This window comes from Pogoniulus pusillus, chromosome 21 (assembly GCF_015220805.1).
Source record: "Pogoniulus pusillus isolate bPogPus1 chromosome 21, bPogPus1.pri, whole genome shotgun sequence".
NCBI classification, from domain to species: domain Eukaryota; kingdom Metazoa; phylum Chordata; class Aves; order Piciformes; family Lybiidae; genus Pogoniulus; species Pogoniulus pusillus.
In genome coordinates, this window is record NC_087284.1 from 19,155,988 (window position 1) to 19,227,403 (window position 71,416).

At 46.7% G+C, this 71,416-nt stretch overlaps 1 protein-coding gene and 1 long non-coding RNA gene across 2 annotated transcripts; one reads left to right on the forward strand and one right to left on the reverse strand.

The window, feature by feature from the left end:
* Positions 1-9,791: 9,791 nt before the first annotated feature.
* On the reverse strand, positions 9,792-60,395 carry LOC135184724 (uncharacterized). The gene is made up of 4 exons (XR_010306140.1): positions 60,201-60,395; positions 55,947-56,030; positions 13,087-13,153; positions 9,792-9,924 (listed from the first exon to the last, which is right to left on the reverse strand). It is a non-coding gene; the product is annotated as an uncharacterized LOC135184724 (long non-coding RNA).
* On the forward strand, positions 12,855-45,430 carry LY86 (lymphocyte antigen 86). The gene is made up of 5 exons (XM_064160732.1): positions 12,855-13,178; positions 29,740-29,826; positions 31,419-31,547; positions 39,885-39,937; positions 44,747-45,430. Exons 1-5 carry the CDS (start codon positions 13,058-13,060, stop codon positions 44,840-44,842), a joined length of 486 nt encoding a protein of 161 aa, XP_064016802.1. The 5' UTR covers positions 12,855-13,057; the 3' UTR covers positions 44,843-45,430.
* Positions 60,396-71,416: the final 11,021 nt, after the last annotated feature.

Consider the following 71,416-nt stretch of genomic DNA (forward strand, 5'->3'; position numbering starts at 1 on the left):
GTTCTCCCCACACTGGCCTCAAGTTTGCACACCAGTCGCCATCGCCCACTACACCTTGTTGTGAAGGGGGCTAGTTGAAGTCTGAGTTTGGGGTAAAGTGCAATGAGGCCGACTTAAAAGTTATTAAATAATGTATTAATACACACCAAAGAATTCCCCCAAACTTATTCACAACTCTCCACACAAGTTCTTGGATGCAGTTAGCAGAACTATGGTACAGAATGTCTCTGTGCAATGGAATTGTGACAGGTTTTAGAAATATCTTAGCTAGAGAGTCTGGCAGCTTCATTCACCGCTTGTGAGCTCGATTAAAGTCCCTTAGCAACTTGAATAAAGGATTAAGAAAACTCACTGCTCCTAAAGTCTGTGGCCCAAAACATAGGCAGGAAAATATCCAACAGGAGTCCTGTGGCAAATTCCACATGGGCTGCAAAGGGGAATCAGCTGCTGGCTGAGGTGACTGAGGCGGCTGAGGCGGCTTGAGGCGGCTTGAGGCGGCTTGAGGTGGCTTGAGGCAGCTAAGGCGGCTGAGGCGGCTCGAGGCGGTTTGAGGCGGCTTGAGGAGACTGAGGTGGCTGAGGCGGCTGAGGCGGCTGAGGCGGCTTGAGGAGACTGAGGTGGCTGAGGCGGCTCGAGGCGGTTTGAGGCGGCTTGAGGAGACTGAGGTGGCTGAGGTGGCTGAGGCAGCTGAGGCGGCTTGAGGCGGTTTGAGGCGGCTGAGGTGATGGGCAGGCAAGTGGCAGGTGAGCGAGCAACAAGCAAGCAGGCAAGCTCCTTATTCACCTGTTCACCCCATTTGTAGGGTAATGGCCGAGGCTAATGGTCTCATTGGCCACACTATCACCCAGTCACCTCTGGCAATCACCCAAGTAGACCCAAAAATGGCAGAACCCACAGGCTGTTGTCTTCCAAAAGCAGGGGGCGCATAGGCCTTGCACGCCACAGGGGTGTGGGCCTTATGAAACCCCCCTCAGGCAACCGGATTAAACCAGACTGGGTTGCCTGGGTTCCTTTGTCCTGTTTTCCCGCCTCTGGCTGCAGTGCAGACAGGCAGGTAAATAAGACAGGACATGCTGAAGCCCATTTTATGCCCTTTAGGGCTACTCAGCACACACCTGCACTGCAAAGTACCACACCACGAGTCACAGAATCACAGAATCATTTTGGCTGGAAGAGGCTTTTAGGATCATCAGGTCTGACTGCTAACCCAACACTGCCACATCACCACTAAACCACGACTCTCAGAATCATAGAATCAACCAGGTTGGAAGAGACCTCCAAGATCATCCAGTCCAACCTAGCACCCAGCCCTAGCCAGTCAACCAGACCATGGCACTAAGTGCCTCATCCAGGCTTTTCTTGAAGACCTCCAGGGACAGTGCCTCCACCACCTCCCTGGGCAGCCCATTCCAATGCCAATCACTCTCTCTGTGGAGAACTTCTTCCTAACATCCAGCCTAGACTTTCCCCGGCACAACCTACATGCCTACATGACTTCTAAACTGCTCCACAGATGGATACTGTACCACTGCCTGTTCCAAGATTGACAACCCTTTTGTGGAGAACATTTCTCCTAATGCCTGAACTAAACCTCCCTTAGTGCAGCTTGAGGCCATTCCCACTTGTCATATGGTTTGCTACTTGGTAGATAAGACTGACCCCCACCTCTCTCCAGCCTCCTTTCAGGGAGCTGTAGAGAGCAAGAAGGTCCTCCTCTTCTCCAGGGTAAACGACCCCACTTTCCTCAGTGGCTCCTCACAAGACTTGTGTTCAATACCCTTAGCCAGTTTTGTTAACTGAGGTGACAACCACAAGCTTGCACCCTCCAGAGCAAACGGGGAGCCTGCCCTTCCCTACAGGTGCCTGGGACGGGGCACAAGCAACCCCCCGGGTTGCATCGCTTGCCTTCCCTGCATGTCTTGATGAAACCCTCTGCAGCAAGGGAGCTGAATTTGCGAGGAAGTGAGGCTGCAAGAACGGGGGGAAAGTCACCGAGTGCTGTTCTTTGTCTGGGGTGGTGTTACCCAGTGCTGAGCTGGGTAACAAGAGTGGATTTTTCTGTCCTGCATTCAGCTCTCATCATTATTCAGGGTACGTGATTTCCAGGGAGGTTGCCAGTGCTGCACTGCACCGCTTCTGATGGTTAATCCTCATATGGGAAAGCTCCACAATGGAAACTGTGACAAGAATACCAAATAAATTAGGAAAACCTAGCAAGCCACTGTCAGCCTCCACAAAATGCAGACACCCAAACCTGGCCTCCCCCAGGCTTTTTCCAAGGCATTTGCTTGAAATGGATCTTTAAACGCCCATCTGTTGTTGCCTTGAGGCCTCGGAAAAGGTGAGCTCCCACCACCAGATCCAGGTGGGCGATGGAGACCTTTTTTCTCGTTGATTTATTGATTAACTAGCCTGTGCTAAAGCAGAGCTACAGGCGGCTCCGCAGCTCTGCAGGCTCAGCGCTCCTCGCAGCCGGCAACTTGGACAAACAGCACCATCAGGTGGTTCACCTAGAAATAGATGGGCGCAGGCATTGAGGACATCTCCAGCAGGACCTGGCCATCCCTCTGCTCTCTCACTCCTCGGAACAGGGAGGGCTCACAGCCCGTTTCTGGGAAAAGGAGTCTAACATTGTAAGAGGAAGCTTCAGCGTCAGCAAGGCACATCCAGGCAAAGCCTTAAGGGAAAAGTCCCAACATGCTTCTCCTCCTTGCCATGCAAGGCTTTTATACCTCCTCCTTTTGAATCCTGGCAGCTGCATGTATCTCAGCTTTACAGAAACCACAGAACTGTGGTGGTTGAGCTGGACCTCTGGAGATCATCTAGTCTAGTCCCACTGCCAAAGCAGAGTCACTCACACCAGGTTGCCCAGAATCACAATGTCCAGGTGAGTACTGAATCTCTTCAGAGGAGGCTCCACAACCTCTCTGGGGCAGCTTGATCCAGTGCTCTGACACCTTCACAGCAAAATTCCTTGTGTTTAGATAAAATATCCTGGGTTCCAGCTTGTGATCATTGTCCCTTGTCCTGTCACTGGGCACCACTGAAAAAAGTCTGGGCCCATCCTCTTGCACCTCACCTTTTAGCTATTGATCAACATTGAAAAGATCCCATCTCACTCTGCCCCTCTCCAGGTTAAACAGTCCCAGGTGTCTCAGCCTGAGAGATGCTCCAGCCCCCTCAGCATCTTCATGCCCTCAGTTGGAATCTCTACAGTAGTTTCTTGTATCTGTAGAATAGGAGATTCCAGCCTTGGGCATAGTACTTGAGATGTGGTCTCAATAGGGCAGTGAAGAGAGGAAAGAGAACTTCCCTCAACCTGATGGTCATATTCATCTTAATGCACCCCAGGTGAGTGTTGGCCTCATTCAACCTCGAGCAGACCTTCTTGCACCAAAGTCTGCTTTTGACATAGCCTGGCTCCTTCGGTGCTTTTGCTGCCTTTTCTTCCCGCTCCCATATTTGGTTAGTGCAAATTGGGAGCAGAAGCACTTCCCATAAATGAGCCAGTGCCCTCCCATTCCCTGAGAGTCACAAAGCAGAGGAAGTCCCAAAACACATGAAGAGAGGAAAAATCAGCTCCTGGACTGCAGACCTCAGGCATGTCATAACCTGGGCCCTCAGATTCTTGCCTGCCACCGTTGCTTATTCTCGTAAAGTCAGGAGAGCACTGGATGAGACAGTCTGAAAGAAAGCAAAATACTGTCCCACACCATTTTCATGACTCCTAAGGGAGGGATATATGCCATCAGACTCAGCTCCTTTTCTCATATCTGCATTTTAAAGGACTGTTAAAGGGCTTTTTTCTTTTTTTTTTTCAGTGTTCCCTAGTCCAGTGACTAATTAGGTATTTCTAATCTTCTCTTAATGGAACTTAGCTCATCCAAATAGAAAGCTCAGAGTTTCAGCCTTGAGCACCCACAGATCATAGGATCACAGGATGTTAGGGGTTGGAAGGGACCCAAGGAAATCATTGAGTTAAAACCCCCTGCCAGAGCAGGACAATCCTATCTAACACAGAGCACAGAGGAACACATCCAGACAGGCCTTCAATGTCTCCAGAGAAGGAGACTCCACAACCTCTCTGGGGAGCCTGTTCCAGTGCTCTGTGACCCTTACAGTAAAGAAGTTCCCCCTTGTGTTGAGGCAGAACCTCTTGTGCTGCAATTTACACAGATCTCACACTAGTAACCCCAAAACCCAGAGTCTTTCACAGGTATGCTTGGGTTTAGGCATATCTAACTTCAGGCCTCATGGTTGGTGGCCTGAAGAGGAAGTCCTGTTTCCAGTTACACTGCTCCAAGCGGCACTTCCAGTCACCTTGAAGGGATATTAAAGCGTTGTGAACTGTTGACAGCCCATCTCAAACCTCTATGCCTTTGGCAATCAAGAGACCTCACAATTCCCAGACATGCTCCGTGGAATAAAATTTCTGAGCACCCCAGATAAAGATGCTAATGGAGCACCTAACACAAAAGGCAAAATAATGAGAAGATAAAAGGAGATCATTTTCCCCACCGTGGCTCCTGCATAGCTCCATGGCTGCTTATTTACACTTATAATCACGCCAGAGTCACTTTGGATTTTGTTTTCTTTATGCACCTAGCTCAGAAGCCAAGATATTTTGGGGAAAACAATGCACAAAATGGCACTTCAGTGCACACAGCAACATCTCAGCAGTTGCTACTAATGATGCCAGAGGAGGTCAGGTCAGCACAGAAGGATCAATTGTCCCTACAGTTGTACATTTTTGTCAGGACTAAGCAGCACCCAGGAGAACTGAAGTCTTGCTAGTTTTCAGTGCTCGTACTGTCCTAAGGAGGAACATCTCCTTTTCCCTGCCACCTTAATTCTCTTTGCTCCCAAGCCCTTCCACAGCCCTTGCCTTTTAATTCTCTGTAAAATGAGAACACAGTGCTAAGGAAAGTCAGCCTGCAGCAGCACTGGTTCATGGGAACGTCTGCAGAAGCCACCTCCAGGCACTTCTGTAAGTACACTTTTTTTCCTACGCTGGGCTGTCAGTTGTGCTGCTCTATTCTAAGCGTGGAGCCATGGAGCAAGATGCTTGGGGTGGATTTGTTGGCAGATCAGTAGGGACTCATAATATTCCTGCCAAAATTCGTTTTCTCATGTGACCTGAGCTTCACATGGAAGATGGATTTCCTACAGAGAGAAGCGTGAGCAGTGCCAGGAATTTGAACGCCAGGTGGTCTGCAAAGCGTCTCTCCAGGCTCTGCAATCTTATTTCCTCACGTCATTCCTTCCAGCCAGGACAGAGCTTGGGCTGGGGTGCTCACAGCAAACTGAGTTCTCAAAACCAATGCAATTTCTCCTTCCCACCACCACCAGTCTTCTGGAAGAGATTGCAGCAGGAGTGGGAGGAAAGATGAGCACGTTTCTGCTAGGAAATGGATTCAGAGAGGCTTTGACCAAGACAGCTAGTGAAACTAACTTTCTGCCAGAGGAAAGGATAAAAAGAATCCCACATTTTTTGATCACAGCAATATCCAGATTTGGCTTAGCTAGTCCAAACTGCAATTTTCTAACCCAAAAAGCCTGCATTTGCCTACCTGTAAGGAAAAACTATAAAAGACAGCACTGGCTTTTCTGAAGAAAGATATACATGCTGTCTCTTGGGACAAGAAAATCCAGTCATTGATTTTAGATCACCAGCATCCTGCATACTAGAAATACCTTGTAGGTCTGATCCATACAGACTTCTATTAAGGAAACAGAAGCTAGAATGAGCTGGAAGCTCTCCCAGATGACTCTCTCTGGATATCCATTGAGAAAAAGCAGCTTACCCTTATATATTTCTTGCACCATCCATAAGAAACTCTTCTTAAAGAAAGCAAGTTTGGCTTCCTAAGAGGCACAATAGCATTGCAATGTGATATCCAGCCAGGACCCAAACCGAAGATGGTGTTTTTCTCACTGTCTTGTCACAGCAGCAACAAGGAGCAATGCACAGATAACAGTTATCTGCTTCTGAGATTCTTTATCTTTTTGTACCACTAAGGAAGGATTCCTGCTGTCCTGCTCCTGACACAGAGCAGGGAGTAGCAGTCTCATTCTAAAATGGCTCACATCATCCTCTCTGGAAGCATTAGAGAACTGGCAGTGGCCCTTCACACATAGAATCCCACCTCTATAATTGTTGCCTTGGCAAAATCCCATCACAGATTGCACTCAGATCCATCGGATGCAATCCACATCAACCTGTGCCTGCTGAAGCAGCAGGCTGAGGTAACAGTGCGAGGAACAGCTCACTGCGCTGGCACCCTCAGGACAGTGAAACTCAGATGGCAGAGAATCTGAACCCCTCGTCTCATCTGAAGCCATCCCTCTACCACTTCCATACCATAACAGAGGGATAGAGGAGGAAAGAGAAGCCTGTTTCAGGCTCTGCTCCCTCCTGGCAGATTTGACTGCAGTAGCCAAGCCCTCTCTGCACAATTAAAGTAATGATCAACACAAAGGGAGCAACAACTTTGAAGCAGTATTTGGAACAGCACCAACTACCAGAAAAAAGAGACCTCTATGCATTCTCGTTGTTGGCATCGTGCTGATTACAAGGGGCCAGTCAGAAACTCCAGGGTTTTACAGTCTAAGAACAGCAGGATAAACTCAGGAATAGCTTCACTAGAAGCAACAGCAGACTCTCTTAGCAGACACACTTCTGCTGGAACAGCAACAGCAGCTATGAAAATCATTTGCATCAGATTCACAACTTTTTGGCAGTAGCCTGACCATTCTGAAGTTCAGTCCCTGAAATCTATCAGAATCCAGTTGAAACTTAGTTTTCCTTCACCTCCTTTATATCCTGCTACCAAACAAGTCCAACTTTACTACCTGTCAGTAAAGAAAGGAGAAATACAGGCTAGGGAATGCACAGGCACCAAAATAGAGCAAATGGCAAAGTAGGTTCATGAAATCCAAACAAAATTGCCTATTTTGAGCCCTGCTTTATTGTCTGAAAGGGCTGAACTGGTTGTTCACAATGTCTGTCACTGGTAAGAGACCTTGATTTTCAGTTGCTGTTTTACAGATTTCTTGGTGGACAAACTGAATCACTTCAGAGGAGAAAGACCATCAGTGCTAGGTGATCCAGAAGCACGAGGGCAGATATTTGGGACCTTCATTCCTGCTTGTGGATGACAATTCAGTCCAAACCCCTGCTGAGCTGCCAAGTTCCCCAACACAGTACTTCTGTGTAACAAGGTAATTTCACACCATTTCAGTGTGTGCATTTGGCTATAGATATTAGGTACCTGTAGATATCACTTCCTGCCCTGTTGAGTCACCTGTGAATGGAATTTGTCTGTAGGATTAGAGACTTCATTGCTTACCTCAAACATTAACTAGTTCTTTGCTAGGTCTGCTCTGTCACAAGATCCAGGGCACATTATTAAAGGACCACGTGGATGCTGTTGAACGTTTCCTGGGCTTACTCTACAGAGTCACTTCCCAGTTAAGCACAGAGTGAGCTCCATTAGCCAGGATTGAGAAACATCCACTTTCAACAGTTACCAAACCCAGCACCCAACAACACCTCAGTTCAACTGCCTCCGTGTGCCATGTCTTACTGTCTAACCAGCACCAGCCTCATTGATCCAAGGTTGCACAGCAGCACTGCAATGTTGGCAAACAATTTCAGTCCAACCAGAAGGCCACGAGGTTGTAATAGAGACCACTGATCCACAGAGATTCTTATTCAACACTGGTTTAAACATACTGCCTGGCCAAAGAACTGCTTATGATGCACAGCCATGAAGTAAGACTGATTCCTGACATCATGACACCTGCTAAGTCATGTATAAGCTAAAGGCTGTTTCCTTAGTTAATTAAAGGTTCCTCACCAAAGCAGTTACTCAGCATATTGCTGCCACTACCATGCATGAAGAGACAGTTCACTAAAGGCACAGTACAGCACCATGAAACTCTCTCATCCCTTTGAAGCTTGAAGCCTTAAAGCTTCTCCCATTGTAAACTTCACCTGAACAAAGAGCCCATCCTCATGGCAGCTCAGAGTTGAGGAGAACTCCCCACCCAAGTAGCTGCTTTAAATTCTAGCCTCAGAAGAAGAAAAAAGGTTCTTCAGCATTTAGATGAGCTTCTAGCAGGGGAGCATTCTGCTAACTGCAGAAACTTTAGATGAGCTTCTAGAAGGGGAGCATTCTGCTAACTGCAGAACCTTTAGATGAGCTTCTAGCAGGGGAGCATTCTGCTAACTGCAGAAACTTTAGATGAGCTTCTAGAAGGGGAGCATCTGCTAACTGCAGAACCTTTAGATGAGCTTCTAGCAGGGGAGCATTCTGCTAACTGCAGAAACTTTAGATGAGCTTCTAGAAGGGGAGCATTCTTCTAACTGCAGAACCTTTAGATGAGCTTCTAGAAGGGGAACATTCTGTTAACTGCAGAACCTTTAGATGAGCTTCTAGAAGGGCAACATTCTGTTAACTGCAGAACCTTTAGATGAGCTTCTAGAAGGGGAGCATTCTGCTAACTGCAGTGATTGATCTATATTGCTGGTATGCACATTCCAACCATATAGCACCAGCACTTCCACCAAGAAGCCTTGGACTCAGTGAAGCATTTTCTGAGATCAGCATTCACTGGAAAACTCCCACCCACTTCAAAACTCAACTGTCATTGTAATAACTCCACATGGCTACCGAGTTGGTGGAATCAAAGAGGGGAGGTGCAGAAGCAAATGAAGGCTTTTCACTCTGCACCACTTCTAACCCTCCTATGATTTGAGAGGCCACATGACTCCAAGGCCAGAATTTCTTTCCAGCAGCCCTAAGCTCGTGTACATTTGCATCACGAACATGCAGTGCAAACCACAAACAAATGTACCCACGTATTGCTGCCTCTGCTCCATGTGGTGCCAAGTGTTGCTTTCCTCATTTCCATTCCCTTAATCAAAGGTGTGCACTGAGGAAGAGTTCCAAGAATAACATGCTGAACACTCAGCCACTCTGTACAGAGGTAGACGTCACCTGAGCCACATCACAAGTGGGACACATTACCTTGCATTCACAAAATCACTGAATCATTTTGCTTGGAAAAGACCTCTAAGATCATCAAGTCCAACTGTTAACCCAGCTGTACCAGGTCACCACTAAACTATGTCCTTCTGTACCACATCTACAAGTCATTTAAAGCCTTTCAGGGATGGGGAGTCTAGCACTGCCTTGGGCAGCCTGTTACAGGGCTGACAACACTCCTGAGGATGAATGTGCAGTGTAAATCTTCCCTGGCACAACCTGAGGCTGTTTCCTCTTGTTCTACTACTTGTTAACAGGGAGAAGAGACCAGCCCCCCCAACCTGGCCCCAAACTCCTTTCCAGGGAGTTGTAGAGAGAAATAAGGCCTCCACATAACATCCTTTTCTGCAGGCTGAACAAATGCACTTCCCTCAGCTGCTTCATACAAGACTTATTCTCCAGGCTCTTCACTGGTTTCGTTGCCCTTCTCTGGACACACTCAATGTTCTTCTTGGAGTGAAGGACTCTAAACTGAACCCAGTACTCAAGATGTGGCCTCACCAGTGCTGAGCACTGAGGAATGATCTCTGCCCCCATTCTGGTCATGCTACTGCTGATCCAGACCAGGATGCCATTGGTCTTCTTGGTCACCAGGCTCACTCATCTTCATTCCAGCAGTCCCTATGCTGGTGGTTGAGGATGTCTGTTTACTCCCTGATCCCACCAACAAAACCTTTCCAAGTCAATATTGCACTTCAAGGTCTTTCTGTTTAACTGAAATATTAAATATGCTGTTACAAGTGCAGGAGAAGTTGAGTTTTATTGAGAGTGAAGGCATCTCCTCTGAAAACTCTCATCTACTTGCTGAGAAATTTTCATTGTCAGGAACCTCATGCTGAGAAATATGAAGCATAAAGTTTTTGTTCAGAGAGAGCTGCAAGAAAAAAAGGGAGATAAGTCAGTGAAGATTTTAATGTCAAGCTTTCCCTGTTGAGAAGTTTAATTGTATTACACAAGCACACAAAGAACAGATTCTGGATTGAAAGAAAAAAAACCCATAAACTCTGTTTAGAACTTACTTCCTATTGGACTTGCACCACAGAGAGAAAAAAATAATATTTTCTTTGAAGAAATTCTTAAGAGTAGACCCCATTGCTGAGATCAGGTTAAGCTTTATCCAGATCTATACTTGAAATGGCTTTGCAAACACAACCACTTGGCTGGGAGCATAGGGAATACAGCATACCCAGAACTATTTTGGCTGAAGTCATAGTGTAGGTGCAGTCATACGAACAGGATCTGGCCTCGTGACTGGCTAAACCTCTGCAGGGAGCCCAGAGACTAATTAAAACAATTCAAGGACAAGGATATTGTTTGAGCAAAACATAGAGCATGGAAACATGTAGCTTCATGAAGTTTGCACATCAGATATTAAGCTACTTGCATCAATAGGAGGTGGAGAGAGGAATCAGAGCTAAGGTAGAATAACTGGTCTTAGTGAGCTGAAACAGGACAAGAGGCAATGGCCTCACATTGCACCACAGTGCTGGTTGGTTATGTTGGACATGAGGGAAAATTTCTTCCCCCAAAAGGTGTCAAGTCCTGGAACAATTTGCTCAGGGCAGTGGTGGAGTCACCAACCCTCCAGTATCCCTCTTTATTTCTATACTTTGTCAAAGAAGCTGGTACTGACTATTGGTGATAGGTGTGAGGGGCAGGTGATAGAAGCTACTTGAGGGGGTGTAATTTGCTGATACAATTATATCAGCCAGCCCAAGACATTACAGACACTGGCGTAAGATTCATCTGCTTCCAAATCTGCTATCTTTGTAGTATCTTCTACTCTTCCCAATTATATTACAGACATAATAATCTTCTTGAAAAGGAACAAAAGGCTTTTTCACTCTTCAATACTGCAGAGGCATGCAAACTAGATTAACAGTGCTCTCAATATATGAAGCTGCTGCCTCTCTTTAAGTTAATGGCTTTGTTCACAAACATTTTTGAGATGCTTATCTCAATGGTCAAAGCCTTCAATCAGGCAAGATAAAGAAGCAATCTTGCTGGCCAGCTAAATAAACCTGCCAAAACAGAATTCCCACTGCCAGCACTGATACTACTTCTTTTAGATGTAGCTTCTCATCCCACAGGCTTGGGCTGTTTGAAGGCAAAGCAGTTCTCGGAACAGATGGAGTTGGTAATAAAGCTCTTTCTAGGAGATACAAGGATTGCAAAGGGAATGAAACAGCGAAACAGTGTCTGGAGTACACATTGTAAACTTGAGCCACTTGAAGTAAAATTCCCTTCCCACTGGGAACAAAAAAAACTGGCAGTGGCAGCATGCCTCTCCAAACCACAAGCTATGGTGGCTGTTCCCCCTCAGAACAGCAGCGATCCAAAACACTGCTCGAGACACACGTTCCAACCTTGTGCCCACCAAAAAATTCTCTGACTTGTTATACTGAGTCAGTGCCAGGAGCACTGCCAAAGAAAAAGGATGAAATAGCTGTCTCAAAAGAGCAAGAGTGTATGATGCAGCAGATGGAGACATGGTGCAGACACTTGCCTGGGTGTAGCAGAGCTCCTGAGCTCATCTACAAGGTCGGTTTCTGCTGCATCTACTCCAGCCATCCTGCTGGAAGTTTGTATCCCAAAAGCCCAATGTCCTTCCACGTTTCCCAGGATATCTGCTTTTCTTAGACTGAAATCTCTGCAAGGCAAGGCTTAGACTCTTGGATATCTACTGAGCAGGCACTACAGGGATTCTGCTGCAAGTCAGGCGTGAGAACCAACAACACTGTTCCAACAGGAAGAGGTGGGCAGACAGAAGTAGAGAACAAACCTAGCGCTCAGGGAAACCATTCCAGTTCAGACCAAGGCTCCATTTAACCCACTAATCTGTTCCCAACAGTATGAACAAACAGGCATTCAGAAAAGAACAAGAGCAGGGCAAGCATGTATGCTATTTATCCCATGTGTTTTTCCCAGCTTCCAATGCTTTTTATCTCGGGAGAGGTGCTGATCCTGATTTGGTTTATTTAGTGGATCTCTCTTGAAGCATTTGACCTCTCATATGATTTGTTTCATTCATTGCTGTTCAGCATTAAATTAACTTCTCAAGTGAAGAACCATAATGATATCATGCCTTAAGAAGAAAAAAAGTTAAGTTGTGTTTCAGCCTCAAAGTTTCAAGGGTTGCTTGTTTGGTGTCAGCTTCATCAGACACTTCCCCCTAGCAGAAGAGTTACAGAGTGGTAAGAGCTGGAGGGGACTTCTGGAAATCATCTAGTCTGACCCCTTTGTTAATGCAAATTCACCCAGACCAGGCTGCATAGGAACAAGTCCAGGTGGGTTTTGAAAGTTTCCATAGAAGGAGACTCCACAATCTCTCTTGGCAGCCTGGTCCAGTGTTCCAGCACTCTCAAAGTTTTTTTTCCTTAAGTGAAATCTCCTGTGTTCTAGTTTCTACCCACTGTACAAGCCAGAAATCCCTTGTGTTCTAGTTTGTACCCACTGTACAAACCAGAAATCCCTTGTGTTCTAGTTTGTACCCACTGCCCCTTGTCCTATTACTGGCTACCACAGAAAAGAACATAGAAACTAAACTGCTCAACCTTGTCTGACTTTGCATAATTAAAAAGAAGTAATTTGGATCATGATATTTTATGGCCAAAGAAGCCTGTCTGAGGCCTTGACCCAAATGCTTTGGCTTCAAGAGAAGAATCTGGCAGCGAGAGCAAACCAAAACAGTTTGCTGCCTTGTTCCAGCAGACACCAAGGCAAGGCTATGTCATGCAGCAAGGAGGTGTGATTAGCTCATTTGTCACTAGTTTAAACTACCATGAAGCAGAAAGCAGAAGTCCAAGCATGCGGAAACAGCACCTTCCAGTTCTGATTAGCCTCTTGTTTGTACCACAGCAGGGTAAGCTAACGCTGCCCTGGCTCACTTTAACCCTTCTGCAGGCGTGGATGTACTAACGCCTATCTCCCTGGAAGAAAGAAACATCTCCCTCCACAGAGGGTGAGCAAGAGAGAGAGAATTCATCCTGCAAGCTACCACCACCACCATGAAGACAGCAAATGTCCTTGTTCTCACCTTAGTCCTGCTTTGCATCGATGTCAGCACGGAATGGCCTATGCACACAGTCTGCAAAGAGGACAACCTGGAAATATATTACAAAAGCTGTGGTGAGATACTGAAAATTTCCTTTTTCCTTTTAGCTGGGTAACAAAGTTGTTCTTCTGCTGTGAGAGGGGCTTAGAAGCCAGGCAATGGACTGAAGGGTTATACTTCTGAGCCAGCACTGCGTTTTGCAGCTAAAATATGCTTAGTCTTTCAAATGCATCTGGTTTGATTGACACATGCACAAATCTAACTGTGTTTAGGCAAAAGATAATAAAGAGGAAATGATGCAACCCAAATCATAATAACAAACATCTGTCAGAAAGAAAAACAGTTCAGCGTGAAAGATGCTTAGGATTTTTATCTTGACGTTCAGCTGAGGAACAGAGGAAGACAAGACAGATTCTTCAGTGCTGCTTTTCTAATGCATGCAAGTCTGTGGTGATGTGCTCCCTGTCCTCCCACTTGCAGTGACATGGGACCCAGTGTGATAGTGGGAAAGGTTCGAGTCCCCCACCACTGGTACTGTGCTTAGCAAGCCTTCAGCAGCAGCACTTAACAGAGACATGTCCTAGGGACCGTAGGGTTTGGGTTGTTCATTAAAAAAACACAGCAAAGAAAAGGAGCAAGCAATTTCAGAATGACTGAAAATGAATTCACTGAATGGTGCCTGCTTTGCACCTCTGGCTTCCCTGGCCTTGTGCCTCTCCTGTTGTGCTGATCTGCTTTACAACTGGGACAAAGGGAATTAGATTCGCAGACGCCTCAGTCATTTTCTGCACGTGAGGTGAAAAGCAATGGCAAATGAGCACCCAAGAGTTTGTTTTTTCCAATTCATCCCCACACAAAGGCTTTCCCAGGGGGCTTTTATCCTCCCCTGTAGCTTTCATGCAGTTTTGCAGAGCCATTGAAATAAAGGCAGTGAGGGACAAGAGAAGTAAATAAATATTTGCAGTGCTATTCTTTACCAACCTGCTCCCAGGAGACTGAAGTCAGGTTTCACATACTTTATGCATTAGGAAAATGTTTAATTAGGTATTGAATATGAGCTTTGGCATTACCTTTCTCTTTGCAAGAACTCTTTGTATGAGTCAATTCTGGTCTCTCAACAGGACTTGGCATAAGATACCTTGACACAGAGGTGCAAGCTGCAGCTTGAGGCATTTCAAATAGCACCAAATTTGTCTGCTGGGCACATGTAGGTCAGGCATCACAGCATCACAGAATGGCTCGAGTTGGAAGGGACCTTAAAGATCATCTAGTCCATACCTCCTCTGTCATGGGCAGAGACATTTTCCACTAGGCTGGGTTGCTCAAGGCCTCATCCAAGCTGGTTTTAAATACTTTCAGGGATGAGGCATCCACAGCTTCTCTGGGCAACCTGTTCAAATTCCTCATCACCCTCCTAGCAAAGAACTTCTTTTTAGTGTCTAATTTAACTCTACCCTGCTCTAGTTTAAAACTATTGCCACTTGTCCCATCACCACAGGCCACTACAAATAGTTCCACTCTGGCTCTCCTGTAGACCCCCTTCAGGTACTGGAAGACCACTATAAGGTCTCTCCAGAACCTTCTCCAGCCTGAAACAGACTCAACTCATTCAGCCTGTCCTAGAAGGAGAGGTGCTTCAATCTTCTCGCCACCTTTGTGGCCCTCCTCTGGACCCACTCCAACAGATCCATGCTCTTCCTGTGTTGAGGACTCTGAAGGTGGACACAGTACTCCAGCTGGGGTCTCACAAGAACAGAGTACGATCACCTCCCTCGACCTGCTGGCCAATCACCCTTCAGTGCAGCACTGGATGTGGATGGATTTTTGGACTACCAGTCCATGTTGCTGCTCATGTCAAGCTCCTCATCTACCAGCACTCCCAAGTGCTTCTCCACAGGGCTGCTGTTAATCCCCTTGTCGCCCAGCCTGTATTTGTGCTTAGGACTGCATTGCTTCTTACAGAGCATACCACTAGCCCAGCTACCCCAGTGGATTTGTTTAGAGCTTTATTTGTCACTGATTTTGGTTTGCCACACACAGAAAGGTAAGAGGTGCATTCATTTACAGCTTGAGAAGCACAAGCCAGAGATCACACAGGTCAGGTTCCAAACACAGAATGGCTTTCTGTTCTCCTGGGTACAGCTACAGGAGAGGAGAAGATTACACAGATGTGGAAACAGTGCAAGAGTTGTTAGACTACTTGTTGGAAGCATGATTCCCTGCTCTCTTGAAGCTCTGGCAGATTCAGTCATGGCTGAACAGATGCTGTCCTAATGATCTTCCTTGCCCTTCTGCAGAGGCTACCAAACCTGTAGCATCAGACCAGGATGCACCATGTGCATCTCTGCTGGCCCAGCTAATAGTCTGGTAGCTTGTATAAAGTAGAAAAATACAAGGCTGAGCCCAAAAATCATAGAGTTGGAACAGACCTTTAAGAACATCAAGTCTCAGCACTACTATTTAATTCAACACTACCAGGTCACCACTAAACCATGTCACTCAGCATCACATCTACAGGGCTTTTCAATCCCTCCATGGATGGTGGCTCTACCACTGCCCTGGACAGCCTCTTCCAGAGACTGACAACCCTCTTGGGGATGAAATGTTCACAAATGCCCAATATAAACCTCCTCAGAAACAACTTGAGGCCTTTTCCTCTTGCCCTATGGCTGGTTACTTGGTAGAAGAGACTGGCCCCCACCTTGCTCCAGCCTTCTCTCAGGGAGTTGTAGAGAGCAAGAAAGGTTGCCCTGAGCCTCGTTTTCTCCAGGCTCAATAACGCCCATTCCAAATCTGTAGGTGAGGAGGATAAATCCAAATACATAAGTCTACATTTCAGAGAGGGCACTGCTCTTACTGACCTCACCTGCAAGCTCACAACAGGACAAAAGGTGCCAATCACTCTTTTCTCCACAGGAGAAGTTTTAATCCAACTCCATTTCACTGCAAAGCACAACTGGATGGGCAGAACATAGTTTCATTCTTTAGCTGCATCTCACCTAGGAAGTGAAAGAAATGCTAGTGCCTAGGTGTGACAAGACCCTTTCCAAACAAACCTTTTCATGACAACTTTGAAATGTCAGCAAGCACAGAGCCATGCTAGGCAACTGCCTCTTTAGCTAGCTGAAGGGAAGACTGTCTTGCATGTCCTTGCAGCCTAAGTCTGGTATTTCCTGCTCCACTGAAGATGCCAGAGGATGACACATTTTGGGGAGAGGGTGGCCACAGTGAGGTACCTAGTAAGAAATCTTGAGTAAAGGATTCTTGGCTTCAAGAAGGTCAGGATTTTACTTGTGTTATTACTGTAAACTCTAAAATGTTATCAGTGAGTCGAGGTTGAATCAAGCAAGATTGAAGGAAGTTTAGAGAATTTTAGCAAAGTACTCAGCAACTTTATTTCTGGAGCTGAATTTCCTCTATGAATAGAATAGAGGCCAGTCTGAGCATTCAGAAGGAACAAAGCATTCACTTTTACCTTGCAGTTCATCAGATCCTCTCCTACTGCACTCAATGATCTTAGAGGTCTTTTTAAGCCAAAATAGTTCTGTGATTTTATGAAAAACAGGAGCTAATAGAACTGTGAGAAATGTAGCAGAGAAGCTTAGGTGGAAAACTAAAGATGAAGTGCAGCAGTCTTCCATACACAGGAGTAAGTTCCAATTCCTTTTCACAAGCACTTGCTGTAGCTGCATCCTGTTCTTAGAACACATAAGATAGAGGTGGGCATCAAGCACTCAACTTCACATCATAGAATCAACCAGGTTGGAAGAGACCTCCAAGATCAGCCAGACCAACCTAGCACCCAGCCCTAGTCAGTCAACTAGACCATGGCACTAAGCACCTCATCCAGTCTTCTCTTGAACACCTCCAGGGACAGTGACTCCACCACCTCCCTGGGCAGCCCATTCCAATGCCAATCACTCTCTCTGTGAAGAACTTCCTCCTAACATCCAGCCTATACTTCCCCCAGCACAACTTGAGACTGTGTCCCCTTGTTCTGTTGCTGGTTGCCTGGGAGAAGAGACCAACCCCCACCTAGTTACAACCTCCCTTCAGATAGTTGTAGACATGTTCTGGATCCTATAGAATGGATTCCCATTCCTGAACATGTCAGACTAAACATTCAGTAACCAGGATCCCAAAGCATTCACCAAAGAAGTGTTAGACAAGACCCTGCTCTAGGTGACCCTGTTTTAGCAGAGGCGTTGAGTTAGATGGTCTCCAGAGGTCTCTTCGAGCCTTCCCCATGCTGTGATCAGTAAAATACACTTGTGAAACAACAAAAAAAACCCCACCATCATCAGTAATCTAAAATAACTCAGAAAAAGAATTCTCAGCAGCAAGTTCATGGTGAGAAACTCAGGCCGAGACATGGGTGGTCTAAAAGTAAAGTAAACAGACAGTGTGCCGCCTCCTCTCCATAACCACAGGAGACAACACCGAGACGCTCCATAAATAGCAAGACATTTCCCATCAGTGCCACTCTTCCTCCCAGGAAGAAGTGACAAAAACAAAGGAAGATCTCAAGTGACCACGAATCCCTTCAGAAACCTTGGCAGGGATCCGGAGATAAAAGCAGCACAGGTTAACAGCTCTGGCTGAGAAGAGAGAATATTAATTGGCAGGTCTGTGCAGAAGCATGAAACAAACCTGCTACACAGATGTCTGATTCCTGCCCCTTTTGATTTTGCTGTCGGTTTTGCATTAGTAACACTTTTGATTTCTCCAGCTAAATTCTAAAAGGCAATTGTCTGGGAAGGGACAAGTGGGAAGGCAATTATCTGGGAAGGGACAGGTGGGAAGGCAAAGTGTCCTTGGGAGCAAAGTGCCCCAAGCAGATTTCAGTGTTGAGTGCCACTCACACACTTCAAAGTGCAATAGAGTAGAGATTACAGAACATAGCTTCTCAACACATCTTCCAGGACCTCCTGCCAGACCAGTGGTATCCTGGCCTGCATCAGCAATGGTGTGGTCAGCAGGAGCAGGGAGGTCATTCTGCTCCTGTACTCTGCACTGGTCAGACCACACCTTGAGTACTGTGTTCAGTTCTGGGCCCCCCAGTTTAGGAGGGACATTGAGATGCTGGAGCGTGTCCAGAGAAGGGCAACGAGGCTGGGGAGAGGCCTTGAGCACAGCCCTACAAGGAGAGGCTGAGGGAGCTGGGATTGGTTAGCCTGGAGAAGAGGAGGCTCAGGGGAGACCTTATTGCTGTCTACAACTACCTGAGGGGAGGTTGTGGCCAGGAGGAGGTTGCTCTCTTCTCTCAGGTGGCCAGCACCAGCACAAGAGGACACAGCCTCAGGCTACACCAGGGGAAATTTAGGCTGGAGGTGAGGAGAAAGTTCTTCCCTGAGAGAGTCATTGGACACTGGAATGGGCTGCCCGGGGAGGTGGTGGAGTCGCCGTCCCTGGACCTGTTCAAGGCAGGATTGGACGTGGCACTTGGTGCCATGGTCTAGCCTTGAGCTCTGTGGTAAAGGGTTGGACTTGATGATCTGTGAGGTCTCTTCCAACCTTGGTGATACTGTGATACTTTCTGTTTTCTGTGTCAATCAAAGCTGTTAGTCCTTTTTTCCTCCCCAAGCACACACAACCTTTAGCTAAAGGATACAAATAATCTGACAGCTTCAACTGGCAAAACCTTCTCACCTCGTGGATCTTCAGGACAAGTGTTCTCCTAGGCTTGGTCAAAGAAGGTTCTTTCTGCATTATTATTTGTGGGTTTGGCAGACTGATGAAGCCAGATGCTTCTTTGTCTTTATTTATCTATTATCCTCAAGCACTCTCCAGCAATTGCTTCTGCTTCTATATTATTTAAAGATACACAACATCAGCTCCCGTCTGATCTCTTCTTGCATAGATTATTAATGGGCAAACAGTTAAAGAACTGAAGAATTTCATTTGAAAACGTTTGTATTTGTTTGTTTGCTCTGTCCAAGTCATCTGCACTCATCTGGTATAGCTTACTTATTCCATGGGAGAGGCCAGATGTTGACATGCATATCTCTGGCACTAGATCCTAACAAATGGAAGATATCATCAGAATCGAGGTAGCACAGATAGAAGTACAGACAAAAATCTTCTCTTAAAGTAATTCCATGAATTAAACCCACCCTATCTATTTCATTTTCTACCTCACTGGAGAGGATTAAAACTTTCTTTTCCTTTGTGACCTCTTAAGGTGGTTCTGATTTAATTTAACTCTTCTTTCAGAGAAGGAAGAGTATTGAATAAGTTTTAAGATGTAAAAAGCAAGGAGGAGCAGGAGACAATTTCATACCTCCAAGGTACTGTGGCAAAAAACATTAGGTTCAGCATCTAGACTTTGAACCACCCAGCAAAATCAATATTAATGCTTTTGCTGAGACTAGCAGTGGAGAGAATTAACCTCAGCTGAACTTTCCCCACCATGCTTTAAATTTTCCTGTCTTGTTAATGGAGGTTTCCTCAATGTCTACTTCTTCAACCAATCAATGAACGTCCTGCATCACAGACTGCAAGAGAGAGTTGTTTGGGTGCAAGAGTCCCTCCTGCTTATCTCCAGCTACTAAACCTAAATTAGTAAATATGTTTTCCACCTACTGACTGTGGTCATATCCTTTGTTGTGTACCTACTGAGTCACTAAGGAATCACAAGGCAGGTCATAGGAAAATATTTCCCCCCTTTGGAAACAAATAAGAGAGACATATCTAAAACACTGTAGATTCCATTACAGTCATGGAGTTCTGTGGGCAAGGCAGAGTTGCCATTGCACATTGAATTTGAGTCTCTGTGGAGGGAGCTGTCTAATGCACTGGAGAGGTGAGTCCCATCTATGACTGTGTTAAAGTAGAAATTATCAAAGGACAAATTCCCAAGGCCAAGAGCAGGGTCCTGCACTTGGGTCACAATAACCTCATGCAGTGCTACAGGCTTGAGGAAGAGAGGCTAGACAGCTGCCTGATGGAAGCAGGATGAATATGAGCCAGCACATGCCCAAGTGGCCAAGAAAATCAAGAGCATCCTGGCCTGTATCAATCACAGTGTGTCCATCAGGACTAGAGATGTGATTGTCTCCCTCTACTCAGCATTGCTGAGGCAACACCTCAAATACTGGGTTCAGTTTCTGGTCCTTCACTACGAGAATCACAGACTTTTAAAGGCTGTAAGGGGCTTCTAGACATCAAGTCCAACCTCCCTGCCAAGGCAGAATCACCTAGGGCAGGCCCCACAGAAATGCATCCAGGAAAGTTTGGAATGTCTCCAGAGAAGGAGACTCCACAACCTCTCTGGGCAGTCTGTTCCAATAAAGAAGTGTCTCCTCGTGTTGAGGTGGCACCTCCTGTGTTCTAGCTTGTACCTGTTGCTTCATGTCCTATCACTGGGCACAACTGAAAAGAGACTGGCACCTTCATCTTGACACACATGCCCCTCAGATATTTATAGACATTGATAAGATGCCCTCTCAGCCTTCTCTTCTCAAGGCTATGCAGCCTCAGGTCTCTCAGTCTTCTTTTTCAGAGGGGAGATGTTCAAGTCCTGCAATCATCCTCACAGCTGTCAGACTCTCTCCAGCAGATCCCTGTCTCTTTTGGACTGGGAAGCCCAAAATTTGACACAGTATTCCAGGTGCAGTCTCACCAGGGCAGAGTAGGTGACAGAGTGACATTGAGGTGATGGAATGGGTTCAGAGAACAGCAATGAAGCTGCTGAAGGGTCTAGAGCACAAATGTTCTGAGGAGCAACTGAGGCACTGGGATTTTTTAGCCTGGAGAAAAGAAGGCTGAGAGGAAATTTTTTTGCTCTTTACAACTCCCTGAAAGGAGTCTGGAGCCACATGGAAGTAAGTCTCCCAAGTAACAAGAGAAAAAGTCTTTAGGTTGTGCCAGGAGTGGTTTAGATTAGACATAAGGAAAAAATTCTTCCTCAAAAGTGTTGTCAAGACCTGGAACAGGCTGCCCAGGGTAGTAGTGGAGTCCTCATCTCTGGAGAGATTTAACAGACTTGTAGATGTGGTCCTGATGGAGATGTTTTAGTGGTAACCTGGCGGTGCTGCATTAACAGTTGGACTTGATGATATTAAAATTTCTTCCAACCAAAATGATTCTGATTCACTGCATCAAGTCAGGGGCAAGAACAAACACAGTTGTTCCTAAGTGCTCCAGTGCAGAGGTTTTTGTGTGAGCATATAAAGTATTGATAGACCTTCATGTCATCCAGAGCTGTCATCATGGCCTCAGAATAGCTCTGGACCCCTTCATTGTTACAGTTTAACAGAGAAAACAGAGGAAGGAGATCAGATTCTTGTGGTATTTTAATATCCATCACTAAAACTATCCAGAATAATCCAAGAAAAAGGAATGCACTTCAAAAGGAAATGCAAAAGAGACCTCAGTATTACTGTGTGTTGTGTCACTGCACCAACTTCAGGGCAGCTTATCCAACCTAAAACTAGGGAGGGACATGATACCTAAATATCCTGTGCAGAACCACCATGTACCAAATCCATCTGTCCTAGAAGCTTTTTTTAGACTCAGGGGAGCTTCTAGTTGCCAAAAGCTAAGATCTTGAAAGCTACCATGATTTAATTCAATGCACCAGTTTCCTCTTCACCTGAAGATGGATGGGTCCTGTCAAGTGCTAAGGCATGTGGGAACTCAGAGAGTTTCCTCAGCAGAGGGATCATGGCACATTCTACCACTTTCCTGCCATGGATTTAAGCCTGTCCTGGGAAAATGGGAACATTTAGCCCATTTATATGCTGCTGCTTGCTGTGCTGTATAACTGGCAGTAAAGCTTGCTGTCCCAGAGCATGGCATGTGTCTAACAGTGGGGCAGCTGCTGGGAATGTTTGGTTGTATTTCTGCTACAGGCTTGGAATTCTGTTCTGAATCCCCAGTCGTGCTGGGAAGCACTGATGTCCAGAGATCTGTCTCAAGTGGAGCAGTATAAAGGACAATAAAAAGACACATGAAGAGAGGAAGTAAATCTGCTTAGGAATACAGGCAATTACTGCAGGCATCTTCCTTGTGCAGTGCCTGGTGTTTTCCTACCAGCAAACAGAAGAATAAAGACTCTCTTAATACATTCCCTGCTGGGCCCAAATTAATGCAGCATTTGCTTGTTACACTGCTGTAGCTGAAGCCTGCCCTGCCTCCCCTTTTTCTCTCTCAAGCTAACTAGGACAAACCAGGATTATGAAATACAAATACAGACCTGAATGTGCAGTCTCTCAAAGCTGGCATCCTTCAGTTTTGTTTTCTGAACAGCTTTGTCTTAACACACCAAGCATCAAGAAAACAACAAATCCCCCCCAAAGCCCAACCTTTCCAAATAGTAGCCCTGGCAAAAAGGCAGGAAAGTCTCCATAATCTTCAGGCCTCCCCTCAAGCCCTAACAACCAGCTCTAACAAGCCTGCTATCATAAAGGTGGTTTGGGGAGGAAAAGGCAGGAAGAATCTGGTCAGGACTTTAGCAAGGCTGCTTTGTGAATGCTGGTGACACCCCCAACCTCAAAGCCACCCCTGCAGCTGCAGAGAGTCCTTCACATGTTCTGTTTTCACAGAGACTTCTTTCATCCTGCCTAGGCCACTTGGCTCAAAAGCCACAAGTGGTAGCTGTGTCACCTTAGCTTGGTTCTGGGCAAATCCATTCCTCTCTTCCTCATCTGCTACACTTCAAGCACTTTGCTCATGGGCTCAGTCCTCCATCCCCCACCCAATCCCCATACCCCAAATTCTGCTAATATTGCAGTCAGTGCTCTAGCAAGATGCTTGGCAAAACTACCAGCCTTATGAGTTACTGCTTCTGAATACTTGTGAACATGGACATCAGCTGTACTCACCAATGAATTGTATTTGAAATGGCAAGAGACAAAAACTCTTTGCCCTTTATTTAAGCTAATGTTGTAAGCTGCTGGAGTCACTCTGCTCCAAAACTAGAGCCATAAACACCAGGCAGTAACTCCTGTCTCATGCTATTCAAGCACTATGCAAATGCTTTTTGCATTACTAGCACTCAGTATTCTTGCAAAGGGAAATTACCACAGCCTGTGCCCCCAGCACATTAATCTGAACTGTAATCTTCCTTATTTCTTCATCTCCATCTTGCCTGAGCAAGCCAGAAAGGTACAAGAGTACCTGTACTCTGCACTGGTTAGACCACACCTTGAGTACTGTGTTCAGTTCTGGGCCCCCCAGTTTAGGAGGGACATTGAGATGCTGGAGCGTGTCCAGAGAAGGGCAACGAGGCTGGGGAGAGGCCTTGAGTACAGCCCCACGAGGAGAGGCTGAGGGAGCTGGGATTGGTTAGCCTGGAGAAGAGGAGGCTCAGGGGTGACCTTATTGCTGTCTACAACTACCTGAGGGGAGGTTGTAGGCAGGAGGAGGTTGCTCTCTTCTCTCAGGTGGCCAGCACCAGAACAAGAGGACACAGCCTCAAGCTATGCCAGGAGAAATTTAGGCTGGAGGTGAGGAGAAAGTTCTTCACTGAGAGAGTCACTGGACACTGGAATGGGCTGCCCAGGGAGGTGGTGGAGTCGCTGTCCCTGGGGCTGTTCAAGGCAGGATTGGACGTGGCACTTGGTGCCATGGTCTGGCCTTGAGCTCTGTGGTAAAGGGTTGGACTTGATGATCTGTGAGGTCTCTTCCAACCCTGATAATACTGTGATACTGTGAAGAGATAAAACATAGCACAACTTCTTTAAAGGAGACCAGAGTTCTTGTCTGAACTAGGCAAAAGCCTGGAGCTGGCCATGTCCAAAGTGAACATCTGGAGATGAAACATCCTCATGATGAACTGGACACAGCCAAGATGAGTCTTATCACTTATTCTGCCCTGCTCTGGTCTGAAGGTCACTCTGCTCAGCCCAGCCGTGCCTGAACATTGCAGCAGCATGCAGTTAAGCTAGGCCCAAAGGGAAGTTCAAACTGAAGGCACTCAGGGAACTGGAGAGCTGCTAATTCACCTGACTTTTCTTCCTCGGTCCCTCATAAAGAGATTCCAGTGGCAAGCATAACCTTGAGCATTCAAGTTAATTTATTTAAACAGCTATTAAAGGGAAAATATTGAGTGAATACATAAAGTCTGAGATCCCAAAAAGTTCCTCATTCTTTCCCTCACCTTTCATCACCTTGAGTGTTGTAAGAACTAATGAATTCATTTCATTCAGAGCTTTGAAGGTGAGAAGTGTTGGGTAGTTACTAAATATATTTCTTTGTTGTGCTAATTTCTATCTCCTCTAGCACCAAGTCTGTCCTAGCATGACCTTTGTTAAGTGCAGCTATGCCATTCCAGGAAATTCTGTGGCTTGTCTGTTCCTAAAAGCATTATTTTGAAACACCCAAAGTTTACCAGTTTGGAGAGTCTTCTCACCACTGCAGGACTTGGAGGTATGGACTCCTCCAAGCAACGCTTGCCTGCTTGCTGCTTCTATTTATTCATATCACTGTGTTTCATAGAATAGAATCATAGAATCAACCAGGTTGGAAAAGACCTCCAAGATCATCCAGTCCAACCTAGCACCCAGCCCTATCCAGTCAACTAGACCATGGCACTAAGTGCCTCATCCAGGCTTCTCTTGAATACCCCCAGTGACGGTGACTCCATCACCTCCCTGGGCAGTTTTAGGGAATATTCAAGTGAGAGTAAAGTCAGCAGAGGAAAGTTAACAAGATGTGGGGAGAGAGAGAATAATAAAAGACAGAGGTTGTTAAACACCAGCCCAGCAAAATTCCTCTGACAGGTACTTCCCATCTGGCCATGCAATGTAGCATCTCAGGCTCTAAAGGATATAGCCACAGTGGATTAACACATTACCATTCTCATCTGTCTGCTTCATCTTCCTGCTGGAGACCACCTCCCAGAGCACAGGAGGACATGAGGTGTGAGGGCAGCCCCAGATTACAGCCTTGTGGCTTGGGGCACATCCATGCTTCATCCATGCAGGAGCACTGTCTGGTGGCCCCACAGCTGCAGTAACTGGGGCGTGAAAGTGTATTCCCATCTGCTGTCCCCTTTGCTGAGGTAATCATCTCCATCAAAGGCACAAAGTCTGCAGACAGGACAGTCATGCAGGTACAGCACCGCAAGCATGTCTGATTTGCCTGTGAACCTTCTGCCAAGAACAAGAGCAGATAAAGAAACTAGCCAGAAAAGGTGAGGAACTCACTTGAGCTTCTACTACAAACATCTGTTAAGACTTCTACAAGCTCTCAGGCAAACCCATCACTGTGAATACCTCACAGTAGTAAGCCAGGCTGAAATCTCACACTGTACAGGTCATATGCAATGAAAAACACCAAGTCAACATAGAATCACCAAATCAGAGAAACATTCAGGTTGGAAAAGACCCCCAGGATCACCAAGTCCAACCGATATCCCTACTTTACAAGGTTCACCCTAAACCATATTCCCAAGCACCACATCCAAATGACCTTTAAACACATCCAGGGTTGATAACTCAACCTCCACCCTGAGCAGCCCATTCCAATCCCTGACCACTCTTTCTGTGAAAAAAAAACACTCCCTAAGCACAGCTTGAGGCCATTGCCTCTTGTTCTATCACCAATTACCTCTGACAAGAGACCTGTACCAACCTCTCCACAACGTCCCTTCAGGTAACTGTAGACAGTGATGAGGTCTTCCCTCAGCCTCCTCTTTTTGAAACTAACCATCCCCAGACTGTTCACTCACAGTAAATCTGCACGTGGGTACCTGGTTAAGAGTGAAATGGGAGGTGGGATGCCTGGGGCCAGCTGGCACTATGCCATGTAAAGGGTGATCAGCAGCAAGATGCCAATTATCTCTCAAATTTACCTCTCAAATCAGAATGTTACTGCAGAAACCAGGTTTTCAGTAAGAGCTGTACATCCAATGTTAGATATAATTGACAGCTCAGTGTTAGCCACAACACCAAGATGAAACAACAAGTCCAAGAGATCCTATGATACATCAGTTGTTCTCTCATCTCTTTCTTGGAACAGTTGCCTAAAATTTAAAACTATCTAGAGAGAAACTTGAGTCAAAATCCTGCTCCTAGGCACTTTCATGCTTGCTGCAAACATGGTACAGCTCAAACACACAAAACACACCAAAAAAGAAAGAGGGGGGGAAAAAAAGCAGATTTCTCCCCAAGTAAGCAGATTTTCACTGATAAACCTCAATGTGTTTGCAAAATCTCCAGCAATGTTTCAAGTGTTGGTAATATATCAAAGCTGAACTGGAAAAGCAAAACTCTGCTAGCAGTTGAAGAGTTTCTAGTTTTAATTATGGAAGGTGGAGCAGATTGAAGGGAGTGGGTGGAGGGAAGTCTGGGAACATGCAGTACTGTGTGCTATGAAATGCTGCAGAGATGGGGAAGGCTGAAGGGCAGCCCCACGTCTTTTAGAGATGTAATGGTAAATGTTATTGCTCTGCACATGTGAAAGACATAACTATTTTTTTTTCCCCAGTCCAATCAGCTCACTTCAGATTTAAGCAAATAAGGAAAAATAAGTATTAAACCTCCACAAGAGACAGAGAGTGACTCACAGTCGTGCAGCTGAGATGAAACACAAAAACAACAATTGCCTGGAGTTGCCTTTGCCACACTATGGCGTGTTCAGTCCCCAGCGTACAGTTGAATGTAAAGACATCTTCACTTATCAAGTGGTTAAAACCACTATTTAATTCCATACAATCACAGAATGGTAAGGTTTGGAAGGGACCTCTGAAGATCACCTAGCTCAGCTGCCCCTGCTAACAGAGGTATGCCTAGATACACCTGGGCCAGCTTGCACAGAAGCTGTGGGGTTTGAAAGTCTCCAGAAAAAGAGACTCCACAACCTCTCTGGGTAACCTGCTCTGAGGCTCTGGCACCCTCAAAGTAAAGAAGCTTTTCCTTCAGTTCAAATGAAAGCTCCTGTGTTCTGGTTTGTACCTATTCCCCTTGTCCTGTCACTGGGCACCACTGAAAAAGAGGCTGACTCCATCCTCATGACAAACATTGATAAAATCCCCTCTCAGCCTGGTCTTTTCCAGGCTAAAAGAGCCCCATAAAATATGTCATCTGGCAAAAGAGCTCAACTCATAGGAAAAAAACAGACAGGCATATAACATTCAACCTAAACCAATCCTGAGATCAGGTTTATGGTAAGAAGCCCAAGCTTTCCTGAGACACTTGAGTTTATAGAACCTCTTTGGTTGGAAGAGAGCTTTCAGATCATCAAGTCCAAGCATTAACCTAATCTTCATGAACATCTCCTTTCCATTCAGATCCTGGTGAGAAATTCTGAACCAAAAATTCCACTTTTAACCCTAACATCATGGTTTAATCTGTTGGTAGCCTAGTCTCTTTGAAATGAGAAGAGCACCATAGACAGAAGAGTGCTGGTTTTGACCAGAGCTCCTTCTGGAAATTACACAGGCAACTATTTTAGTCATTTGACAACCAGTGCTGTTTGTAGGCATCGATGCCCAAGCTGTTCTGAATCTGAGCAGCTGCTTCCTGAAAGTTATCATTGCAGCACATACAAAACAGAAATGAGAGAGGCTCTTGCAGAACTCCAGAGGAAAACGGAAACCAAGCCATGAGAGATGGTAGAGAGCAGAGAGGAAGCAGGTCTAACGGCCCTGGAGAAAAGAGAAGTTGGACACGCTTTCCAGAGGGAGCAGGAAACTGCACTCCTGCCTGATTGCAACAGCTCCTGAAGCTGTAATCACTAAGGGGGAATGGACAGAAATATGGAAATGGAGGAAAGGCAGCCCTCTGGCTCCTGTCAGGCTTGAGCCCAGAAACAGTGTCCCAGAGCCCACGAGCAGATCCAGGGCTGGAGGACAGAAATTACTCTTTCACAGAATTTCTTAGTTTGGAAAAGCCCTTCAAGCTCATCAACTCCAGTCATTAGTTTCACACTGACAAGTCCTTGACTAAACCAAATCCCTCAGCACAACATCTCATCACTATGAATCGCTATGGCTGGAAAGGAGCACCAGCATCATCCAGTCCAACCTTCATCCCAGCATCCTTAATCACCAGACCACAGACTCAAGCACCACATCCACTCTTCTTTTAAACACCTCCAGGGACAGCAACTCCACCACCTCCCTGGGCAGCCTGTTCCAGTGCCTGGCCACCTGCTCAGTAAAGAACTCCCTCCCAACATCCAACCTAAACCTCCCTTGACACAACTTGAGGCCATTTCCTCATTTCCTCTTGTCCTATCATTAGTAATTCGGGAGAAGAGACCAGCTCCAGCCTCACTACAACCTCCTTTTAGGTAGCTGTAGAGGGCAATAAGGTCCCTTCTCACCCTATTCTCCAGACTATCTTTTAAGCTGTGATACCAGAAGACGGAACAGAATAAGACTATTACAATATCCTGGGAAGAGCAGGTTCATCCCCCTGGCATGGGCATCTGTCCCTATGAATTTTTTTGTTAAGGGAGACCTAGGACCCCTCAAACAACCACAAATGATTTGGGCAATTTTGTCCCAGGTAGGTGATGTGACTGCACAAAACACTTTAATGGCAGGGAGAATAAAAACCCAGTCTGGGAACACAGAGCTGTGGGAAATAGCAGTGCCTTTTGCCTCACTCCTTTAAACAGTGATTTCACTGCCAAAACTTAGGACTTTGGAGCTCTTTCTGGACTACTGACACCTATGTGCTGGCAGAGCCTGGCTTATAGCCCCCAGCTCCTCCCAGAATTTTCATGTCACGCTTCCCTCTGAACAATCAAGGTTTGGTCTCGCAGGTTTGCTCCACACAAGGTGCTTCATCTGTGCAGCACAGCTACAAAAATAGTCCATGCAGATGCCAGCTCAGCCTCACAGAGAGCAACCCTGACAAATTTCACCACAACAAAGGAAAATCCTCCCAACGCATTGTTTTTAATTCAGTTGAGAAGATTACCTCAAACAACAAAAGCTTAGAAAGACAATTACATTCCAAAGTCTCTTTTGTCACCACCAGCTGTGTGTAAACTGTCTGACTTTGGTTCAGGTGAGCCTGGGCACTTCAAGGTCCCTTCTGCCGTGACCCAGGGCAGGTAGTACAAAGCTAGCCATGGTATAGAAGCATAGAATGGTTAGAGTTGAAGGGACCTTTCTAAGGCAATCTAACCCAGCTCTGCAGCACTCAGCAGCAACACCTTCAACTGCAGCAGGTTGCTTACAGTCCCAAACAACCTCACCTGGAATATTTCCAGGGATAGGGCATTTACCACCTCTCTGGGCAACCTGGGCCAATGTCTCACCAGCCTCAGTGTAAAAACTTTCTTCCTTCTGTTTGGCATGAATTGCTCTATTTAATTTAAAACCTCCACTCCTTGTCCCGTCACAAACAGGCCCTGCTAAAAAGTCTCTGCCCAGCTTCCTTATAAGCCCCTTTAGGTACTGAAAGGCCACAGTAAGGTGTCCCCAGAGCCTTCTCTTCTCCAGGTTGAACAATCACATCTCTCTCAGCCTGTCTTCCTAGGAAAGGACTTCAGGCTGAAGTGGCAGGGAGGACAGAAGCAGCTACAACACACAGGCTCTGGGAGAACTGCAGGTTTCTGCAGTAATATGTCATCTTATTTTTTTTCAGTAACACTTCTATATTTTATTGTTTTCTTCTACACAGGCAGTAGCTGATTAAACATGCAGCTTGTTACCCAGTGCTTTCTGTCTCCAAACAGATCCCAAGCAAGATTTTGCTTTCACTGTTGACCGGTGTTCTGATATCGCAACCCACACCTTTAACGTCAGAGCTGCAATGGTGCTAAGTAAGTGAATTGCTATTTTCTCCTGCCATAACCCAGACTATTCAACCCTGAGGGCTGATGCTAAGAAGTAAGCAATGGTGACAGCCTCCTATCAGGTATGAATGGGCTTCCTTTCTGAGACATTTTAAACCCTGTGCAGGGCTACAGAAATATCAGTTCTGTTAATTGCATGGCTTCAGAACACGTATGTGCCCCTAAGCAGGGTGTATCAGCCCTCAGGGCCTGCTACATTTCTACCCTTCATTTGTACATTTGGATAGACAAGGTAGGGAGTGCTTTAAAGCTTGGCTTTTAGCAGTAAGGAAAGCTTCCTTGCATGTGAAAAGCCTGTGTCCTGTGAGACATGTTGATCTTTTGCTGAGGACCAGCTGTTTTAAGTGGCTGCAAAGTTAAAGAAGAGTGCAAAATCACATTGCAGGCATTGCAAATACTTCTCCAACTCGGAGTACAGGACACCCCTTTAAATTCAGTAGCTTCACTGATTGTGCATATGTTAGCAAGCCAGGCACAAACAGGCAACCTCCCAGTACTACCAAGCTGCTATTACAGAATTCTAGTATGGTGGGGGTTGGAAAGACCTCTGAAAATCATCTAGTCCAACTTATCTGCTAAACAAGGTCACCCAGGATAGTAATGTCCAGGTGGGTTTGGACTCTCTTCAGAGAAGGAGACTGCACAACCACTCTGAACAGTCTGCCCCAGTGCCCTGGGATTCTCACAGGAAAGATCTTCCTCCTGTTCAAATGGGACACAGATCCCTGGCACAGTTTTGGACAGGGCCAGCTAACTCTTTCCTGGATAGCAGCTACAGGCAACAAGTTGCTTCTGGGTGCCTGCTGAACACAGTCATAGAATCAAGCAGGTTGGAAGATACCTCCAAGATCATCCAGTCCAGCCTAGCACCCAGCCCTAGCCAGTCAACCAGAACATGGCACTAAGTGCCTCAGCCAGGCTTTTCTTGAACACCTCCAGGGACAGTGACTCCACCACCTCCCTGGGCAGCCCATTCCAATGCCAATCACTCTCTCTGACAAAAACTTCCTCCTAACATCCAGCCTATATTTTCCCCGGCACAACTTGAGACTGTGTCTCCTTGTTCTGTTGCTGGTTGCCTGGGAGAAGAGGCCACCCCCCACCTGGCTACAGTCCCTCTAGTAGAGACAGTAGGAAAGAAAGTTCAGATGCATGGATATAAGATTTACTATGCCAGTCAGCCTCAGAGTCAATGAATTAGTTAATTAGTTAATGAACTACTTAACAAAGATACATGCAATTATGTCCCCTGTTGTACACCTTCAGGGACTTAGCAACATAGAATCATAGAATCAACCAGGTTGGAAGAGACCTCGAAGATCATCCAGTCCAACCTAGCACCCAGCCCTAGCCAGGCAACCAGACCATGGCACTAATTGCTCCATCGAGTCTTTTCTTGAAGCCATATTCCCAAAGCATGAGTTTCTACTTATGAGGAGTTGTCAGAGAAACTATGGCTTGAAGGGCAGGGTGGAAGTGAAATCTTTGAAGAGTAGAGCAGTTAATCTGCTTGCCCTGCCCTTGTGGTTCCACTGATCTCGCCTTCTGTTTATCGGCAGGACACAGCATCAAGGAACTCTATGTCAAGCTTAACCTGATCATAAATGGGAAGACCGTCTTAACCTACTCGGAGCCACTTTGTGAGCCTGGCCATTCCAAGCTTGTTTTCTGTGGAATGAAGAAAGGAGGTAATTTAGGCAGCACTCTGAGGCAGTGTCTGATGGCTGCTGAATGCCCCGAGCAGGCCGTACCCGCTGTGCTGTTGCATGCGCCAGTGCCTCACAATGTCCTGCTTACTTCAGCGGCGTGTTAAGGGGGGACAGAAACACAGTAGGGCAGAGACATTTTCATTTCAGAGTCTGGCTTCCCCCACCCCAACCTGTTTTCTTGCTTTTCTTTTTAATCACAGACTACTGCACACATAAAGGATTTCAAGTCCATAAAAAGAATAACTGTGGTAACGTGACCTCATCCAGCAGCAAAGAGCTTCAGGAGCCCTATTTATAGTCATGTGGTTGTCATGCAAGTGAGAAGTATGACAAAAATAAAGGCCAGTTCCATAAAAGAAATGGCTGAGCAAACAAACAACCCCTCCTGAACATGTTCTTCACTACCAAGCAAATAATGCTTCCTGTCCTTAAGGACAGTAGTTCTTAGTTCATGTTAGGAGGAAATCTGTTTGAAAAAGGATGTTTAACCCAAAATACTATTTGATATCATCTATGGCTTGCATCTTATTTCTGCTCCACACATGCCTATGTGGCAGTCACACGATCTCAGTTCATGCCAGTCAAACTGTCTGCACCAGCTGACTTGCACTAGTTGGTTTATGACAGTGTTAGCTGCCTCCAGAAATAGGTTTGATTTTGGTCCCAGGTGAGCCTGGACACACCTTCAAGTCCCTTTAGTGTGATCCAGGCCAGTTAGGACAAAGCTACCCATGGTATGGAACGGGGAAGGTAGAAAGGGAGCTTTCAAGGTCATCTAGCCCAACCCATTGCAGTCAGCAGGGACATCTTCGACTACAGCAAGCCACTCAGAGCCCCAGACAATCTGACCTGTTATATTAACAAGGATGGGGAATCTACTGTCTCTCTAGAGGGGTAACGTGGGCCAGCATGTCACCACCCTCAATGTAAAAGAATTCTTCCTTCTAACTAGAGTAAATCTCCCTCTTTTCATTTAGAATTGTCAGCCCTCGTCCTGTCACAACAGGCACTGCTCTAAGTCTGTCTCCATCTTTCTGCTTGGCTCCTTTAAGTACCAAAAGGCCACAAGAAGCTCTCCCTGGATCCATGTCTCTCCCAGGCTGAACAACCCCAACTTTCTCATCCTGTCTTCACAGTAGAGGCGTCTTCAGCCCTCAGATCTTTGTTGTGGCCTCCTCTGGACCCACTGCAACAGGTCTGTTGTGTCTCACCTGTGCTGAGGACTTCAGAGCTGGCCACAGTATATGCAGAAGAGCTATGGTCATGCCTCTGGACTGCAATACCCACAAATCAGTTAAACAGTTATTTTGAAATCTCTCTTGCATCATGATCATCTCTTTAGGCAGATTTTAAAATAAGCAGGTAGAGCTGCAGGGACATTTCAGAGCTGTCAGAGTACCACTTAGTTTTAGAAGTCCTGCTTTCCTTCTATCCACTTGCACCTCCATCCTGCTAACACTGAAATAACTCATCTGCAGGGGCTATGAATTTAAAGACCATGCACAGCACTGCTGCTAAGACAGCCCCTGGAATATTGCTGAGATGTTTCAGCACCGAAATATCACAAAGAAGAATGGAGAAATGCCACATGAGCAACCAATTATGTAAATTCTGTGAGCCATAAAGACAAAAAAAAATCAAATTCAGAGGTTTCTTCAACTGTGTACTGAATTGCAAGGTGGGGGGAAAACCCACCCAGAGATCCACGGCAAAACTCTTATTCTGATGAAGTGCTAAATAACATCCTTTAGAGACAGCATTAAGGAAAAGCGAAGGCAGTCCTGAATTGAGCACAAACTGCTATTCACACATTAAGCCACAAAGCTTGAACCTCCTGGGGCTTCCAAGTCCCTTAATCCTAAACTGCTGGGTGATTGTTTCTTCTAATTGAAGTACATCATGATATAAAACCATAGCTGGTTGTTTAAGCAGCGTCGTATATCTTCATTTAGAAACACCCCTGAGTTAGTGCAAGGACCTCTGCCATGCTCTTTAATTCACCATCCTCTTGCTCAGCAGCTGTTTGTTATTTAGTAATTAAGCCAGGGTGGGAAATAAGTGAGCTTCCCCATCTTAAGGTTCAGATTGAGAGTGTGGTATTTCTTAATTATTTGACACAGTTCTAAACCCATGTTTTAGGACTCCAAATTGAGCAGAAAACCACTTTGAGGTGACTCAGCACAGCCACAATTTACTGCATTAGCAGAGCTGTAAATATGGCCTAAGATCCATGCAGAACTGATGACACTGTGAATGGCCAAGTATGGATCCTAGAATCATAGAATCAACCAGGTTGGAAGAGACCTCCAAGATCAGCCAGTCCAACCTAGCACCCAGCCCTAGCCAGTCAACTAGACCATGGCACTAAGTGCCCCATCCAGTCTTTTCTTGAACACCTCAAGGGACGGTGCCTCCACCACCTCCCTGGGCAGCCCATTCCAATGCCAATCTCTCTCTCTGACAACAACTTCCTCCTAACATCCAGCCTAGACCTCCCCTGGCACAACTTGAGACTGTGTCCCCTTGTTCTGTTGCTGGTTGCCTGGGAGAAGAGGCCAACCCCCACCTGGCTACAACCTCCCTTCAGGTAGTTGTAGACAGCAATGAGCTCTGCCCTGAGCTTACTCTTCTCCAGGCTAAACAACCCCAGCTCCCTCAGCCTCTCCTCATAGGGTTTGTGTTCCAGGCCCTTCATAGAATCAACCAGGTTGGAAGAGACCTCCAAGGTCATCCAGTCCAACCTAGCACCCAGCCCTTGAGAGCTCTGGTCTAGAGGAAGACAGCTCTGCCCATGGCAGGGAGTTGGAACTAAATTATCTTTAAGGTCTCTTCCAACCCAAATCATTTTATGAATTAGAGAGCTGAGCATCACACTGAGGTTAGGGACATGTATCTGAAAACAACTACACCACAAAGCTGAGTCTTTAGTCTTTCTTAGCCCCTTCCTCTCACTTTTTCCTTCCCAGTAAAGAGAGTGGATGTTGCTCACTCTAGCTACATATTTATATACATTTTTTTCCTCACTCCACTATACATCTACAGCTGGTAGTCATTGAGATCATCCTTGCATTCCTAAAACTCACAAAAGTTGTGTCAGTTGCATGGGTGCAAGATCATGTCCTAAAAGAACTCCAACATGAGCAGTTCAGTTCTAAAAAGATTTAAAGCATCATAAAAAGGAAGAGGTGGGTGCAGATGTACAGGGCCTTTATATAGCACAAGAGTGTGAGAATGGAGAAAGATTCTCAGCACAAGGAAGATTTGAGAAAGAGGAGTGAGAATTTCATTAGAGGTGTTTTGTCAGGGATGAGAGGCCTCTTCATGATAAATGGTAGCTAGTACCTTGAGGTAATCCTGAGGAAGCTCTCACTTAAACATTTGAAAGCTCTGCCTCAGACTAAGAGCTGCTGGAGGCTTGTTCGCTGGCAAGGGAAAAATAAGCTACTTTTGGTAGAGGCAACAGTGAAAAGCTGCTACAACAAATGCAACAACATCACCTCGAATCAGTGGTACATTACAAATGTCCTCTTGGACCTTCTCTAGCAATCACCTGAAGTCTTTAAGAGAAAGGGCTGAAAATAGAATGTGGACTGGAAGCACATTGCTAATGACAGCCTGCTTGAGAGATACCATAACTCACCTGCAAAACAGTTTGTAACTGGAAAAATGCTCTCCTGATTTATTTATCCTGTTCCAAATGTTCCTGTATTTTATTTTGGGGTTTTTTGTTGGTTTGGGTTTTTTTGTTGAATGTTGTTTGTTTGGGGTTTTTTTTTTTTGCATCTACATCTGGGCTTGCTCTTAAAAAAAACCCCACAGAACTCTTTCAATGAGAGAGGCTCACTGTTTTTGACAGTTACACTAACTGCAGCAGATGTGTCCATGCTTTTTCAATGGAGACATGTAAAAATGTATGAATACATGGAGAAGGGAAAAAAAAATATGTGAAGGATGTTGTGATAATTCAGTCCTTAAAGCCTCGGAAGATGTTTACACTTCAGGAGTTATAGCAGAAATCCTCATGTGAAAGAAACATTGAATGGGCTTCGAAAATCCTCCAGCACAAGCACTGAGGATGTTGCCATGGTCCAAAGTGAACATGAATAATAAAGTTCAGCACATCTACAGATCCACATTCCTTCCTGGCAGGTCTTAACTCGCTAAAAATGTAAGCTGCCCTTGCTTTCCTATCAGGATATACTTTTTAAACTGTATTGCCTTTCCCTCCCATCATTGTTGAAGAAAGGAATGTCATAGGAGTTTTCTAGAGGAGTGGTTACAGAACCACAGAATGGTTAAGGTTGTAAAGGGCCTCTGAATGCCATTTAGTCCATCTCCAGCAGGACTGTCTACAACTGGTTGCCTGTGACCATGTCCAGACAGGAGTTTTGAACACATCCATGAACAGAGACTCTACAATCTCCAAGTAACCTCTGTCAGTGTTGACTCAGTCACCCTTACAGTCTTTTCTGATGTTCAGGAGAAGCCTTCTGTGTTGGTGCCCACTGCCTCATCTTGCCACTGGAAAGAGCCTGGCTCTACCCTTTTTGCACCCACCCTCAATGTGCTGTCCCCTGATCTTTCAGTTCTCCAGACTGACCAGTCCCAATTCCTTCACCCTCTCTTCTTCAATCCCTTAATCATCCATTAATAACTGTGAACTGCTGCAAGACCCCTGGTTAGAAAGAGCTAAATAAAGGACAATGCTGAAGCATAAAGCAGCAAACATGGACATGCAGCATTTAACTCCACAGTTGGAGGCTCCCTAAAATATTGAAGCCAATGAAGGTGATTCCACTGCCTACTGAGAGAAGCTATGGCCACCACATAGCAAAGCAATCACAACTTCTCAGAGAGCCCCACAACTGCCTTCATCTAGCTTTGATGTAACCACTACTTTGTGACAGCAAAGAGGAGGGGGAAAAAATAGCACTGAAGGAGAGATTAGCATTGCCATCATTTCAGAAACAAATTTATGGCCTGTTGACTCCTACTTCATTTTAAAATACAGGCTTTGCAGAGCTGGAATGCTGCAACTGTATGTTTAGAGTCTGGATGGCTTTCCAACAGTCTAAATCCAACTCTGACAAGCCATGTGATCCAAAAGGAGTTTCCACGCCCATGCAGAGGAGGACTTTTGGGGAAAGGTGATTGTTCACAGCCCAGTTTCCTCTCCACCCTCCTCTGCTGCCATCCAACATTTGGTAGGCTGAGTTGACTGAAGGAGAGACAAGACTCTCTACTGACGAAAAGGACACAGGAACTGTGTGCCACACCATTGCAGGCTCCACACCACTCTGAGGAGGCAGCTCATATCACCGCACACACAGCTCAAGTCCCAGGGGAGTGACTCACCCCTTAAGTCATGCAGCCTGCAGTGCCTTTGACTCTCATTTCGACTCTGTCAAAGTTGTGAACTAAGGAGTGGGCTGTGCTGTATTTTTAAAGCTTTTGAGTCACCACACTCTGCAGTGGAGATGTGTCAGACTTTGGGGCTCCTACTTCACACACCGAAGCAAGCAGCAGTGGTGACTGCTCTTTGAAAAGGAATTACTTCTTGGTAGCCAGGTGAAGCAGCCAGGGATGCAGAAGTGAATGAGTACAGTATGACCACATAGTTCATCATCTAGAGAGTGACAAGCCAAAGCTTACTTATTTCATTCTCTGATCTGATGTTAGGTTTTTCAGGGCAACACTGAGAAGCTCTACATCTCCCCACCTCCAAGGATCATCAGGACACTGCCTTTAACCAACTCCTCATTAATGCAAAAGTGTAGATAATTGATGTTGTCTCAAGTTTCTCCTTTTCCTAGTTTAACTTAGAATCATGATCCTTTCATACAAGTTTGTTGGAAGGCACTGACTCAGATTTCATAGATGTGTGGGGAAGACCTTCTCTGGATTCTTTTTGAAGTTAGATATCTACCATGATATGGGATGGACCATCCTTGGCACCATTTAGAAGGCATGCAGACACAGTCCTGAGGAACATGGTTTAGCAGTGGATTTAATAGTGTTGGGTTAATGGTTAGCTTCAATGATCTTAAAGGTTTTTTTGCAGCCTAACTGATTCTATGGCTCTATGTGACTGAAGTTTGTGGCCTTGACCTCCACATGATGTTTTGAGGCATTTGAATCCCACAAGAGCTGGGTGAGCATCCAGGCAATGTGCAAGACCCATGGTGGGGTGAGCTACCAGTTGAGTAGCTGGTAGCAAGGAAAGGAGGTTTTATTACCCTCCTGAAGTCCTTCAGCCCCTGTACTCAGCACTGCTTAGGCCACATCTTGAGTACTGTGTCCAGTTCTGAGCCTCTCAATTTAAGAAAGATGTTTAGCTGCTTGAATGTGTCCAGAGAAGGGCACCAAGGCTGGAGAGGGGGCTGGAGCACAGCCCTGTGAGGAGAGGCTGAGGGAGCTGGGGATGTTTAGCCTGGAGAAGAGGAGGCTTAGGGCAGACCTCACTGCTGTCTACAACTATCTGAAAGGAGGTTCTAGCCAGGTGGGGGTTGGTGTCTTCTCCCAGCTACCCAGTGACAGAACAAGAGGACACAGCCTCAAGGTGTGCCAGGGCAGGTATAGGTTGGATGTTAGGGAGAAGTTCATCACAGAAAGAGTGATTTGCATTGGAATGGGCTGCCTGGGAAGGTGGTGGAGTCACCGTCCTTGGAGGTGTTTAAGAGGGGACTGGATGAGGCACTTAGTGCCATGGTTTACTTACTTAGAAGGTGATAGGTGATAGTTTGGACTCAATCTCAAAGCTCTTTTCCAACCTGGTTAATTCTGTGATGCTATTAACTTGGTCTCAAAGTTCTATGACATTGATCTGTGACATAAGCATGTTACAAGCATTTTGCCCAACCTTTCACAAGAAACACTTTAAACCAACAGAATGAGACTGGACTAAAACAACTCTCTAGAAGTGACAAGCATCAAGATGACAGCACACACTCATAAATATGATCAAACCCTTCTGGCACTGTCAAAGACTGTTTCATGACACCTACAAAAGAGAATACTTAAGAAGTTCTTAGACTTTTCCACCACTTGGAGGGCTATTTGTGCAAGAAATTCTTAAACACCAAAACACCCAAAAATTTTGTTTTCAGTGAAGTCTGCACAGTTTAGCCCAGCAAGCTACAAAAAAATAGGTGGAATCACAGAACAGCTTGCTAGTTCTGTCTATTGGTGCCAAAGTTGTCCTTCCTTCAACAGCAAAAAGCAAGCATGCTCATGATTAGAATCATAGAAGCAACCAGGTTGGAAGGGACCTCCAACATCATCCAGTCCAACCTAGCACCCAGCCCTAGCCAGTCACCTAGAACATGGCACTAAGTGCCTCATTCAGGCTTTGCTTGAACACCTCCAGGGATGGTGCCTCCACCACCTCCCTGGGCAGCCCATTCCAATGCCAATCACTCTCTCTGTGAAGAACTTCCTTCTAACATCCAGCCTAGACCTCCCCTGGCATAACTTGAGACTGTGTCCCCTTGTTCTTTTGCTGGTTGCCTGGCAGAAGAGACCAACCCCCACCTGGTTACAGCCTCCCTTCAGGTAGTTGCAGACAGCAATGAGGTCACCCCTGAGCCTCCTCTTCTCCAGGGTGCACACCCCCAGCTCCCTCAGCCTCTCCTCAAGGTGAAAGTCTTGGGCTCTTTTCCAGTCACCAAGAACTTTCAGATAAATATTCCCTCAGCAATGAGATTATTTATTACTTTAAGGTCATGTTCGGCAAGCAGAAGTCCACAGCTACAGACCACTCAGCTCAGAACTGTTGTTCTTAAAGCTACAAAAGCAGCAGAGTTCATCTCCTGCAGCTGCAGATGTTTAATAGATCGTAGTCAGGGGCTGATGTTTGGCAATCTCACTCCCCCTTTCATTTCCCCATTTGCAGTGTGCATGCACAGGAACACAGGAACAGTCACACACATGTGCAAAGCCAAGCTTTTCTCCACTCAGACAGGGACTGCAGATTCAGCTTGAGCCCAGGGACTGTCCTGCTTTACCCAGAAGTTAGTACCCACCCAGATGTTTCTCCCAGGAAAGCTGTTGCAAGCCTGCACATAAAGCAGTTTGCAGTTCCCTAAGACTTGCCACTGGAACACTTTTAAGTGAAGATAAATAAATAAATAGACCTACAGTTACAGAATCACAAACTGGTTTGGATTGGAAGGGGTCTTTAAAGGTCATCTAGCCCAACTCTTCTGCAGCAAGACATCTTCAGCCACATCAGGTTGCTCAGAGCCTGTGCAACCGTCAGGTACTTGTTTCCTTCACATGCTGCATGTCTAACTGCCCATCCCCATTTTTGTATTTCAGAATACCTTTACTATGAGGGACCAGTCACACTGGGACTCAAAGAAATCCCACAGGTAAGTTTACCACAGCTGTGCTATGAAGAGCTTTCTGGTTTGAGCTATGATCAGAGCAGTACCAGCAAACACATCGGCATATTCCGAGCCGGTTCGGCTAACAGGCTGGATCTGATAGTGTTTACATGACTAACCCTTCTCAATATGAAATTAAGTAGCTTTGCTTCAAGCATTAGGGAGCTATCAGAGCTGGTCAGTTTCCCTCAGGACAGCAGATACCCTCTACCAACACTGCATCATGCATCTGTATGTTCTTTAGAAAACTCTGCCTCTATTACTCTTAAAATAACAACGGAAGCAGCAGCAACAAGGGACCCCAAAGAGAACAGAGCTGCAATTCAGCTCAGTCCTCAGTGGGATGAACAGTCTGGAGAAGCTTATTCATCTTCACTGGCTACAAAGGCATCTTGGATGACTGCTGCGGCTCTATGTATCCCACTGTACATATGTGGTCTTCCAGGCCACAAGTGAAAGCACAAATTATTGGTCTGTGAATGCTTTCACTTGAGTTATCATAAAGTGGTTTGGGTTGGAAGGGACCTAAAAGTTCATCTAGTTCCAAACCTAATGCCATGGGCAGGGACACTTTCTGCTAGATCAGGTTGCTCAAGGCTTCATCCAACCTGGCCTTGAAGACCTTCAGGGAGAGGGCACCCACAGCTTCTCTAGGAAGCCTTTTCTGTGTCTCAGCACCCACACTATAAAGAATTTCTTCCTAATATCCAGTCTAAATCTCCCTTCTTCCAGCTGAAAACCATTCCCTCTCATTCTATCCCTTATGGAGCCTTAAAATAGTTCTTCTGAGAGGTGAGAAACCAGGCAGTACTCTCGGCACTGCTCTGAATTTCCTGGTAATCCATTACACATGCTCTTCAGAAGCAACATTCTCCACGTTCAGACAAATCTTCTAGAAAGTCAACCAAATCACACTGCAAAGCAAGATAGGTCTGATATGCTGAAGGCATCACTGTGTGCTTTAACAGAGCACAACATGAAGCTATAATTGAGACTAAACAACAAAGGACTTTTAGCCACATACATGAAGAGACTGGATTCAAGACAGGAATGTAAGCTTTGGCTCCTCAAGGCAGCAAGCTGAGAACATGGTGAAGAAAAGATGATGGTCCTCACTGCAAAGGTACAGCTCAGGTGGTCAGCGAAACAATCCTTAGATTTAATGACACAGAAACATGACCTGTCTGTTCCTCAGCACTAGATATAAAAGCTGTGTTAGAGTCTCACAGATACCTAGGCCCTCCTTAGTACAGGCTTGGTCCTTGTGTGGGAAGAGGAGAAAACAGAATTAGGATAGAAATACATAACAAGGAGACAAGTCCCAGAGAGCTGGGCTTGCCAAGACCTACAGAGGTGATAAGAAGGCTTCTAAGACAATCGAGCCTTCCTAACAGTTACATCTTAAGCACCTCCATTAGATGCATGCCTTCGGTGGCAGCAGCAACCACAACTTTCCTTTTCCAAGGCTTTCACATGGGGAGCTGGGTCCCTTATGCAAGGTATTCCACCCTTGCAATCCCTCTTCCCCAGAGATACTCTACAGAGCAAGCTCTCATCAGTTATCATCCTGCTCCAAGAGCAGCTTTGCTGACATACTGAAGACACTTGCATAGTAAAGGCTCCAGATAATCTGAGAAACAGCTCTGTAGACTAACAAGAAGCCCTAGAAATGTCTGCATAAGCAGTAAAACTCCAGTTCTAGGCAGATTAGCTGAAACTGGAGTCATAAATTCTAACATTGTTCATAGCCCTCTTTTAGCAACAATTTTTTACTCAGGAGAAAAAAAAAAATATTCTGAGGAGGAAAAATATCTCTAATCACTAATGAGGAATGGAAATGAGTTGTTATAAACTGCCTTCCATGAATGAAACTAGAACTTTTTGGAGAATGAACATGCTTGTGAGCAAGGGAATAGGAAGGCTTTTTGGTTTGGGGTGGGTTTTTTTTGCTGTTAATTAATCAACCTGGCAAATGACACAGCCCTTCCACGCTGGCAATAAGGAGTTATTCCATGCAGCAATCATCTCCTGCTCATTACAAAGAGCAGCCTCATCTCAGCAGCCCAAAGGACATTAGCGCAGCCTGTGCAGCAGTTATGACAAGATTGTATTCTCACCAGCACACTGCCACTGGGCCTCACTCTAAATCTGGATGTTACACTTCACTTGAACCTCTCTGTGAGGACACAGGCCAGTTACTGCTTCAGAAATCCCAGGGTAGAGAGCAAATGCCAAGAACCTGACTCATTCTAGCTGTGCTTCTGTCTACTCCACAACCAGAAGAGTTCTAAGTGGTCCAAGAGCTCTCTGTGGGTCAAAGCCAGGAAGCCACTGTTGCCAAAATCTCCTGTCCCAACTTTATTCCCCTCCTCACTTCAAAACACAGAGATCCTCAACTGCCAGCAATTCAGAGGGAATGAAATCTAGTTTACCTTCTCCTTCAAATGTTGGGGTTGAACAAGATGATCTCTAGAGGTCTCTTCCAACCTCTAGCATTCTGTGATTCTCTGAAGTAAGCCTTGTCGCCTCCCTTGCCCAGTGCCTTTCTTTGTCCTGTGCTAGTTTGAAGCAGGCTGGAATGTTTTGGTGAGAAGAACTAGATTACAGGCTGTGAGAAGAGAAACAATGGTGATGGCTACTTCATTCATAGGCTTGCTGAGATGTATAAGAACTAGAGTCTAAATATAGATAAGACAGTCACTGCCTGGGCTTTAAGCTGCATTTTTCCCTCTAACCTAACCTGCCATCTCTCTGATTAATCCACCTGCTTCCTAACCCCCCCTGCCAACCCTCCAATCTTCCTTGGGCACAAGGCAACATCTGGGGTAAAGAGGAGTGGGAGAAGGTGGAAGGGCAGTTGAGAGCCCCTCCTGGGGACTCAAGTTTCTGGGAGGGGTTTTATATTTCTATATTACCTTTTACCTTGTCTATTTCTGTCTATAACTGTATATACTGTAAATATCTGCTTGTATATTGTGCTAGCTGTAAATATAAACTTCATTCATATTTCCAGAGCTGGCTGAGTCTAGTCTGGGTGATTTCTAAAGTGTGGTGGGGCAGGTAACACCCAAACTATCACAGTCCAAGCATCCTGGGAGAGCAGGTCTTTAAGGTTGAATACTTTTACACCAAAATGGCATTAAGTTCTCTCCAAAATCTGAAGTATTGGTAGTTTCAGCTACACCACTCAAAACTAAAGTCCCTCTTGTTCTCTCTGTTTGGAATTCATCACAGATTGAGCCATTTACACACACATCCCCCAGAGTGCCCTCTTCTAAAAATCCCTATCAATAGCAGTGCACACACTGAGCAATAAGGTCCAGAGAAGAGACCATCCAAAGAGGAGAAGTGCCAGACAGCTGAGCACTTCTTCCCCTTCCAGTTATTAAACAGCACAGGCCATATTGTGCTTGCTCACAAGAAACAGGAGAAGTTCCACAGCTTTGAAAGTTATTTTTATTCATGAAAACATTTTGTTCCCCTTGCAATGTTTTCATTTTGAACTTGGGCTGTCAGCATTGATGTCCCTGACAGGAGAATTTTGGCAGGGAAGATGGGCAAGTCCTTCACCAGTTCTGAAAGGTTTGGAGAGGAAGGGGTTTGGGAAAATTCTGATGGGAAAAGTGTGGTTTTTTTCAGTTTCTAGGAAGACTCTCTCATACAAACAGCATGGGTGAGACACTCCTGATGGACTCATTGTGATGGTTTGGGTGTTCCCCGCCCCCCCCACACACTTTAGAAATCACCCAGACTAGACTCAGCCGGCTCTGGAAATATGAATGAAGCTCATATTTACAGCTAGCACAATATGCAAACAGATATTCTGGGCCACTCAACTGAAGAGAGATGTTGAGGTGCTGGAAGGTGTCCAGAAAAGGGCGATGAAGCCGGTGAGGGGCCTGGAACACAAACCCTATGAGGAGAGGCTGAGGGAGCTGGGGGTGTGCAGCCTGGAGAAGAGGAGGCTCAGGGGGGGGACCTCATTGCTGTCTACAGCTACCTGAAGGGAGGTTGTAGCCAGGTGGGGGTTGGTCTCCTCCACCAGGCAACCAGCAATAGAACAAGGGGACACAGTCTCAAGTTGTGCCAGGGGAGGTCTAGGCTGGATATTAGGAGGAAGTTGTTGCCAGAGAGAGTGATTGGCATTGGAATGGGCTGCCCAGAGAGGTGGTGGAGGCATCATCCCTGGAGGTGTTCAAGAAAAGATTGGATGAGGCACTTAGTGCCATGGTCTGGTTGACTGGATAGGGTTGGGTGCTAGGTTGGCCTGGATGATCTTGGAGGTCTCTTCCAACCTGCTTGATTCTATGATTCTATATTTACAGCATATACAGTTACAGACAGAAATATACAAGGTAAAAGTAATACAGGAACACAGCAGCCCTCCCAGAAACCTGAGTCCCCAGGAGGGGCTCTCAACCACCCCTTCACCTTCCCCCTACCCCTCTCAACCTTACCCCAGTCCCAAGGAAGAATGGAGGTTCAGCCAAGAGGTTAGGAAGCAAAGTGGGTTAGCCCAAAATGGAGGGTGAGGTTAGAGAGATGCAGCTCAGCCAGCAGCCCCAGCGAGAGAGGTGCCGAGTGTGATTTGAGATGCAGCTCAGAGCTCACCAGCAGTAGAAGTGATTATCTAATGTTTTTATTTCTTGTTCCTACACTTCTCAGCAAGGCTGGGAGCGAAGTAGACACCACCATTGTTTCCTTTCACAGCCTGTAATCTAGTTCTTCTCACCAAAACATTCCAGCCTGCTTCAGACTAGCACACTCATCTCCTGCCCTGTCTGCCTCCCACAGGGAGATTACACCGTTTCGGCAGTGCTGACTAACGAAGACCACACCACCGTCGCTTGTGCTGACTTCACTGTGAAGAATTACCTAGATTATTATTAGCAACAACCCCATGCCAGGAGGCCTGCACACCACCAAAGCTCTTCCAGCCAAGTGACTTGCTTACAGGCTACAACAATCCTGGAGGAAACAACCCTCGCTTTTCACTATCTCCAGGAAGCCACTAGAGCCTCTAGTGGTAATTTTAGCTCTAGACGCATGCTGTGGCCCACTTCTTGCTTCTAATGTATACAGCTGCAAGTAGAAAGAATCTGATAGCAACATTCCCATCTGACGATGAAAATAACATCAGGCAGAAGAGGAGAGAGCCTAAATATTGTTGTGCAGTGAGTTAGAGAGGTATCCATTTCTACACAGGCTAAAGGCAGCTTTCATGTGCCTCACAGATTATGCAGTTACAGCACTCAACATTTTTGATTTCCCCTGGAGCCTCCACTAGCACAGATTGTTATAACTACAAAGCAAAGACCAAAGAGGAGGAGCGTGCCCTTTTTCACAGTGATCATTTGAGTCTTCTGGAATCTACCTGGAGTTTTGCTGTTCTTTAGTAGTTTAAGTGGTACTTGAATCATCCTGCACCTAAGCTATGCCCTCTCTGTGCTTCTTAATAAACTCATACTGAAGAAGCAATTTTCTCCTCTTCTGCTCATGATTCCAGGATCTATCCAAAGCTTCAAGTGTGGTGGGGAAGAAGGGAAGGGAACAAGTTAAATGAGCATAGGATTTTTTTTTAATTATGAAATATTTTTCACATTGACACACATTCTATTTTAGCAGAGAACAAATTCTTCCTTGCTTTGAGCATGAAGCACCAGGAGAAGCAAACACAAATTATATTCCCCAGTGCATCCCAGTGCCAAACCTTCTCATTCCAGAAGTCTTAGCAGCTGGCATAGATGATGGGTGAGTAAATGAGCATAGGGCAACACACTGGATTAGGATCTAGGGTTGGAAAGTGTGGAGACTTATTTGGGAGTCTTGAAGCACAGGAGGAGGATCAGGAGTAAGAGACAGTTCTAATTTGAAAACGTATGTGCAGGAATGCCATACCTTGACACGAGGGTCCCGGAGCTGAACACAGGCTTACAAAGGATGGAAACAAGTACTGGGTTGTATATCTTGGTGAGCTTCAGCCTGTACAGTTAGGGCAGCTGTGGTTCACAGAGGCTTTAACACGTGGTCTACATCCTACACACCCACATATTGCAGCTCAAATAAATTCCTGAGCAGCACAAGCATTCTGTTGCACATAGAATATCACAGAATCAGCCAGGTTGGAAGAGAACTCCAAGATCATCCAGTCCAACCTATCACCCTATCCAGTCAATTAGACCATGACACTAAGTGCCTCATCCAGTCTCAAACACCTCCACTAGAATCATAGAATCAACCAGGTTGGAAGACACCTCCAAGGTCATGCAGTCCAACCTAGCACCCAGCCCTAGCCAATCAATTACACCATGGCATTAAGTGCCACATCCAGGCTTTTCTTGAACACCTTCAGGGACAGTGACTCCACCACCACAGATGGCCAACAGCGCAGAGCAACCTACAGCTATCAGCTGTATCACTCTCCTCCTGTGCAGCAAAATTCTCACCTTCCACTCCAAAGGTGAGCAAGACCCAAAGACTTGCTCACATTAGAGGTTTACCACCACGGAACATGAACCAGCAAGTGCCAGAAAATGAGACACAGCATGTTTAACACACTGCAGCTTCAGCCCATCTCTATTTCACCTTGATTTGGGAAAACAACAACTGGGAAAAAAAAAAAAAAGTAAAGAAAGAAAATCTCACAACAAAACACCAGTTAAAAAAAGAAATAAGGTCAGAGGGGTCCAAGGTCAGAGGGGTCCACCACAGCTTCAGTCACCACTCTCCAGATTCAACTCTGTATTATTCATGCTGGTTTGGAAGCTGTTCATCCAAGTCACCACCACAGCTGTGGTTCAGCTCTTCATAACTACTAAGAGTATCACAACACACAAAATGACACAAGGTCTTTTTTTCTTAAGTCAGTAGTTCTTTAGATCTACCTCCTTCCACGACTCCAAGATATCAGAATAGCTATGTACTGAAGAGAAGCTAACAAAATCACACTCACAGGAGGCAGCACTCACACAAGAGTCCATTTGCTCAGCTCCATCCCACCACAAACATACAACCAAAGTGTGACTAATACCCAAATTCCTGCCACCAAGCTTCTTGGTCTGTTACCTGATGGAAGACTCAGTGGATGGAAAACAAACCCAGCGTTAGTTTAAGCCCTTCCACTTGAAATCAATCCCATAACAGTACCCAAATTCACCAGGCTCCTTATAGCTTGGGACATACCTGGAAGGGCCCCCATGCCCACCACAGCAGACAAGCCAGGCTTGTCCTCCACGTGGTAAAGGTGCTCCTCTTTGATCATCTGTAGCAGAAGCCACTACAGGAGGTCTCAGGTACCTAAAAACTGGTAAGTTAATTGCTAAAGATTAGACTTCTGCCTTTTCAGCCTAAGAAATGTCTCCATTTTTGAGTTCCTGTTTTCAACTGGACACCATTGTGCATGCTCAAGTAACAAAACCAAGGCTCATCTTCACTAATCCAAGCACAGTTAATGAATCCCTTGCTGCCCCAGAAGGTCTGTGGTGTACTCACACCGTTGCACCAGAATTCAAACATATTTGGCAACAACTGCAGTTCTCTGCCTGAAATGGCCTCAAAAAGGGCACTGCAGCAACATCGAGGCCCTGAACACAACTCAGCAGCACAGGGGCCAGAGCAACATCCTCCAAGGATCTGTAACCTGAGCAAAGACGCAGGTCAAAACAAGCATCCAGCCAGCTCAACTTGAAGTCAGAGGAGTGAGGCTCAAGTGAACTCCACAGCCACATTCTGGGCTCTCAGCTTTTCCTGGCAAGACTGCCTGAATTGGAAAGGTCTTTATCATGTTATTTCTGTTATGTTCTATGCTCTTTCCATAAAGATCCATTGTTTCAATTTCTCCTACATCTTCCTCATTCTCCAGTGTAGCCTTAAAATAATTCCAGAGTGGCTTCATTTTAGTGTTCTGCAGCATGAGAAAGGGGAGTAAGAGTAACAGGACATCTCGAGGGTGTTATATTACAGCAAAAATCACATCCTTGTCCCAGAGGGCCCTGGAAATGTAAAGCATGGAGCTAACTTTACCTCCAGTTCTCATGCAATTGTCTGTGATGAAGAATCTGCCTAGATTATAAACCCCAGTCGCTTTAATGGATTATTCTGAACTGTACTTCCCAGGAATGATGAATGTTTCAGCAACACAGATGGGATGGGAGTCTGGTCCCCAGGAGTTCCAGCAAATACACTTCATTGGTAAAGTTAAGATCAAGCAGCTACTAGGTAGTTTCTACCAAGTCATACACAGCCTAGTCACAGATCTCAACAGGCAAAGTCTGAAATGAAAACATCTCCTACCACTCCTTCACATCAGCACATCCCTAGATCAGCATGGAGGTCCACCTAAAAATTAGCCCTCACTCACACAGCCTAGTTACATGACTCTAAACTGGGAAGATCCTCATTTGTGTGCAGCAATAGGATGGAGGTGAGAAGATGCTCATTTATGTGCAGCAGTAGGACGGAGCAGAGGAGATTAATGTGGCACATGCCATAGTGACCAACCAGTGTAGAAAATTAAAGCCTTGCTAGGCCTCAAAAGAAAAATGTAAGAAGGAAAGGGGGTGGGAGGTGATAAAGGGAGGCACAGAAAGAAGGTTGGAAATTAGGAACAGAACAAGAGCAGTTTAAAGTGAGATGTGGCCATGTGGCTGATGAGGCCTTAAACATTCTCCTCTCTGCATGACACTGTCTCCAAGCATTACTTGCTCGTGGTACCTCCACCTAGAAGCTCTTGAAATATCGCCCCAGCAAGTGAAACTTGGCAAGAACATTGATTCTGGACAAGCCCCCTAGAGCCCCCAGACACCAACCATGCAGCCTGAAAGGAAGAGAGAGGAGCAATTCATTTCAGCCAGGAAACTGGATGCCAAGGAATACTCAAGCACCTCTGGCTGGAGGAGGGAGGATGACCCCAAACAAAAAGAGTTCAAATGAAGAGGCTCTAGAAGGACCCAGCCTGAGGCTCAAGGTGATTTCTGCCAGCAGGATACTGTTGATAAGGGCTTCAGAGCTGCTCAATCTTACAGGCAGGAGCCTGCAAGACAGGAAAGCATTCCCTGTTGGCCCTGTGTTATCTAGTTACACAATAAGCCTTCAGTTGTTTTCCTAAAGCAGGCAGCAGCTTATTTTAGCATAAGCCCCTGTTGTCTCACACTGCAGCAGTGCAGCCTCACACTCACATCCATTCTCCCTACTGATACTTTCCTTTTCCCCCTCAGCTGCACAGAGGACACTGATGCCATCAAGACAAGAACAGGGCACTCCCAGCCCCAGCAGGGAGCAGCTTAAAAGAGGTTCAAACTCCAACCACTTTGATCAGGAGTGGCTCCACCAGCGCCAAAATAAATGTTTGCCTACAATCCCGTGGCCTCTGTTTGCTTGTGTGGCTCCTATTTTATTGGCTTTCCTATGGTAAGTTTTACAGCTGGAGTTCAAAGAGTGATAAAATGCACAGACTGTTCTTCACTGCTACCCATTTGCCTCTCCACAATTTAAGGCAGCTTCACCTTGAAAAACCAAATACTTTGATCCAGAGTGTTCTCTTGCCCCTTGCAAAACATCACCTCCACTACCTGACAAATATCACTTCAGAAAAAAGACTGTTCCAAGGCAGGAGGAGTCATAATCAGGTTTCCCTACTGAATGTTTGAGATGCTCTTTCCTAGAGCTCTCAAATCAAAGATCCTCCTCAACCTTTGCACCACTGTGCTGACAGTAATTTACCCTTTCCTCCTTCCCAGCACTGCTCTTTCTGAGGTCACACAGGCCCCCACCTCATGTGCTGAAATAAATAGCTACAGGATAAGCAGTATAGAACATTATGAGCATGCTATGATTTGATTTCTCATCCCACCATCAACAGAGCAGAAGCTTCAGTGTCTGCCCAATGGGTTTTAACTCAGTTGAAAACACAATGCCCTCACTTTCATCTGCTCCTTCGACTTGATTTATTCAAGCTACACCCCAGCTATTTCCCATCCTGAAAGCCAAGGGAGAAGCAAATGGAAGGAAGGGCCTTTGTTTCATCTTTATTTTATCAAGTTCAAACGGCTCAGATTGGAAACTGTGCTCATCTGCATCACATGCTGGAGACATCTTTGCTATATCTCGATACAAATCAAAGCTGAACCAATTTACTAACCATGGCACAAAAGCTGATGATGCTGTCAGCAGCTTTCTAGCCCCAGTGGAAAAGTTCTTATGACTTTGCAGCAGGCTGAGGAATTACTATTCAATTTTTATTAGTGAATTTTACAAATGGAGAGGATTTTTGCCCCAAAGCTTGTAAATGTCACAGTTTGCTTTATTCTCCAAGAAACAGGAAAGTAGCATCAAATCCAAGTCTCCCTGCATGTTAGGGAACTGTGGGTCCATAGACTCATAGAATTGTTTTGGGTGGAAAAGACCTTTGTCATCAAATCCAGTCACTACCTAACTCTACTCTGTCTCTCAGCAGCACATCCCTATAGCTTTTAAACACATTCAGGGATGAGGATTCAGGGGAGCCTGTTCCAGTTTTTGATTGAGAAGTTTCTTCTCATATCCAGTCTAGACATCCCCTGGTGCAACCTGAGGCCATTTCTTCTTCTCCCTGGTAGTAAGTGATAGAAAAAGAGACCAACAACCCCCTGGCTCCAAGCTAATTTCAGGTAGTTGGCAGAGAGCAAGAAGGTCTCCCCTCAGCCTCCTCTTCTCCAGGCTGAACAGCCCCAGTTCCCTCAACCACTCCTCATGAGACCTGTTCTCCAGACCCTTCATCTGCTTCATTGCCCTTCTCTGGGCATGCTCCAGGACCTCAATGTCTTCTTGCAATACTTTTCCACTCCCAATTCTCTCATCAGTGTCTCCAAGGGTAAACATATGAGTAGAGACATGAAGATATAAAAACATCTCAGTACCTTGTGGGCAATGAATAAAACAAACAGGCCTTGAGTTGCTACTACAGTGAGCTATAGTACTGCAGTTGCAGCAAATGGCAAGCAAAGACCACTGTGGGACTTTTTTACCTCCAAGTTACTGCAGCTTGCTCATACAGTTCTCTTGTAGTGTTTGCAACAGCAGGCTGCTTCCATTAACCAGCAAAAAGGAGTAACATGGACACAAACCCAAAGTACAGCCAAGGTAAGGAACTTAGTCTCAAGTAGAGGCCTGGGTACCTCCAGGTTTAACCACATGAGAGTATTTTGAGGCAAAAGTACATGCACTGATATTTATATTTGATCCTAGTCTACCTGAGATAATGACTCTGGCAAATTTTTCTATCTTGGCTCAATTGAAACAATTTTTGTGCAGATCTTCACACAGCTGACACCACTATCACAAGGGAGAAGCTTACTGGGGTTTACCTTCCACCTTGCATGAAGTCCAGAACATAGAAGAGACAGAGCTAGCAGACAAATCTTACAGTTTGAAGACCTCTCACTCAATGTCATGGAATACATCCAGACCAAGCACAGCACTTTGGCTAGAAAGAATGGTGGCTAAAGAATGGATCAAGTGGAAGAGTCTCCCAAACAGAGTGGAGTCTCACAGCAGACAGGTCTGTTGAGAAGCTGCATCATCAGTTATTTAGAAAGACATTCAAAACTAGTCAGTTGTACCTTGATGGGGAGGCTTCAGAAGCAAAATCAGCTGAAGGAATTCCTGTTTGTGTCATCACACTGAAATTGCAAATTGGCCTCTATTTCTTCTAGGCTCAGTCAAGTCTTTGGTCTGGCTCATACCACAAGTCCTTCAGCTCAGCTGAAGGGTCAGCATCCCACAATGAAGGTGGTGGAGTCACCATCCCTGGAGGTGTTCAAGCAAAGCCTGGCTGAGGCACTTAGTGCCATGGTCTAGTTGACTGGCTAGGGCTGGGTGCTATGTTGGACTGGATGATCTTGGAGGCCTATTCCAACCTGGTTGATTCTATGATCCTGAGAGTCTTTTCCAACTAGAATGTTTCTGTGATTAGTAGAATTAGATAATGTTTGGTCTTTATGGTCTTGACAGCCTTTCCCAACCAAAACAATTCTATGATTTTATGAAAAATCTTCTCCAAAAGCTTTGTCAAGCCCTGAAACCACAAACAAACAAAGAAGAAGTTTTTGCATGAAGTGGATAAATCACAGGCTCACAGGATGTTAGGGGTTGGAAGGGACCTAAGGAGATAGATCATGGAGTCCAACCCCCCTGAAAGAGCAGAACCACATCATCGAACACAGATCACAGAGGAACACATCCAGACAGGCCTTCAAAGTCTCCACAGAAGGAGGCTCCACAACCTCTCTGGGAAGCCTGTTCCAGTGCTCTGGGACCCTTACAGTAAAGAAGTTCCCCCTTGTGTTGAGGCAGAGCCTCTTGTGCTGCAACTTGCACCCATTGCTCCTTGTCCTATTGCAGGGAGCAGGGAGCAGAGCCTGTCCTCCTGCTCCTGGCAGCCTTCAGCTACTTACAAACATTTATCAAATCCCCTCTAAGTCTTCCCTTCTCCAGACTAAGCAGCCCCAGGTCCCTCAGCCTCTCCTCATCAGCCATGCCCTCCTGTCCCCTAATCGTCCAGGGATCTGCTGGACCCTCTCCAGCAGATCCCTGTCCCTCTTCAACTGGGGAGCCCAAAACTGAACAAGATGAGGTCTCAGCAGGGCAGAGTAGAGGGGAAGGAGAACCTCCCTTGTTCTGCTGGACACACTCCTCCTAATACACCCCAGGATCCTGGCCACAAGGGCACATTGCTGTGCCATGGCTAACTTGTTATGCACCTGGGTCAGACTTGCCACACTGCAGGTGCAAGGCACGGCTGATTCGCACCTTTGCACGTCTTTTCCTCCCGAGAAATCTGCGTGGGGGACTCAGGGGCGGCGGCTGGAAGCCAGTCGAGCGTGGGCCACGCCAGGGCAGCGCTGGGAGGACATCCCTGCCTCCTGCGGCCAGCCAGCAGGTGGCGCTGTTCAACAGCCGAGCCTCCACACAAGCCTCTCCCCCCCTTCCCACCCCCACTCATCGTCTTTCCTGCCTTGAGGATGGCGATAGAGCATTGCAGAAACTTGGCTAAAAAGAGCGAAAGCTCCTTGAGCAGATGATGGCTTTATGGACGTGGGAGTGTTTCCCTCTCGCATGGAGGTTCTCCGGGGCTGGCGAGCCGAGATAGAGATGTTTGCTCCCTGCAAGGTGATGTTATTGCTGCCTCCTGCAACGGCCGGAACAGTTCTGCTTTAACCCTCTGACACCTGCGCCCAGCCCATTCAAAGTCCCTTTTAACTTCGGTTAAAGAGCCTACACCCTTAACGCACAGCAAGGCACAGCACCCAGCTAGCTGTGACCCAGCAGACAAACAAGCCAAGAGCTTTATCACGAAGGACACCTTATCAGCCCAGCTCCTGCTCGCTGAGCAAACACCGGCAGCGGCTGCTGACAGCAGCGCTCCTTTGCCCGCTGAAACTGGGCTGCCCAACAGCCAAACGGCACAGACCTACCCAGCACGCACCGAGGGGACAGAACCACTCCCGCCGGGGCTCACCGAGTCCCTAACCCCTAGGGAGGAGGCAGCAACGCTGCCAAGTTTGCCACAACTCATCTGGCAGCACTTCCAGCTCCCAGCGCGGCCCCGGGGGAGCGTGGTGTGCTGGCTGCAGGGAAGTGACCGGATGCGCTGCTCAGCTCACAGCAGCTCCTGAAGCCTCTTGTCAGTCTGGAATAAATTAAGTGGCGAAAACACTGCTGAGACCTCATTAAATACCCTCGAGAAAGCCTCACGCTTTGATAACGCAGACCCCAGCTTTCCCCCATTCACTGCTCCCCCCACCCTCACCTCCCGTTGGCAGCACTCAGTGTCCTGTGCTCCAGGAGTTGCTGGTACCTGCAACTGTTTCGCTGGCTGTGTGCAAGAGAAAGATGGACACCAGAACCTGTTCCCTGGACTTTTACTGCTCAAAAGCATTTAGCAGCAGTGCAAAGAGCAGGTAGGAAGACACTAGCCTGCTAGCTCTCCCTGAGCTGCATCTCTCCCTGGTTTGAGGGTAATCAGCGGTGGGAGGCTTGGTGTGGGAACTGCTCCCCTTCCCCAGTTCTGCTGTCAGAGCTTCAGTAAGTCCACAAATGAGTGCTGTCCCCTGGAGCAAGGGGATCCATGACTGCTCAGGCTGCCTTTTTCAAGCAACAGCCCAGATGAGTCATAGCAAATATTGCAGTGTCTGGGTCTTTCAGTGATTTTCAAGTCCTCATGGTCTCTGTTTCCTTGCTCACTGAAACCTGGCCCTTATCTACAACTGCAGAAACCATCATCAAACAAGAGTTTGTGAGCTACATGCTCTGGGACAGTGGTGCCTAAATTTCTGGCTAGAGATGGGCATAAGCTCTTCTCACCACAAGCACCACACCTCTGACCTTCCTTGAACATCACATCTCACATACAGGCGACCAGGTGAGCTGATCTACATACATGCAGTCACCTCAACACCTCTCAAACACTGCAGGCATTCACTCAAGCCTATCCACACATTACTTTCCACCAAGACCATCAGAAGGATGGTCCTGAGCTGGTGGTACCAGCACAAAGCCCCTTTCAAGAACTCCTGAAGTTTCCCAGAGGAGCTACTCTCAAGCACGGATTTTTCTGCAGACTAACCCAATGACAAGCTTCCCTGAGTGCCTGGCAGCTCCTCCTCTCCTAAGCAGAGAGCTCACACCTGGGGGGGCTTGACTGACAGCCAGATCAATGGGAGCCAGAGGGTGCCCAGGAGACCAAGAAGGGCAACAGCATCCCAGCCTATATCACCAACAGTCTGGCCAGCAGGACCAGGGGAGTGATTGTCCCCTTGTGTTCAGCATTGGTGAAGACACACATTGAGCACCAGCTTCAGCTCACTCACTCCAATAAGGACATCGAGTTGCTGGAGTGTGTGCAGAGAAGGGCAGTGAAGCTGGTGAAGGGCCTAGAGAACAGGTCTTGTGAGGAGCAGCTGAGGGAAATGCATTTGTTCAGCCTGCAGAAAAGGAGGCACACTGAGGGACACTCGATTGGTCTCTTCTCCCAGGTAATAAATGATAGACTGAGAGGAAATGGTCTCAAGATGCACCAGGGAAAGGCTTGGAATGGAAATATAGCGGGAGGGGGGATTCACTGGAAGAGTGGTCAGGCATTGGAGCAGGCTGCCCTGGGAGGTGGTGGAATGACCACCCCTGGAGGCGTTCACAAAACACCTAGATATGGTACTTCAGCAGAAAGTGCTGTGGCATGGTGGCACTGGGTTGGCGGTTGGACTTTATGATCTTAGAGGTCTATAAATCTACTATCATGCACTGCAGTGCAAGTGCCTTGAAAACAGAAGGCTTCCAGTTAAGCAATCTTGATTTTTATCAAAGCCACTTTCCTAGGAATCTACCATGAGAGGAGATTTATTGCTGAAGTATTAATGGTTTAAGTGTCAGCTGTATCCATGGGAGGAGACGATTTAAGCCTACACTGGCAAAGCAGAGCTCCCTCCTCATACCTAGAGCAATGCTAACCCCAGCTCAGTGCTACTGTTATCCCTTCTGACCTCAGCAGCCAGCCAAAAATGCAGGGAGTGGCAAGTTCTCGTTAGGAGCAGATTTGGTAGCTGAATGAGTGTTCCCTCCATCCCCTGCAAAGAATGCACGGATTCCTTTTTCTCCCTCCCCTCCCACTCCATGAACACAGCAGAGATCAAACAAGGCAAAGTAAGGTATCTGCTCATGTTCTCATTTCACCTTTTTACATTCATACTCTGGTTAAAAGCCTCTGCAAATCTTGACAGCTGTGGCTGTTCCTGCTGCAGGTCTCAAGGGCACTGCCAGCTGTGGGCCACCAATCACTCCTTTGCCAGTGATTATGGGGGGGAGAGGGGGAAGCAGGGTCACACAGTTACCAGCCATTCATACAGCTGCCCATCTGCCAGCAGATGCACAGCTAATTCATTAAGAACTTCATCTGCCAACACAAGACTCAGCATATTTTCTTTTCCCCCTGGAGAATCACCCTCAGATGGCTGCCTCTTACCTCCTCACAACACCCGGCTGCAGCTGTGCTTCTCCATCAGGCCAGCGAGACTGTTCTCTGCCATTCCACAGCAAGCTGATCCTACTGGAAAAGGTTAAAAGAGAACCACTGTTTGGAGGGGGAGGGAGACTGCTTCGGCTTCTGCCTCTCCAAGTATCACAGAGGAACAGACTGGTAAGGATTGGAAGGGATCTCTGAGGATCATCTAGTCCAACCCTCCGGCTACAGCAGGGTCACCCGGAGCAAGTTGCCTGAGAATTTTAGGGGCTGGAAGGGGCTTCTAGAGATCAAGTCCAACTTCCTTGCCAAGGCTGAATTACCTAGGGCAGGCCACACAGAAATGCATCAAGGCAGGTCTGGAATCTCTCCAGAGGAGGAGACTCCACGACCTCTCTGGGCAGCCTGCTCCATGGCTCCAGCACCCTCCCAGCAAAGGAGATTTTTCTCTCATGATTCCTGTGTTGCAGTTTGTGCCCATTGCCCTTTGTCCTGTCCTTGGCCCCATCCTCTTGCCCCCTGTCCTTTGTCTACTGATGAGAATTGAGAAGATCCCTTCTGTCCTTCTCCAGGCTAAACCTGGAGAGGAGGAGGTCTAGGCTGGATGTTAGGAGGAAGTTGTTGCCAGAGAGAGTGATTGGCATTGGAATGGGCTGCCCAGGGAGGTGGTGGAGGCACTGTCCCTGGAGGTGTTCAAGCAAAGCCTGGATGAGGCACTTAGTGCCATGGTCTAGTTGATTGGTCAGGGCTGGGTGCTAGGTTGGACTGAATGATCTTGGAGGTCTCTTCCAACTTGGTTGATTCTATGATTCTTTTTCCTGAAACTATGGTATGAAAAATATTATTTGGAGGTTTTGTTTTTTTTGGTGGGGGGGTGTTGGTTCGTTGTTTTGGGGGCGTTTGGGAAGTTTTTGTTTAACAAAAAGTCTTCATCGAGCTTAGTCTCACACTGTCCTAACACCTGACAAAGAAGATCAGGAACTGTTTTGTCAATTGACTGGAGCTCAGCAGAGGCAAGCAACTACATGAGGAAGAGCTGTTAGATCCCCAGATTATTTTCATTTTAATAAGTGACAACGTTGCCAATAAAAACACAAAACCACTGAACAGTCCCATGAATGCTCCTTTAAACACTCCCTGGCACCAGGGGAGATTTAGGTTGGAGATTAGCAAAAACTTCTTCCCCCAAAAGGTTGTCAAGGCCTGGAACAGGCTGCCCTAAGAAGGGGTGGAGTCCCCATCCTTGGAGGGACTTAAAAGCTTATATAAATATGGTGCTGAGGGACATGGTTTAGTGGTGACCTGGCAGTGCTGGGTTGATGGTTGGACTTGATGACCTTAAATGTCTCTTCCAACAAAACAGTTCTATGAGTCTAAGTAGTGTTCAGTATTCCAGAGCTTGAATTTTGTGGCAGAATAGGTATTAGCCCTGCTTTGTTTCTAGATGAAGCTGAGGTCAGTAGCACAGCAAGGAGTCTTGCACTCTTTCAGATCCCTGCTGTAAATGAACTATCTTCTGTTTCTAACATACCTCTGGATCCTCAAGCAAAAAAAGAAGCCCCAAGAAAAAGCAAAGGAGCCAACCTGTTCAGTCTGGAGAAGAGGAGGCTCTGAGGTGACCTTATTGTGGCCTTCCAGCATCTGAAGGGGGCCTACAGAAAAGCTGGGGAGGGACTTTCCAGGCCACCAGGAAGTGACAGCACTGGGGGGAATGGAGCAAAGCTGGAGGTGAGGAATTTCAGCCTGAATGTGAGGAGGAAGTTGTTGAGCATGAGATTGGTGAGAGGCTGGAATGGGTTGCCTAGGGAGGTGGTTGAGGCCCCACGGCTGGAGGTGTTTAAAGCCAGGCTGGATGAGGCTGTGGCCAGCCTGATCTAAGGTAGGGTGTCCTTGCCCCTGGCAGGGGGTTGGAGCTAGATGATCCTTGTGGTCCCTTCCAACCCTGACTGATTCTATGATTCATTTGAAGGCTGTTGATGCCAGCTGAAGGCAGTGCATCCTTGCGGCAGATGCTGACCTGGAGGAACCTGTGACACCCCAGTTTAGTTTCAAGCATCTCCACTCTCCCACAAGGACAGGGTCTGTGCTAGCTCCCCACTCACACAGCCTGGGGCAAAGCAAGACCTTGAAGCTGTGAGAGCTCCCAGGCCAGGTAAGCTACGAGCATGATGTCACGGGGCTATGCCAGTGAGCACTAAGGTCTTTCTCAATCGCTGCCGGAGCAGACAGCACCAGGTGCTCTGCTTAACCAGCCTGGGTGTGGCTCTTATCCATTACACTCAGTCCCAGAGGTACTTCACCCTGAGTCAGCTCCTGGCAGGACTCCCAGCTGGCTTTGCATCTTCCATCACAGTGCAGCCTTGGCAGCACGGAGAGGACAGGCACACAGAGGTACACCTCCTTTTATTTGCTACTGGACAGTTTTATAGGAGACAGTGAAGAGGGTCTAGAAGCAGCTGAATCAGAACAGGGTTTGAACTGTTTGGCTAGGTGCACACAAACCTGCATGAATGCACTTTGGGGAGCCAACAATCAGTTTTTACCCAATTAATTACAGAGCAGTATGCCCACACCACAGCTTCTCTGTGATTTTACCAAGTCGGTTTCCCAAAGCAATTTCAGCTAATTCGGTCACAAATGAATCCAAAGAAACATTTCACGATCTGGGACAGCAGAGAGCAGCCAGGACACTCTGGCACACAGAAGCACAGCCCTTACAAACCTAGGACAGAATCTTGCTGGGTCTGCTTACACCATCCATACCCACCCTAGCCCTTTGGCAGGGACTGCTGGGGGTAAAGGTCTTCATGTTAGAAGCCAGTACACAAAGCCTGAGCCGCTGAGGAGAGTTTGTGCTCAGAGCCCAGCATGCAAAGAGATGGTAAGGAAGAGCTGAGGAGCAGCAGCATCAAACAGCTGCAGCTGCTTCCCCAGTGAATGTGATTCAGAAGCCCAGCATCCAAGAGCTGAAGCTCAGAACATAGCAACAATTCCTGCAAAATATTTTGGGTTTGAAGGTTGGGTTTGGTTTTTTTTTCCTTCCCCTCTTCTCCCCCACACAACTTATTAGCCTCTTAGTGCCTATGGCAAGTTCCTCCCTAAAATAGTTTTCAGGGTGGAACATACTTGCCACTTGATCTGTGGCTGGCTAAATTTAGTCAAACAGAGGCTGCCTGTATGAGACAGTTCCCTTGAAATGTCAGTAGCCACACGTAAGGTTACCAATGTCATCCAGGAAGTGGGACACCACCACAGTTACATTTCTTACTTAAAATAATAATAATCATAAAAAAGAAACCTTCAGACTCTGTGGAGAAGCAACTCTAAATCTGATTCCAGAAAGAGAGAGAAAAGACAGTACAGACCTTAGCAGAGCAGAGAGGGAAAAGTGCTGCTTCAGCAAAGCAGCTCTTGAGCCAGAAGCAAACCTTTGTAGTTAGCGTGTGTAGGAAAGATTAACTCTTTAGATTTTAGGAATCATGGAATCAAGCAGGTTGGAAGAGACCTCCAAGGTCAGCCAGGCCAACCTAGCACCCAGCCCTAGCCAGTCAACCAGACCATGGCACTAAGTGCCTCAGCCAGGCTTTGCTTGAACACCTCCAGGGATGGTGACTCCACCACCTCCCTGGGCAGCCCATTCCAATGCCAATCACTCTCTCTGCCAACAACTTCCTCCTAACATCCAGCCTAGACCTCCCCTGGCACAATTTGAGACTGTGTCCCCTTGTTCTGTTGCTGGTTGCCTGGGAGAAGAGGCCAACTCCCACCTGGCTACAATGTCCCTTCAGGTAGTTGTAGAATCACTCAAGCTGAAAAAAAGAGAAGAACCTGTTTGAAATGCCTTCTGACAGCACAGAGTTAAAGCAGAAGGCAGAGTGGCAACCTAGAGGAAGGGAAAACATGGAGGAAAAAGGAGAATACACCAACATCACATCCAGTTCCACCTTCTTAAGTAACCAAGTGTTTGATGTCAGCATCTGCCTTCACAAATGCATGACTTCTGAAGCAGTGTCAAATACCTAACTGCTTATCCGTCCAACAGGGGACTGTGATCCCTGGAAGCTCCTTTCCCAAGATCTTTGTAGGGGCACCACCTCTGGCTGTTCTTTTGCCCTCCGCAGGCAGCTGTTTCTCCCCATGCTCCTCGAAGCATCACAGAGTGCCAAGCTCTGATAAGAAGCATCAGCCTAGGTCTAACAATTCTCAAAGCACAACAATGAAAAGGACAATGAACTATGAACTTCAGCTTATACTTACAGGATGAAACAATGCACTTCTCTAAGTATAGCCTGGCAACAGTACCTTCAGAACCAGAAAAGATCCTGGAGGAAGAGGGCAAGTCAAGTCAGCTTCTCTCTCCTTGGAGAGGACAGGAACTTGCACTAGGACCAGTGTTTCTGGCCACTTGATCTCCACCTCCATTCCCCAGGAGAAGGCAAGAGCTGATAGTAAGACCACCTCCAAACTCTCCTGTCTCTCTGCTGGGGGGCCAAACATAAGGACGGTGCAAATGATTTACAGCAGCTGCTGCCTCATCAGTTGAGTTAAAGCAGGTAGGCAGCTTAGGACAGCACTAACAGCCAGGGAATGCTGAATTAACAGCACCTGGCAAAACCTCCCTCTCCTAGCCCCACAGACAAATCTGCTCAGGCTCTGTTGGGCCTTACAGCTTGGAAATGATCCCAGCTCTAAATAAGCTCCTCTCTATCGTGCTGTGAGCTCAGCCCAGCTAAGAGAAGGAGGCATCTACATGCAGGTGCAGTTAAGGGTTCATTAACATGCAATATCATAGAATCGTTGCATGGTTTAGGTTGGAAGGGACCTCAAAGCTCATCCAGTTCTAACCCTCCGCCATAGGCAGGGACACCTCCCACTAGAGCAGGTCACTCAAGGCCTCATCCAACCTGGCCTTGAACACCTCCAGGGAGGAAGCATCCACAGCCTCCCTGGGCAACCTGTGCCAGTGACTCACCGCCCTCACTGGAGAGAATCCTTTCCTAACATCTTGTTTAAACCTCCCTTCTTCCAGTTCACACCCATTACCTCTCCTCCTGTCATTACAAGACCCTGTCAATAGTCCCTCCCCAGCCTTCCTGTAGGCCCACTTCGGATACTGGAAGGCCACTATAAGGTCTCCTCAAATCCTTCTCTTCTCCAGGCTGAGTCATAGAATCATTGAATCAGTCAGGGTTGGAAGGGACCACAAGGATCATCTAGTTCCACCTCCCCTGCCATGGGCAGGGACACCCTACCTTAGGTCAGGCTGGTCAGAGCCTCATCCAGCCTGGCCTTAAACACCTCCAGGGATGGGGCCTCAACCACCTCCCTGGGCAACCCATTCCAGGCTCTCACCACTGCCATGGTGAACAACTTCCTCCTCATGTCCAGTCTGAAGAGCCCCAGCTCTATAGCCTGTCCTCATAGCAGAGCTGCTGCAGCCCTCTGAGCCCTTTGTGGCTCTCCTCTGGACTCACTCCAACAGTTCCATGTCCCTCTTGTGCTGGGGGCTCCAGAACTGCACACAGGACTCCAGGTGGGGTCAGACAAGAGCAGAGTGAAGGGGCAGAATCCCCTCCCTTGCCCTGCTGCCCACACTGCTCTTGCTGCAGCCCAGGCTATGGTTGCTCTTTGGGCTGCATGTGCACACTGCCAGCTCATGTTGAGCTTTTCATCGACTCAGACCCCCAGGTCCTTTTCCTCAGGGCTGCTCTCAGCTATTCACCACCTGGCCTGTGTTTGTGCCTGGGATTACACCCACCCAGGTGCAGGACCTTACACTTGGCCTTGTTGAATTTCATGAGGTTGGCCTGGGCCCACCTCTGCAGCCTGCCCAGGTCCCTCTGGATGGATCCCTGCCCTCTAGCAAGTCAACTGTGCCACACAGCTTGGTGTCATCTGCACACTTGCTGAGGGTGCACTGATTGCTCTGTCCATATCACTGACAAAGAGTTAGACAGCTTTGGTCCCAGCACTGACCCCTGAGGGACACCACTTGTCACTGGTCTCCAGGTGGACGTTGTGCCATTGGTCATCATTCTCTCTGTGCAACCATCCACCCAATTCCTTATCCAGCAGTGCTCCACCCATCCAGACCATGCTTTTCCAGTTTGGTGACCAGGATGGCATGTGGGACAGAGTCAAATGCCTTGCTCAGGGCCGGGTAGATGATGTCAGTTGCCTTTCTCTTGTCCATTCTTGCCGTGACTTCATTATAAAACACCACCAGGTTTGTCAGGCATGACTTGCCCTTGGTGCAGCCATTGCTGGGTACCATTGATCTTCTCTGCTTTGTTTTCCATTTGCCTTAGCAGAGCCTTCAGGAAGATCTGCTCCATGAGCTTGCCAGGCACAGAGGTGAGACTGACTGGTCTGTAGTTCCCGAGGTCATCTTTTTTTCCCCTTCTTGAGGATGGGAGCTATGTTTGCCCTTTTCCAGTTAGGAACTTCACCAGCCTGCCCTGACCTTTCAAATATGATGGACAGTGGCTTAGCAACTTCATCCACCACTTCTCTCAGGACCTCTGGGTGGACCTCATCAGGCCCCATGGACTTGTGCATGTTCAGATTCCTTAGGTGCTCATGAACATGATCTTCAATTATAGTGAGTAGATCTTCCTTCTCCCAGTCCTTACTTTTGCCCTCTGGGACTTGAACATTGTGCTTGGAGCCCTTGCCCTTGAAGACTGATGCAAAGAAGTCATTGAGCACCTCAGCCTTATCCATATCCTTTGTCACCAGCTCTCCATTTCCCTTCTGGAAGGGTCCCACATTCTCCCTTGTCCTCCTTTTCTCACTAATATACCTGAAGAACTTCTTCTTGTTCCCCTTAACGTCCCTAGGCAGATTTAATTCCAGCTGTGCTTCATCTTTCCTAACCTGAGCTCTGGTTGCACAGACAACTGCTTTGTATTCATCCCAGGTTCCCTGTCCTTGCTTCCATTCTCTGTAGGCTTTTTTCTTGCATCTCAGTGTGTCCAGGAGCTCTCTGTCCGTCCATGCAGGCCTCTTGGTGTTCTTACCTGCCTTCCTCTTTTTGGGGATGCATTGCTCCTGGGCCTGGAGGAGGTGATCCTTGACCACTGAGCAGCTTTCCTGGCCCCCCTTCCTTCCAGAGTTTTTTTCCCATGGCACTCTGCCAAGGAGGTCCCTGAAGAGGTTGAAATCTGTTCTTCTGAAGTCCAACATTGTTCCCAGCCAAAGCTCATGGCAAAGCTAAGCACAAAGCAGAGCTAGTCTGGCCCAGGCTACTGAAGATGTACGTCTCAGAATGGACCCAAAAAAAAATGAGAGGCCTAAAACTTGGGGAAGGTCAAAAGGAATCTCTGGATGTGAGGCTTTGGCAAGAAGCTGGGGTATAGGTACACTTGGTCTGGAGACCTTGCTCACTGTGAGGTAGTCTCACAGCAAATGTAGCATCTTGCATCTGGCCAATACTTCAGGCAGTAAAAGGTGGTACTGCACCCTCTTGTAAAACACAGTCCTCAACCTTCATTCTGCCTTTGTGGAATAATCTTGTGCATCTCAAGTTCTGCTAACTGCCTGGGCAACAGAGAGCTGTTTTCAAGGCTAAGATGCTTGAACTTTTCCTCTCTGAGGCAAAGGAATGAGAGATTAACCATGAAAAATGCATGCATGTGGAGAAACAGAGCTGTTATTCAATATCATCCAACGTCTTCCCATGTGAAGAACTGCCTAACCCTTCAGAGAGATAAGCTTTTGTCTGTGATGTGGTGGGAAGGGATAATGCAGGGGTTTGGAGAGCAGTGGGACAAGAAAGCCTTCACTACATGACCAACAGTACAGATGCTGCAGTGTTTTGTCATCTGCATTTCGCAGAACTCTCCAGCAGCTAAACCGTGGACTCGCTTGCCCAAAGTCATGGGTAATAATCTTCACATCCACTGTAAATTAGCAAGATGTGTGTGTGACTGATACTAGGGCAGTGCAACTTGCATCATTTCTGCCCTTCAGCCATCTGTAAAATAATTCTAACTATCTGCAGAGAAAGATTACAGCAGGAAAAAAAAGTGAAGATGCAGATTAAAGCAGGTGGGTGGATCCACCAGCATCAACATTGTGCTGATTCATCTTCCCTCTCTTTTACATTTGAAACAAGCCATTTTCTTCTCCCCACTAGATATCCCTAGGACTAGCTGAAGATTCAGCAGGTATCTAGTTTCATAGTCCCCAAGGCAGCAACATATAAAAGTTCACCTCTTTTATTTTTTTCTCAGCTACTTAGAACTTTTCGAATCATGATGACCATGACACAAAGCAGAAAACTCAAGAGTCTCTCAGAGATGTTTTGCAGAGTAAAAGTTGCAAGCTAAAAGAGAAGCAGAGCCTTTACTCTTAATTAATTCTCATTCAACTCAAATATCCAGCAATCAGTTGGATGAAACTCTCTCTTTGTTTAACATTAAACAGCCGCTGTTCCTTTAATGCCTGCATAAGCTACTAATCTGGGCTCCCCGAGGAAGACATCCAGCCAGCAAGAAAACTCCAGAAGAAATACCAGATTTTAAGAACTGTGGCTCTTTTCTTCTTTAGGAGGTGTGAGGGAGAGAGTAGTGGCTCCAGAAACACTTTCCAAAGATTTCAGAGGCTTTGCAGAGTCACACATCCTCCTTACATTCAGAGTTCCTGTCGAGGGGCTTGCATGGCCAAGCGCAGCAGCAAGCTGCATGGATGCACAACCCCCCCAAACTAGTGTGAAGAGGGGAAGCCTGGCAGAGAAATGCACATTGTAGACCTGCAAGTGCCTAGTCACAGAATGACAGAACTATAGGTGTTAGAAGGGACCTCTGGAGATCATCTTGTTCCACTGCTCTGCTAAAGCAGGGTCACCCACAACACATTGTCCAGGTGTTCAAGAAAAGCCTGGATGAGGCATTTAGTGCCATGGTCTAGATGACTGGGTAGGGCTGGGTGCTAGGTTGGAGGTCTCTTCCAACATGCTTGATTCTATGATTCATCACAACATCCTCATGAGTCTAGAATCTCTCCAGAGAGGAAGACTCCACTACCTCTCTGGGCAGCCTGGCCCAGTGCCTCAGCATCCTCACAGCAAAGCATATTTTGCTTAGGCTCAGATGGAACTTCTTGAGTTCCTGTTTGTATCCATCACCCCTTGCCCTATCACTGCTCATCAATAAAAAGAGTCTGGCCCCATCCTCTTCTTGCCCCCTGTCTTTTTATTATGGTTTAGGAGTTGCCCACCCCCCCACACTCTAATGAAATCACCCAGACTAGACTCAGCTGAGCTGGAAGTTAAGGAATGAAGATCTGTATTCATAGAACTGTATTCATAGAATGGCTTAGGTTGGAAGGGACCTTAGAGATCATCTACTCCAACCTACCCACCACAGGAAGGGACACCTCTTCACTAGGCTCAGCTGCTCAAGGCCTCATCCAGCCTGGCCTTGAACAGAGTTTCAAACCATAGTTTATGAGGCCAGGATGCTAACATTGAGAACATTGAGAGTCCAACTTCTCCACTGTAATGGAATATTATGAAGAGCACAATATACAAGCAGGTGTTTACAATATATATAGGAATATACAAGTTACAAAGTAATACAGAAACACAACAACCCTCCCACAAACCAGACTCCCCAGGAGGGGCTCCCAACCACTCTTCCACCTTCTTTCCACCCCTCTACCTTCTCCAGAGCATGCCTTATGTGCAAGGAGAGTTTGGAGGGGGGACAAAGGATTTGCAAGGGGGGTTAGATGCAGAATTAGTTGGGTTACACAGCAAAAGCCAAGGGAGAAAAACACAGACACCAACTCTGACAGATAGACACTCTCACCCTGTCTTATCTATGTTTGTGTTCTTGCTTTTATACCTCTCAGCAAGCCCATGAGTGAAGTAGACATCACCATTTTTCCTTTTAATAGCCTACAGTCTATTCTTTTATAATTAAAATATTCCAATTTGCCTCAAATAGCACACCTTTAGATATTGCTAAGCATTAAGAAGATTCCCTCTCAATCTCTTCTCCAGGCTGAACAGCCCCAGGCCTCTCAGCCTTTCCTCCTCAGAGAGATGCTCCAGTCCCCTCACATAAGCAACAGACATAAAGCATCATTCTGGACCAGAGAATCATAGAATCAAGCAGGTTGGAAAAGACCTCCAAGATCATCCAGTCCAACCTAGCACCCAGCCCTATCCAATCATAGAATCATAGAATCAACCAGGTTGGAAGAGGCCTCCAAGATCATCCAGTCCAACCTAGCACCCAGCCCTATCCAATCATAGAATCACAGAATCAAGCAGGTTGGAAGAGACCTCCAAGATCATCAAGTCCAACCTAGCACCCAGCCCTATCCACTCAACTAGACCATGGCACTAAGTGCCTCAGCCAGTCTTTGCTTGAACACCTCCAGGGATGGTGACTCCACCACCTCCCTGGGCAGCCCATTCCAATGCCAATCACTCTCTCTGTGAAGAACTTCCTCCTAACATCCAGCCTAGACCTATTGAGCCTATACCAGCCTACACCTACCCAGAGCTCCCCTGGGTGCTGATGTTTGCAGAACCTGAGGCAGAGACTTTGAGTGTCTATTAAGAAGAGATGGAAGCGCCCAAGCTGTGGCAGCATCAGTCAGGTCACATTGCTGTCTTGGCCACCAGCAGGATCAAAACCCCATCATTTAGCCCAGCGCCAGCGTTGTCCTCGTTAAGCCTGTGCCAAACGATTTGCTAGTTCAGCTCCTCTGAATCGGCTGTGGGTATCCCAATGCAGAATAAGCACTTTCCCCGCTTTAATTATAGTCTTTATGTTTCATGATTTAGGTTACTCCTGTCATTGTTTGCAGGAGAGGATGGGGTTGCATAACAGCGTGTAACACAATACAGCTGCAGACAGGGCTGCTCAACCAGCGCAAGCCCAAATAGAAAACAGCTTCTCCTGTTAACCAACAGCTGAGCAGCAGCAGGGAAATCTCACGCAGCCCTTTTCCACTGGTAGGAGCACGGGAAAGCCTGGGGGCTGTTCCTTTGCCTTGTTTAAATCCAGTTTGTGACAGCCACCAGCATCTTGGTGAGGTTGGAGAACGTTCCCTCTGGCTGGTGCTGCCTGGGAGAGGAAGCCAAACTGGTTGTGCCTGGAGTGTTGCTTTTGATGGGAGCGTTAGTGTGTTCATCTGCAGAAAGGGGAAAGCCACCCCAACGAGCTGACTTTTCATTCACTGTCAACCCCACTATGTCTCCCAGGCAAACCTCCAACCTGTGTCAGCAGGGCTGCTTGGTTCCTGTGTTTTTGGTTTGTTTTATTTTAAGCAAAGCCTGCAGGATCCAGTCCAGTAACTCTTTCTTCAGCCATCACGTTCATGCCCAGAATTAGTCTGCACATAACCAGATCCTCATTCTTCTGAGGCAAATTCTGTGTGAAGAAGGAACGGCATTGCATCCAACCAGCAACAGTGTTTGCTATATGCCCTTCTGGGACTCACAGGAGATCCTGAGATCAGAACCTGGGGCTAGATTTTGGGGTTGCCTTCTTCAGTGTAGTTCCTCTGAAGTCACTGCTATCAGATGAGCTACAGAGCATAGCACAGCCTTATGTGGACACTTGGACTGAGCGACTTATTTTTAGCTCAAAGCTCTACCTTAAGAGTTGCCTGTTCTAACAACCTAGTGCAGCCCATGGTGGTACCCATGAAACTTGCCCTACACAAGGTGCTTCTGGTTGAATGATACAGTGTTAAACTAAATGAGGTTAAAATTATATCATGGCTTTAAAACATTGCAGATGCCTGTGGATGTCCAGGTTAATTTGGGTGGCACCAAGTGTTTCAGCAGAAGCAACTGCACAGATGCAGCCACTTTTAAAACCCACAGTGGTGCAGCTTCTGGGGTTAAAACTACACTGGAACTTACTGGCTTCACTGTTGAAGTATGTTGACTTACTCTGGAATATGAGGTGAAGGATTTGCAAATGCAATGAACAGCTGCACATACTCTTTGCTGTGCAGGCACAGACTGGGGAATTTAGAAGCTGGTGAGTGCTGCTAGATGCAGCAAGACTACCTGAAAACCCCACAGGTGCAAATTCACAGCCACAGAGATGTGACCTAGAAAAGCATTTTCACACATGGCTCCTGGGTCAGTGTGTTGTACTGACCTGTGATGGCAGACTTAGAAAACACATTGCACCTAACAGAGCAGCTTTTTAACCCGGTGCATGCCCCAACCTGACCCAAGGACATCCCATAGTGCTTTGGCTACCACGTGTGGATTGCTATGAAACCTGCTCCTGCCTACACTAGCCAGGAACATTGCTTACTAAGTATGTTCAGACTTCTGGTTGTGTTGCACCCGCCTGTTATCTGATCTGAAAAAGCTCCCTGGCATTCCTCTTCTGGTGAAGGCAGTGTCAGAACTGCAGCTCCCTGCAGATCTCTGTGCTCTGTAGAACATCATTCTCAGCTCAGGCAGCAAGAGGGGAAAGAAAGAAAGAAAGAAAGAAAGAAAGAAAGAAAGAAAGAAAGAAAGAAAGAAAGAAAGAAAGAAAGGAAGGAAGGAAGGAAGGAAGGAAGGAAGGAAGGAAGGAAGGAAGGAAGGAAGGAAGGAAGGAAGGAAGGAAGGAAGGAAGGAAGGAAGGAAGGAAGGAAGGAAGGAAGGAAGGAAGGAAGGAAGGAAGGAAGGAAGGAAGGAAGGAAGGAAGGAAGGAAGGAAGGAAGGAAGGAAGGAAGGAAGGAAGGAAGGAAGGAAGGAAGAAGGAAGGAAGGAAGAAGGAAGAAGGAAGAAGGAAGGAAGGAAGAAGAAGAAGGAAGGAAGAAGAAGGAAGGAAGAAGGAAGGAAGAAAGAAAGAAAGAAAGAAAGAAAGAAAGAAAGAAAGAAAGAAAGAAAGAAAGAAAGAAAGAAAGAAAGAAAGAAAGGAAGAAGAAAGGAAGAAAGAAAGAAAGAAAGAAAGAAAGAAAGAAAGAAAGAAAGAAAGAAAGAAAGGAAGAAGAAAGGAAAGGCATGTAAAGCACAGCCAGCTAAACACATGATTTCCTATGCCAGTTCTGTTTCCTAGGGACTTTCCCAGCATTTTTAACCCAAATGTTTGCAGCACTGTTTGAGTTTCAAGGTTTCTTTTTCTGCCTAAGGCTTTGTGATAGTTCTTTCAGCAAAACTAGATAAAGAAGGGTGAAATTCTGGCCCGTGCAAATCATGGCAGAACTCCCACTGATCTGAACGAATCCATGCTTTCACACCCCCCACCTCCCACAGCATACAAACACAGGTTTAAAATGCATTTTCTAAACAGAGCACTGAAGCTGTCCTTTGCAAACTGGATAGAAGAAGGAGCATGAAAAATCACAGCTTTGCTGGGTTTATTATGCTTCCACCGTCTGGCTAATTGGGATGGAATAAGTCCTGATCGTGTGCTCTCGTTGCTGGTGTTATCAGAATCAGCAGAAGTAGTTAAAAGGGGGAGAAAGCTGTGAATGAAGTTAGCCTGCAGCCCTTGCAAGTTTCCTCTAAGCACTCTGAGCGATTGTTCATCTGCTAAACTGCAATTTATCTTTCCTTTTCCCCTGTTGCTTACAGTCTCCACTCCTCAGTAGGATGCTAGATTCCTTGGCAGAGATGCAAGCTGTGTCAGTACCGTTCCTCATACTCCACTGATCATTAACTCATCTGCAAAATTCCTTCCTGATATCTTCCAGCTTCCCTTGTGCTGCTCCAATACAGCAGTGCACCTCCAGGTGATCTTAAAGATTTGGTCTCTGGGGAGAAATCCAGAGCTCCAGTGCTTGATGAGCAGTAGGCTTTCCAGGTTGCTGGTTCAGGAAATGCCCCCGAGGCAAGCAACGTGCTGCTTCTTGCCCGAAGATAGGCAGCCGCAGGGAACTGCATGGTCCTCGCTTGGTGAGAAGTGGAATCACTCCAATCCAACAAGGCAGTCAGAGCACCGATAGCTTTCTCAGAGCAGAGCAGACATTATTGCACATCTGGTAATGAACTAGCAGAAGCTCACACTCTGTCTTTGTTGCCACGGTCAAGCATTTCACAAACAGAGCTGTCTAAACTCTCTCCAAAGTTTGGCAAGCCCAGAGCAGTGTCTCTCCAACCATATATTGCAGGTCTCCTGACATCTGCAGAATGCTGATGGAGTTCAAGGGCTGCACTCTTAAATATTCTTTGTCCATCCTCTAAACCACATCTAAAGCTCTTAGGAAAGACAAGCAGAATCATAGAACAGAATCACAGAACCATGAAGCTTGGAAAGCACCTCTCAGATGAAGTCCAACTGTCACCCCACCACCACCACGCCCAGCAAACCAGCTCCTGAAGTATCATGTCTGCATGGTTTTTGAAGACCTTCAGGGATGGTGAATCCACCACCTCCCTGGGCAGCCTGACTACTCTTTCAGCAGAAAAAGTTTTCCTGGTGTCCTATCTAAGCCTTCCTTGGTGCAGCTTCAAACTGTTTCCTCTCAGTCTACCATTCGTTACCTGGGACACGGGACCAGCACTCACCTCACTACAACCTCCTTTCAGCTAGTCGTAGGCAGTGAGCTCTCCCCTCCCTCCCCTCCTGTCTGGAATCAAAGCAGGATGGGATGTGGCACAAGCAAGGAGCAGTTTGCACTGAGGGCAGTGAAAACGAAGAGGCTGGTTCTACTGTGAAGGGTAATAAAAAGATCTCTCCACAATCTCTCTCCAGAGATTTGTTCCGTGCTATGGAGGAGCTGGGGAAAGCTCTGAGCTAAGCAGATCCCTTTTCACGCACCGCACAAGCCCTGCGCTGCCCCAAGGCTCTCAGGGATTTGCAGCCATTAGAGGGCAGCAAGTATCTAACAGAAGTATCGACGGGTCCCTTTCTGACACAGAAATGTCCCAACCAGCACTTGGCAAAAGAAGAAAGAAAACAACAACAGCAAAAAAAGCAACACCTAATCATCTCTCGTTAAAGAACCACTGTTAGCCAAGCACCTACCCACAGGCAGTGCAGCCGCATGCCAGCCTATGCCAGGAATAAAAGTGTTGTAACGTCTCATCCTGACTGAGCCATCCCTCTCCCTGCCCAGCTGTTTTCCCGGAGATATAAGGAAGAGCTGCACCTCTGGCAAACATCCTGGGTTAACAGCTGAATGGAAGTTCGGAGGGAAATACTCTTTCCACAGGCTTCCCTCAGCCTCAAGCAATGAAAACAGAAAAGGGGGAGGAAAACTGTGAAACTCATCATCAGCTGGGATACTTGTGACCACAGTGTTCTTTGTTTTAATGGGAGCAATAAAAGCTGGCCCTGCCAGCTAGGTGTGGTCTCCATTGCCTTGTACCACCTGGTCCTCAGACAGGTGGCCTGGCAGATGAAGATGGGTTGTGTCCAGAGCACTGTGCCAGCAAAGCATCCTGAAAGCAAGCAGCGGCATCTTCCTGGGGAGGAACAGCAGCACTCCTACCGTGGCCAAGCATGCTTGGACAGGAGGCACAGTTCCACTGGCAGCTCCTCTCCAATCCACTGATCCAAAGG

What these genes read in the sequence shown, in the direction of transcription:
- LY86 (XM_064160732.1), top strand. Translation starts at nt 13,058, where the DNA reads ATGAAGACAGCAAATGTCCTTGTTCTCACCTTAGTCCTGCTTTGCATC. An exon ending in AATATATTACAAAAGCTGTG is followed by an intron (nt 13,179 to 29,739) that starts GTGAGATACTGA and finishes GTCTCCAAACAG; the next exon opens with ATCCCAAGCAAGATTTTGCT. An exon ending in GACTCAAAGAAATCCCACAG is followed by an intron (nt 39,938 to 44,746) that starts GTAAGTTTACCA and finishes TGCCTCCCACAG; the next exon opens with GGAGATTACACCGTTTCGGC.